Genomic DNA, 72,089 nt, shown 5'->3' with positions numbered 1-72,089 from the left:
TTGAATTAGGGCTAGGACTATAAGGATCACAAAAGAAAAGCTATTAGGGATGCAGTATTTTGCATGTGTGGTGCACACACGTAGAACTAAAAATACACAATGAAATTGCAGATTCAGTTCTTTAAAATGAGGAATACCAGGCTCCCCTTGCCCACAAAGTCCTCCTCGGGCTCCCTTTTGTGTGAGCCTCAGGATACGGGCTGCTAGTCATTGCTGTGTCCCCTGCCCAGTGTCCAGAATGTGTCTTCTGCAACTTTGAAGACAGAAGTGCTAAGTTTCCTGCATGTCCCTCTGTTTTTCTTCTCATTATAACACTTGAGTGCCTCACAGACTGCATTTATAACAAGCCTGTGAAGGGGGGGACCACTATAAAAGAGGGAAATCGAAGCACAGCAGATCACTGTGCAAGAGGCCCACCTCTTCTGCTTGTCTAAATTAAGGGTCTTGGAATTCTTTTTTTTTTTTTTTCTTCTTTTTCCAAGCTTTTTGGCACAAGCATTTTGGTACTTTACATTCCTCAGACAACACTTCCACTGACTTTCACGGCTCCTGTGAGTGCTCTGCAGTTCTGAAAACGAGACCCCTTGCAAATAGAGAGCCACTACCTACTAAATTCTTGATGCTGTGGTGCACACTAAAGGTGTTAAAAGGGAGAATTCAGTTGTCAGTGACAGCATTTCAGCACCTGAGCTCTGCCTGATTCACTAAAAACCTTCCAGTTTCCTCAATAATGAAGACTAAAAAAAACCCCAGATAACAAAGTCTTTCATTAATGACTCCCATCCCTTGTGCTACTGCTTTCAGTGTGCTGAACTGGCCCCCTCAGATGGCTTCCAGAAATTCTCACACACAAACTGAAAGTAGCAGTTTTCTCCTAATATTCCAGGGAGTTTGTTCCCTTTCTTGGAAAATGCCTAAAATCTCACTGAGGAAGAAGTGTCCAGTTATGACACACAAACTCAACAGTAGAGTTTCCACTGGAAATGCTGTTCAGCAATTCCAAACCCAAGCAAGGCAGTGGGATGGAGTCTGGAAAACACAAAGCCATCCTGCATCCCTGTATTCAGAAAAAAAAAATAAATTAACCAGTTTATTGGAAATCAGTTTTGTTGTTTTTAACGCCGTAGGCCAGTGAGTAACAACGGGTGATAGGATGCCTCTGCACATAATCTTGTGTTCTTGATACAGCACAATAATGTGGAAAAATTGGTTGGCTTTCAGATATGAAGATGTGCTAATTATAATGAACATGTGAAGGCTATTTATATATATACTGCTGTGGCCTGTCTTTATACTACAGATATATATATTTTATACTATACAGAGCACATACTGCTGTATAACACACAGTAAAAGCTCTTTAACATTCCTGTACTGTAAGGATCCCTAATGACCTAATATAAAGCAAATGAAATTCAATGGTTGTGAAAGAATCTAAAGGTCCCTTATGGTTTTAAACTCTGGTGAATCTATAAACATATACCAAAAAAGTTACAGGGGTGTTATCTCTTTGTGCGTACGAATATCTGGTTACGTCTTTCAAAATCTTCTGGTTCAGGATCAGGTCCCAAGGACCTGAAGTTACTTGGAGCACAGAAGACCCTCTCCAGGTCCTTGTCACTACTGCCACTTCCTTCTTCCACTGGCGAGCAACCAACTCCTGCAACGTGGCTGACAGCTTGAAAGGAGCATCGTAACCACTGCCCACACTTCTCTGTCTTTCTCATAAGACCTTCCCACGTACTCCTAGGGCAGGATTTAGAAATTGGTTACTTGAAATATGAGAAAATAATTTCCTAGCCAGCAGCCCTCAGTAGCTGCTAAGTTTCCTCTGCCAAGCGCTGTGACATTCTGCTGACGTGGAAGACTGAAACACAAGAACAGCAAAGAACTTCCTGCACATGGTATGAATTTACTCCACGTGGGAAAAAAACTACCACGGGCTTCTTGGGCTTCCCAGGAGTTTTGATCAAACACTGGCAGTACCTGAAAGTGAAGCTCCATTTTTATTTAGGCAGGAATTCTTTTTTTCCCCGTTTCTTCCCAACTCCTCAGGCTCTTTGGCCACATTCACTGACACTGCAGGCCTGTTACACCTCCACACTCAAGAGCTTGGGGAGTGATTCAGACCAAAGCTTGAGCGAGGAGAGGTGGTGAGAATCAGCACATAATACAGGTTCTGTACGAAGCCTCCTGGATATTCTGTGGTTCTGCAGGTCAGATGAATACCCTTTTTCCTCTCTCTGCTGAAGAACGCAGCACTCCTGTACTTCACACAGGGTTTTAGTGTCAGCTTTTTACAACTACACGAGAACTTTACTGTTATAACACCCAAGAGAAGGATTTCCTCTGCTTGAGTTGTTCATATCACGCAGATTTTTTTGCACATTCGCCCCTCTACATCACCTGTGGCGGCCTAGCTGTGAAGCCAGGGGAAGCATGAAGGTTATATCAAGTTCTGGTTTACCTCTCCTTTAACAACATGTTGATTATTGTTGTGTCACACAGGAGCTGCAGAACTACAACCTTTTCAGCCAGTTCTGTGCTGTCACCTGCAACCAGAGGAACCCAAAACACCCCGGCATCTTCTTCCTGAAAGGCTTGCACTGACCTGTGTATTTCTGAGTAAGTTTCAGCTCCCAGCAGTTGAACTTCAAGGTTTGTTCAAACAAAAAAGCATTTACATTTGAGGCTGTTTTCCACCACGAAAGGACACAGTTTCTGAATGTGGTCTCTGTGCTGTCTCTTTGACCCCCATTATTTGCTGCTCAGGTGAAATGTTGCTCTTGCCATTCCCTGCCATTTGTAGTCACCATTGCCACTAATCCAGTACTTTCTGCCCTACATTTTATTGCCCTGCCAGCCAATCAAGCTTTTTGATTACCTCACACTAACCCAGCCTGCAAAACAACACTGAAACTCTGCAGCTCCACACAGGTCCACTCATTCACGTTCTTATTCGGATCAAGGGGTCAACATTTCCCACGTTTCATTTGCTCTCCGTTTGCAGACACATTTTTTACTAACAGTACACATGAACCACACAGATTCACCACCCTCTTTGACAACTGTACTTAAGGAAAACATATCCTCATGAGGATCAGTTTTACGTGGGCTAACCTGTCTGGCTTCTCAAGTGGCACAGAGGAGGCGTCAGTATTCATGCAGATCATTTTAAAAGTTGTCACCAAATGCTTACATGTCACTCCACTCCACCAAAATTTTTTTGACCTGACAGCTTCCTGTATGTGCTGAAATATGTATCTGCAAATTCTGACAAATAACTCAGCTGGTTGCACTTTGATGACACATCTGCAGAACAACAGCACAGAGAAGGAAATGAGAGGAAATCTTTCCACAGAAGACAGGAACACTGCTGTAGAATCTTTTGTTTTTTTTCCACACAAGACTGGAATCCTAGCCCTCCTTGAGAAAAAATTAGTTTTGCTGTGGATTACAGACACAGATCTTGATTATGATAGCATTTTGCTTCCTTCAGTGTTTTTATTTTGCTCCCTTTGATGCTTTACCAGAATAAGGCTCAACAGAAGCAAATCCCATGACAGATGTGCATCCTACCACAAAGGCCTTACTTGGCATCTTGCTGCACCCAATAATAATTGCCACACATGTTTAAATGGCACAAAGGACGTTGTGGGAGAAACTGGTCAACACGTACATCAACCTAAACATTAAAATAGCCTTTGACAAGCCATGATTTTAATTTTCTTTTTCATGATGTGGTTATTATTTTCAGTGAACATGACAGGATTCATGAGAAGAATGCTCAGCATCTACGAGCTTTTAAATTGTGGATACATGTCATACACAGGAATGCTGGTTTTTCTTTTCTGCATTTCTCTCTCTCACTCACCCCTTTGGCACATTTCCCTCAGAGTTTTGACTCTGTTAAGAAGTGTTTATTGCCAGGATCTTCTACCCTTACTTATTCAAACAGAAGAAATGTATTCAAGCAGAAGAAAATATACCTTACATCTATTGCCCAGAGAGAAGGAAAATCATAGAAACTAAAAAAAAAAAAAAAAAAAAGGTATTTCCAAAGAGCTACAAAGCTTCATTACCTAAAAGCCTTGCAAAAGAGAAAAGGACTACCTGGCAAGAATATTGAAGAGCAGGTGGTATTGCTTAAAAGCCCTTGGTTACTGCTTCAGCCTGAGTATAAATTATCCCTCTAGAGGCCAGCAGAGTATCAAAAAACAATTACCATGAACTAGACCATAATACTACTGTAGACCGAACTCTTGCCCAAATTATTAACATTTAAAACTTTTTCCAGCTCTTCAAAGGCTGCCTTTTGCATTGAGAGTGAACTGTCCTGCAATTCCTGCAGGAATGTAAAAAGCATGCCCCAGCATTGCCTGGATCCAGATTCTTAGGTGGGGTCAGGGATGCTGGAGAGCGCTCACCAAAACAGCCTCCATTCACACAGGGGAGATGTGCTCGCTGGAGCAGTGTGTCTGAGCTTAGTGCACGCTCAGGAGGAGCAGTGTTTGTTGTGGCCAGGGACAGGAATGGGGCTCTAACACACTCCAGCACTGATCTGCTGTTTCTGAACTTTGTGTCTTGATTTTGCCATCTGTAGAACAGATACTGCAACGCTCACACTGCACAGCTGACCCGGGAGAAGCATCCCCTGCCCCACAGAAGCAAGCCATTGGAACATTAATTACTGCAATCAATTACATGGAAAAACCTTCCATTTAAAGTGCAGTGAGAACACAAAAGAGTGAGAGATTTGCCAAATGAAACAGGTATATGCATGCCTTGGTATTTTTTTCTATTGAGTGCATTGATTTAATGCTTTCCCTTTGAGTGGCTCTTACTCTTAAGTCTTGTTCCTGCAGCCCTCACACAGTCACATTCCCACAGAAGTTTGCTTGAGGAAAAAAACCCTGAGATCCACTTTTGTGTGTTTTTTCTTGGTGCCAGGGAACATTATCCTTTTAATTAGCAGGTCCATTTCTTTGATAACTGCTTAAGTGGCTTCACTGCAATTTCATCCCTTTAGTTGCCATCCAGCACCTGGGAGGTTAGGAAAAAGGAAGCAAGCACTGAATTTTTCCATCATTTCTGCAGAGGGATATTTCTGAGACACTGTACTTTTGTGGGTGGGCGGATGGATGAATAGACAGACAGAAAAGGGAGTTTCCTTTATGGGATTCCAATAATTGGTATGTGGTTTACATTCCATTCATCTGAAGGACTCTTACTTTAATCAGAAACAGGCTTGGGCTACTAAACTACCTCTAGTGTTCAAAACATGTCCACGCTTTCAGCCGGTGACTTTTCTCACATGCATCTTTCCTCTGACACCCACAGGCCCCAAAGAGAAATGTGGTCATTTACCACCAAGAACTCCTATAATAGGAGTTGGTTCAGAGCCCTCCTCCAGCCAGAGGTTTTCTGATTGCTAGCTTACAAGCAGAAGCGCTTTAAAGTGTGGTATTTGAAATTGGCGTTGATTTCTCTGAGCGGGTTTTGGTGAGGTTTTTATTTTCCTAGGCTCATCCAGCTCTGGGAAAGCCTTGTCTGGACAGTGCTGTGGAGGTCTGGCAGCACAGCTTGGCCTCAGTAAGGAGACGCTAATGCAGACAACTGCTGAGAAAAGCCCCACATTCAGCAGCTGGACTCGCAGATGTGCTTTAAGCACAAAGGAATGAGAGGCTAACACCTTGTCCAGAACTAGCCAGACTAAATAAACAACAACACAAGAAGAATTTCAGCTTTGGATAGCTGGTGAAAATTCTGAGATCTTCAACATCAACTGCTGTCATCCAAGGGCAGGGAAAACATATAATGACTTGTAGTGCTTTGGTATTCTGAACTCTCTGGACCCTTTGTGATAGGTCCCTAGTAAACCCTAAAAATTTCTTCAAATCCCACCTCTCCCACCTTTTCAGCTAAGTTCTTTTACTGTCCGGATTTGTCTACCCTTACTTTTTAGTTATGGATGCCCAACAAACTTATCTTTTCCTTGTCTCTGTGGTCTAACCCGTGCAGGCAGTAACTGCACACGCTTCAGGGATTTCCACGCCACTCATCCTTGACCGCACTAAGTGCTCTGTGTCACAACCCCCTCCAGTGCAGGTCTGTCAAGCAAAACACTGGGAGATGTGCTGCAGGCAGATCACACACCACACGGCCTGAGAAAGGCAGAGCAGCTTCCCAGTCTGGGTCCATCACACTTGCACGTGCAGCTTTACCTGCCTCGTGCCTCCCTCTCCCCGTGGGGAGAGGGTAACCAGGGGCAGACGCAGGTTTGCTGTCCAAGGGGAGGCCAAGTCTGCCCCCTCCTCCCCACACAGAGGATGTGATGGCACACAGAAGACCTGTGGCAGTGGCCTGTGGACACAGACAAAAACTGCACAGCCACCTGCTCTTTGCAGCTCCATGAACCCTGAAAAGACAACGTGCAACATGCCTTGGCAATCCATCAGCCTTTGGCCTGCACTGGGCAAGTAACAATTGCTAACGTTGTGAAGGAAACAAAACAATCAAATGCCTCTTCTCTCCCCTTGTGATTCAACAGCCCCTTGGCAAGGTTCATTTCTCCACTGCTTATTCAAAGTGTCAGACCCCCGGGATCTAATTTAACACTGGCACCGGGAGGTGAGAGGTACTTGAAGCTGCATTCTGAGTTGCAAGGGCCTCAGTAAAAACCCCTGTCTGCAAATGGATGATTTCTTTTCTCATGCCACAGTGAAGCAGGAACCTCACACCTTGGGCAAAGACCCCCAGCCTGCACTCTGCTAGACCCCTGAGAGGCGTGGTGCCGCCCTGTGCTGCCCAGGGCAGGGACATCCTTGTTCACACCTGGCAGAGAATGCCTTCACCAAATTGCGTTCCCACACTTTGCCCCGCCTGGGCTTCCACAGATCCTGATCTCTCAGCACCCAACATCCCTGTCTGAGATTCAGTTTGAAAGAGATTCTTTCATCTTGATTTAGTTCAGAGCCGTAACAAAGTCAGTCCTGTAAATATATCAGTTGTGCACAGAGTCACAGAGTGTGCTGGGCTGGAAGGGACCCACAGGGGTCATCCAGTCCAACCCTCAGCCCTGCACAGGCCAATCCCCGGAGTCACCCCCTGTGCCCCAGAGGATCATCCAAACCCTCCTGCAGCTCTGGCAGCCTTGGGGCTGTGCCCAAACCCTGGGGAGCCTGTTCAGTGCCAACCACCCTCTGGGGCAAGGACCTTTCCCTGAGATCCACCCTGAGCCTGCCCTGACTCAGATTGAGGCCATTTCACTGAGTGCTGTCCCTGCTCACAGAGAGGAGAGTTGGTGCCTGCCCCTCACGAGAATATTGCAGACAGCACTGAGGTCTCCTCTCTCCTCTGCTCCTGCTGAACACAACAAGTGCCCTCAGTGTCCTCACATGGCTTCAAAACAAGGCCCTTCCCCATCCTCGCTGCCTCCTTTGGACGCTCTTAAGCTTAATATCTTTCTTATATTTGGTGACCAAACTGCACACAGCATTCAAGGTGAGGCCACACCACCACAGGGCAGTTGCAGAGCTGGCTACACTGCTGATTTGGAGTAAATCTATCAGGATCAGAGATATGCTGATCACTGAATACTGGACTAAAAACAGGATTTGGAGCACTAAACCTTGTTGGAGCCAAATAATTTCCAGTTAAATGAATATTAACATTTCATTTGTTTGTTTTGTTTTCTTTCTGCCATGAAAGAAACCATTATTTATTTTGAATGCTGAGGTTTATCACAGAGCTAGAACTTGCTACAATAATGCTTTGCTGATGACATTCATGGTGCTCCAGGGTAGAGCCATTTACTTATTTTGGACACCAAAACAGCTTGACACAAGGACTCCTTGGATTCATCTTTTTGGGGCTTGCTATAATAATTTTGCACCAGTTTTGATTAAAGGAAGGTGAAACGTTGAATAAACTGTGACCAGCACACCACAGGGGACTCCAAGTAGCACAATCAGTTCATTTAATCACTCCCCAGTGTTATCCCTGGGCTGATCAGACAGCACCATCACACACCAAGAGCTATAACGCAGCCTTTAATGTTCATTAAAGTATGACTGCTTAAACCTCTGCGTTTTCCCCCCCCGCCCTTCTCTTCCCTTGGCTAGCCACAACTGTTCGAGTGTTGCTGAAGGTTATTCTGCTGAAGTATTAAAAAATGCTTAGCTAAATAGGTTGGCTTATTTGCTTTTGCTGATAGTAGCAGTCCACCCACAGAGCCCTTTCAAATCTCTTCAGTGTTTTGGAAACTGGATAAGGGACTTATTCAGTGACGTGCAAGTTTGTCTGAGCCAGGAATGAAGCGTGCATTTCATGAAATGAGAAATAACCTCGGACCACACACAGAGTGTAATTTCTGAACTCCGGCTTGGGCGCTCTCTTCCCCTCGTCCCCGCACACACATACACACACCCCTGCTAAAAAAACCAGATGATGACTGACATCCCTAAATCCTTTAAGCATTCTTTTACAGCTAGAGCACAGGGAGGTTTTCAGAGCTTAGGTGGCTCATTATTAGCAACAAGCTGATGAAAAAATGGATTAGTACAGTATGTGCATACCATGCCAAAGAGAAATAGCAAAAAGCCTATGCCATCTAAACACAGCTTACAAGAGGAGAAACTGCTGATGCAAACATATTAAAGCTATTTTTACTGCACAGGGAGATGAGGAAAAGTCCTCCCCACAATTTTCCAAAAGACTAATGTTGGTTCTGTCACTCCTTGTTTATTAAGCTAAAATCACTGAGTGTTTCAAATATTATTTTCCATTATAATCTAGAGAAGTAATACTGGCAGGTAAGTTTATTGCATATTAAAAAAAAAATCACATCCTTTTCTCTCCTGAGGATAGGAACTATACTGCATGGCTGGTGAGAACAAACTACACACAGAAGAGGCAAAGGGCAAAGTTTTCCACAGCTGTTACTCCACTGCTCCAATATAGCCTCCTAAGCCTAATTCTGTACAGCCTTACACCAAGTGAGTGCACTGCAACAGAGAGAACCCCTGCTAAGCTCTCCCTAAATATTTCCTCCATGCTGGGCTAAAAAAAAAAGCAGCCTTGTTTCATTCAACAGTAAGGAGTTCCCCTGCATTACAGCACCACTGCTAAACTGCCCCTGGAGAGCTTAAAAGGAACAAGCAAAGGTGTTTACAGGGTGACTCCTGTGAGCACCTCTCTGTCCCTGGCCAGTGATACCATTACACAGCTGTGCCATTGATACTCTCTGCTCATGCATAAAAATGCACACCTACACTCATATTATGTGCACTGCAGGTACTTCCACCAATAGTTAAGTTTGCTTAGCACTTTCTGTCATAGGACCCTGCATTCAGTTGTTTATAAGTTTGTCAAAATCTAAGTGCTCAAGCTGAGATTATCCATGCTGAGTGTCGTGTCAGGCTGAATTTTTCTGGTAAGTTTGAACTGAAACAGAACAGCTGTTCTGAAAATGGGGATAAAGGGGAGAAATCTTCCTTTTCCCCATGTTTTTTCTCATTTCAGTGAGAATCTGTTTTGTCTGCATGTTTTGGGAGAAATACTATGGGTGGGAAAAGGGGTAACCTTACTGTAAGGAATCAGACTGTCAGGGTCATGCCCAGTAGCCTTCTGAAAACCTGCCAGCTTTTGGCCATGTTAAGTTCTAAACGCTGTGGTTTTACCCATGTTCCATATAAATCTCCTAGAGAAAAGCACCATTATTTTCTGAAAACTCTACAAAAACAAAAGACTACCTCGACCTCACACACCTCCTCCGCCACCAGACTATGTGTGCGTCCTTCCCACAGATGAACTGAGTGTCCTGACAATTACAAAAGGATTTATAGAGCAGTTTGGGTCTTTGCAGGCAATTTATGGTCCTGGCCCCTAGAAGCTGCTGAGAGAGAAGTTCTGCCCGTTATTCCATCAGCACTCACTGATGGTGCCCATGCAGCACCCTTGAGGACGCTGGTTATCTTGGAAACGAGCCCAAGAGCTTGGGCTAACAAGAAAGAAACACAAAAGCAGAGCAGGCTCCAAGAGACAGATGCAACATAGGCAAGGCTTAATGATCCATTGTGTTAAATACACAAACACTGTCTCCAGACTGCAGAAGAGAACCCAGATTTCACAAATGCCTGCACTCTTGTTCTCAGCCAGTTTCTGTGACATCTACTGACAACTACATCCTTTCTTCCCCTGACTGGCTGGTCCACAACAGAGACTGTAACCTACTGCTATTGGCCCCTCCAGCTGGTCAAGTAAATGTAATTTTGATTCTAAATGTTCATAATGATCCATGTGGGAATCAATAACTTCTGAGCAAAGGAATTCCTTTTTCCTCATGGTTTTATCCAAAAGTTTTCGAAAAGCACCTTGTAAAAACTGTGCTAGAAATAGTAAAGTTATAAAACCACTCAGAACTTAGAAAATTACCGCGTTACAAATGCTCATGCATTCTGGCACAGCCTTCCACTCTGTGCTTACCAATACTGACTTTTCCCAAGGACATCACCTCCTTTCTCTTTCAAAACGTGGTGTCCTCTGCAGAGATCCCTTTATTTTAATTTCCCTTTCGCATTTGCAGTTTTTCCCTGTGACTGTCTCAGCACAAAGCCACGAGTGAAGAAGCCCAGGCTGCACCCCAGGTCAGCTGCAGGCCCTGCTGCACAACTGCACAGTGGGCTCCCATTTCCACACATCCAAACCAAGCTACTGGGTCACTGTAATCTTCCCTCATTAATTGCCCGAACAAAAACAAAAGGTCCCACCAGACACACATCACAGACTTCCTATCTGTTGTGCTGCTGTTATCTGCTATCCTGCAAGGCTAAGAATGGGAGTTCTCTGCTACCAGGAAGAACAGACTCACTGCAGCGTGCCGGAGGTTCTGAACGCCCACTCCTCATCTCTGAAGGAATGAAACAACAAAAGATAAACCAGTGACATGCTCAAAGTATACTAACTCAATTACACAGGGGTTTATTGCTTGCTCTGAGTCCTTAACACAAAGTCTTCTAAGATGGCTCTCGGGATTTCCAAGGAGGAAAGTAAAAGAAAAGTGTCTTGTTATATTTTTTTAATGTTATATTTTTTAACCTCCCTTGAAATGTCTAAAATTATTTTCTTACCATGAGTGCCTGAACCAAAGGGTAAATGAAAACATTAAAAAAAACTCCCACCATTTTAAGTAGCTTTCCTCATTATTGAATAGGACTATTATTATTAAAGATTAATTTACTATTACTTTAACATTTTTATTAACTTTTCCATTACATAAGCAATAGAAAGTCCAACTTTCACCTTTAAGTGTCTTTCTACTGCTTCTATTTCTTTCAATGAAGTGGAATTTATAAAAGGATTCCCTCAATATATATTCAGGAATGTTTCAAGAGAAATACCAGAGTTCATTCCAAGCACATTTTCCTATTGAGTTTCTTCTCAAACTAAACAGAGGACTGCACAGCCCAAGAACAAAATAAGAGACTGCACAAACTCTTCTGTGCACCTTACAAAGAATCAGAGAGATGAATGCCACTGAATGTAGGTGTTTGTGATGGATGCAAGTTACAATTTTTTAGCAGTTTCTCAGCTGCCTAAGGTTTCTGAGTTTGAAACAAAGGACCAAATACAACAATCTTTTGATAGATTCACAAAATTCTGAACCACAAAATTATTCTATGTTCCCAAGATGCAAACAACAGTATATCAAGTATGAAGGCAATTGCCACAGGCCTAAAATTTTTTTTTTCATGCAATCATAATTTCCCTTACTGTGTTAGAAATTATATTACATTATATATATAATTTATAATTCTAATTTATACACACAAACATATATACATGCCAGACTGTATATATATAGAATACACATTATGTACCTGTAACGATGAGAGCATTGAGTATGAAAAGTAATAATGCCCCTTACAAGGAACTTAGATCCTGTTTTTCCTAAATACTGCAGTTACTCATCAGAAGCAGAGCAGAACCTCAACATGTGACTAACGAGAACATACTCCTCGATACCGCCCCTAGGTATACGACTCTTAAGTCAGAATTAGCATATTGTAATTACTGCAATATATATAATCACAACTATGAAACAGTGGGGGGCTGAGAGAAGCAAAGGCAGCACAAAACCCTCTAGCCATGCCATTACAGTATCTGCATTTAGAAGGACCACGACAAGTGGAGTTCTGAGTTCACTGTGATGAGACCAAAGCACCAAAATGAAAGTTTTAAGATAACAGCTTTCCCAGGGACACTTAAATTGCATCCCAAATTAGACCCCAGTATGGATTTGTTTTCTTTGCCATGGAATTATAAACCAGAACAACCAGAGACTGTGACGGGACTTCCACCACAGCCTCAACCATGGAGAGGCAAGTGCTGGTGAGAGCTGGCAGCAGTTACCTCAGACACAAACAGACATCTGGTATTTGTTTTGGAAGTAACTGGCACGGGATGACTTTCAGGGTGATATGGGAGATCACGTTTACACAAGCATTCACTTGATGGAAACAACTTAATATCAAACCAAAAAGAGGAATAAAATCCTTCCAGTATAAACAGTTCAGCCGAAGGAAAATACGGATTCCTTCTGAGCTGAGTGGGTATTCGTTCAGCACCCCAGGTACCCCCACTGCTTTCCCACTGTCCCCAGTGGTGCAGCACTGGGGATCAAGAATGCTGGTATCAAACACACAACCACTGCCCAGCCACTGCACCGTGCCACAACAGACCAACACAAACCACAGGGTACTCATGGCTCCTGGGCGCATTTCAGAAAACAATGCTTTAGTGCAGCAGGCCTGCTTATGCTCCAGTTAGTTTAAGTCTCAATTCAGAATACTACCCTGGGGACACAGACACAAGGCCAGGTCCTGACCACTCAGTTCCACCCTCTCAGCTCAAGCAAACTCAGAGAACTGAGACAACCTGTCCTCGAGTATCATGCATACACCTCATGCTTACATTCAATGATGTCCTTTATTTTAGAGCACAATCTTTCTTCACTTGGTCTTCGAAAAAGGAAATTCAGCTTTTTGGATGCTGACCAAACCAAAAATAACGCTGAAGCCCTCCCATCATCTTGTTTGGATGTACTTTTTTCCTCTTTCAGAATCAGCTGGTACAATCATATGTAAGATATGGACTCATTTAGTCATTTAGGACACTGCTGTGATACACACATGATGCACAGGGCGAGAGGCATACCTCTTAAGTGCTCTGAATCACTGCCTACCTCTCTCATCTGCCAACCAGACATCCAGTTTCAACAGTAGAAATTGCACTTCCTTAGTCACCTTAAGCCAGTTCCCTATTTTTCAGGTGCCTGTATCAGGAAGGCAGACTCTGACATGAACTCTCCTTAGGCAGTCATCACTCTTTTTCTATGGAATGCACCAAGTCAAGATGTACTGAATCTGGGAACATGCAAGGAGAGAGAGTTTTTGTAGTATTACCTCACTTGTTGCATAAACTGGAATGTATGTAGTGGACAACATATGCAGGGCACTGCATGAACAAAAAAACATGTAGCAGCAAAGGCAGTTAAATGGTTCCTTGGAAGAACAGAATCCTCCCTTCCTTCTGCAGTTGAGATTCGTAAGGAAGTTAACTTAAATCATCTTTTTCTTATGTAGTAAGTATAATTATCCCCTTCAAAGTACCCTGATAATGCTATTACCAATTACCCTTTCCTCCTATTAATGCTGTTCTCACTCACTGTGCTGAAGCCAAAGAACTGGCACCAGTCTGCCTTCCAGTGCCTCAACACATGATCTGCTGAAACTGAGCAAATAGATCCCTGCCAAATTGCCTTAATGTGTACACAAAGTGTTTGCACCCTGACTTTCTGAAACCCAATCATCACCTGAAATTATTCAGTCTCCTGCCCCCAGATCAAATATGAAATCTGTGTGTGTACCACATAGCTACCCCCAAATGCAGTTCTGACCATACTCCCAGTCTGCAAATCACTCTTAAGATCCAAACTACACTGTAAATCAGACTCAGAACAGTAGTGTTCTTAACTAGGTCTGGGGACAGTTTTGCAGACTGGTTGCTGAGGTAGGTGCATTTGTCAGCATAGGCAGGGCAAGACTTTTCGCTGTTTCACTGGCAACCTGTTTTCTTTCCAGTCAAAGAATTTTCACTGAAGGCTACAGGAACTATTGGTACCACCTGCTCTGCCAGGGACCCAGTGCCAGACCCACACAAACCCCACTGAGTAAAACAACAAGGGCACTGCCACAGCAAACAGCAAACCCCCTGCACGCCGTGCCCACCTGAGGGCCGTGGCACCCTTCTCCTCCTCAGTGATTTATGTTCAGATCAGGTGACAACTACCACGAACCTATTTCCTTGTGCTAGGAGGCTGCTAAGAGCTCTCCTGTAGCCCAAACCTCCCTGCAACTGTGTTTACGCAATGTAAACCCCTACACTAATGCAGCATTACATCTGAAATGTACAAAAATCAAGGATTAGGGTTAAGATTTCCAGACCAGCGTGAAGCCCTGGCCTCTTTTCATCGTGTGTTACAAGGTACTCTTCACACGATCCCACAGCACTGACAAATGTGACTATTTGGCAAATGAGATACAACACCGTGTATCTCATCACCACTCCTCCAATCTGTGAAGAACAGAATAAAATCATGGAGGGTGGGAACCCATCAAAAACTATTGGACACAGAGACGTCATCCCTGGCTCAGGAAGTGCCCCAGTCTCTAGTACCTCAGAAAATATATGAAATATCATTGTCAAATCCTGTTATCATTAGATTGTTGAGATGACTGAGGGTGTCCAAATGTAAAGGGAAAATAATTACAAAGTACAGCTACTGAGCCCAGAAATAGAATTAATGAAAGCCAAGTGTACTCAGAAAATTCTAAAAAAGTTTAATTTAAAATTAATATGTCATAGTTTACAATATATAGTCTATATGCATTACTATGCACAAATGTACTATACATTGCATATGTAATTACATACATATTTGCAAATGTTGTTACATACATAATTCACACCTGTAAAATATAATTCTCTCTTACTCTAGATAAGAACTCATCATTTTGCCTTTAATTTCATGGAGTTACAATGTTTTGTTCCACACTCCTGAAGTTCCTCAATGTTCAACTAAAATAATTAAAGTGCAACCCGTGTAGAAAACTTTCATTTTACTACATCACAAGATTTAGCAGTGGAGGGTTCATCTGAATCACACGCACGATACTTTTTCCATAGAAAATTTTCATTTTTTTTCCAGAGAGAACCTTCGCACACTTCTGTCTCTTCTGTCACTGTGGAACGAGGTGCTCTTTTGCACAGCTTCTCTATGACTGCTATGTCCGTGAGCTTCCTGAGGTTCTCCCCGTTCTGCTCATTCAGCATATCCCAGAAATCTTTTGGTTTCTCCTTTGATTTTTCTGCTTCCCCCGAAGAGAATCTCCTTGGTGATCCTGCAGGCCCATTTCCACCACTTCTGAAGACGTCATTGAGAATAGAGGTATCTCCAAGTAAATCCATAAAAGACTTCTTCTTATAAATCTGAGCTTTGCTCTCTCCATTTTCTGATTGAGACAGGGATCTTTTTTTTGGCAGCTGTGTTCCTTCTGAGTCCCGCTGTCCTTCACAACTTTTTACAGGCAGCACCCCTGATTTACTGTTTAATGAGCCAGATGCCATAAAATCCTTGAATGCCTGACTGTTTCTCCTTTCTAAACGCTGAGCAGCAACAGTGGGTGATTGTTTACATTTTGCATCAACAAGCACATCTTGCAGGCAGGAGTCATTGTGAAGCTTCTCTGCTCCTCCTTTACAGCTCTGCTGGGTCTGTGTTTCTGTGGTCCTGCTCAGAAGTAGTTCTTTAGCTGATGAAGGTCTAGACTTAGACCTTCCAAAATTAACAACAGGTTTTCTTTTTCTAGAGTGTGATGTACCCAGTCCTCCTTCCTCAGGGCCACGTAACTCTTGTGTTGGTATTTCAACTGAGAAGAAAGGCTCCATCTCAGGGTGCTTGGAAACATAGAATTCCTTCAACATGTTCTGCCTTGTTTCTGAGGTAGCTTTTGCAATATGTTCTGCGAGGTCTTTCACTGATCCCATATTAAAGTGGGATACCATTTCCTCAAATTGTGTCCTGTAATTACCAAGAAGGAAAAATGTGTTATTGTGACACTTTTAACTAGAAACAAAAGCAGTTTCAAGCGATTAATTCAATTCACCTACTTCAGATAACCCAGAAAATAACCATCAAAAGTAACTCCCTTGTTAGAAGCATTGTTTGTTTTTATTAGCAAAGAGAAGAAAGAATAATAACTTCAGAAGAACTGAAATGACTTTTGAATCCCAAACTACACTATGATTTCCTCAGCTTACGATTCAAAGATTCACTCTCACTGAGGGTAAGATACCATAAGAAAGGGCCAGAGTTCAGAAGCATACAGATACCAAAGAAGTGTAGATGGACAGATGGTTGAATGTTGGGAGTTTTGTTTGTGGGGGGTTTTTTGTTCTGATTTTTTTTTTTAAGGAAGTAAAGGCAGGGGAGGAAAGAGTTGCTCCAATTCCTTTTGAAGGAGACTTGCTAAACAAGAGTCGGATAAAAGCTTTCACAGGAGACAAGGACTGTCCACATCATCCTGCCCAGTGAGTTATGGAATATATTTCTGCTAAAAGGCCAAGATTTAATTAAAAAAGATCACCCTAACTAAGTTAGCCCTCATCTGGGGTCAGGTAACCTTACTGGAAGGCTGGAGAGGTGGGTTTACACTCCCATGTCAGAGAAAGGATATCAAACATGTTGCCTTCCCTGTATGGGGGCTCCAAAAAGCAGTAAGATTTAACCCTGTTTGCCTCAAACCACTCGACTGGCTAGCTCCAATTACACCCTTAGAGTGTGGTGACTGCAGAGAGCTTCCCACTCTGCCCTGCAACTTGTGTTTGGGCACAGGAGACTGAGACACAACCACCCTCACCCACTGCACGGCACATCCACATGCAGACCAAGCCTAACTGCATGCCAGGTGCTAACAGACGACCTGGGTAACGTTTAACAGTGAATGGCTTAAGCTTTTTTGCTAGATTTGGCTTTAGGATCTTGGAATTAACAGCCTTCATTACCTTTGAAAATTCGCCTCAACGAGTTATTGAGAACTATGATTACAGTTCTGAGTATTTCTAGAAAGAAGGGTTCTTCTTTAAGTGCCTCGTAAATATTTAGCATTGCCAGTGTCTAAAGAGTAAACAAATCTGGCAGCTCAACAGTAACAGTTTGGACAGCTGAGGCCAGAGAGCTGATATGGCAGATCCTGAACACTAACAGGCATTACCTAGCTGCCAACTCTCATACAGCAATTTCATTGTCTTAAGACAAAATTGAAAATACACACCAAATATCTGTTCTGTAGGTATTTATTTACTTTTTTAAAATAAATATTTCCTTAGATAGCTACAGAATTCCACTTTCTATTTACACATACCACCTGGCTCTTTTTATTGAAGGTCTATCTCTGTAACAATGAAAGTTAATATTCATACTAATAATAACAATTGCTTGGGGGAAAAGGGAAAACAAGGAACCAGAAAAAGTATTAGCACTCCAAAAATGAGGGGGGGGAACAAAACATTAAAAGAAATATTGAAAAATATTGAAAAACATTGAGCCCCATGTTAAAAAAGAAACATGAAGTCCAATTTTATTTTATTACTCCTTCAAAGAAAGTGATGAGATATGGCAAAGCCAGTAGGCAGTCAGAAGTTCACACTACAGAATGTCTTGTTTCCATACAGTTTAATCACTGCTTTGCAGCTGTGTACGATGAACATACCACGAACACTCATGATGACATCTGCACAGTCATGTATTACATGACCATTGAACCAACAGGTTCAGTAATTTCTGTGTTCAATTAATTTATCAGTTGCAGTACTCTTAATGTGGTAGGAGTGGAGGTTTCCCACTGGTTCCACTCTTGCCAGAGAAAACAGTCAGAATTCCCTGAGCAGGGCTGAAATAAAGACAAAAGCAACAACTAGCCAGAGGGAAGTTTGTTTCAGCACTAGCATTACACTTCCAGCTCACCAAAGCAGCCTCACCTGCGTATTCCTTTGGGCGTCTTTCCAATCAAGAAGGTGGTTGAACCTACTCTGCACACTTTCTGCTTTCTCTGGGTCACAGGATGCATAACATGCAGATGCTGCTGCTTACTGTTCATCAGCATTTCTCGCCCTCCCTTAACAAGGCTCTTCTCCGCAGTGCTGTCTTCTGGGCTTTCATCATTTTTCTAGTAAAATGAGACATTGAAATCGTTAAGATAGCTGTGTCTCTGACATAATGATGAGTTCCACTGCACCCAACTCTCACTATCACTCAGACTGGGATTCACAGCTGCAAATTAGGATCCCTACTCAGTCACAAACTTCCAGGGACATGGAAGGGAAGTCTTGGTTCTCTGATATGTTGCACAAAAATACAATCCTATTTACACCGAAGGTATTTTTCAAAGATGCTCACAAATTTTCATCAAAATTTCCCCTTTGCTAAAAGGTAAGCCAAAGGAAACAAGAAAATGCAAAAATGCACATGAAGAGCATGGAAAAACAGAAGAAAACCCACACAAAGAAGCAGCAGTACCTTTTCCTTTTAGTTTTTTCAAATGAAATCACAGGAAAGAATAGTTGGTTAGTGATGTCAGTCTCCCTGCTAACACTGCTTTAGTAGATGAAAACACAAACTGTGTTCACACCTTGTCATCTGCAGTTCAAAATTTGGTTTCAGATTTACAGTGTTTCTTCTCAGTGTGTTTCTATTTGATCCATGTCCATTTGCCTTATTTCCATGGGCTGTTCACAATGTTTCTGAGCTTTAGGATCTCACATCTGTTCTCAACTGTACACTGGCAAGTAACCTCGAGCTAGCATACAGAAAGAGATGTTAATATTTGGAACCTACAGGCATAAGTTCTCACTTTAGGACAAATGCACAACTACAAAGCTTAAAATTCTACTGCACTATTTTAAGATACACTATACAAAACTGAAGCCAACTCCCCAACTGAGATAAAACCCCTGCCCTCCCAATAAGAGTATAATGCTAGTAACAAAATTAAGATTGAATTAGTAGACATTACCTACAGCATAAATATTCTACAATTCTCTTGCTGGTTCTCTATACATTTCTTAACATTTTAAATTTTTTTTTTTTTTTTTTTTTTACGAATGCATGGATAACAAAGAACTTTACCCAGAAAATGTACGTCAAAAGAAGAAAGCAATGATGGTTTTAAAATATATTTATTTTGATGGAAATGTTGCATGAAGCATATTCATAGTATTCAGATCTCACTATGCTAAGACTTGGCTTATTTTCACTCTGTCAGTAAATCAGGGCTGTATAATTTAATTCAAGAAAGCATAACTCCCATAGAATACAAGACTAGCCATGTCAATGCCTGTCTTAAAGGTATTTTAAACCCCCAAAAATGTGCATCCCTCCAGCTCTTTTTAAACAAGACCAAAGTATATGAGGCAGCAATACTTTGGTTTACACATCTGTTCAAACACAGGATTTTTAGTATCTTTGGGAAAAAAGCCATATGTTGTAAACACACTGAAAGTCATAAAATTACTTGTCTTTGCAGAGGAACAGAATTAATGTCAGAAGTAATGCTAATTGCAAATAAATGCACAAATGGCCTATTTAGTTCAGGAAGCACAAAATTTTAAGTACAGTGACCCACACGGCCACACCCAAAAAACCAACATTGAAATACCACCATATACACACAAAGAGCTCCTCTTCCACCTAAATAAGCTGCTCAAAGATTTTTTTTTTTTCCTTTAGGTAGAAAAAGTGACTATAAAAAAGTTACCACAAAAGCTGAAGGAGCTAATGCCGGTGAAAGCCTGTGGTCTCTGTGAGATACTCCTGAAAGGCTTATCTCAGTTTTCTGGAGCAAAGCAATTGGTTAAATGGTACCCAGTTAGGCTGAAACACAACAACTGGCTCTGCTGAATTGGTGAACGTTTTAGAAATTCCAGCCCCCAGCTCCCAAATCCAATCACCTCTTTTTGAAAAACAGTAAACACTTTTTCAGTAAATCTAAACCACTTATTTGGTTTTTCTTAGGATGTTTCCATGTTTGTTGAAGGTCAAATCTGAAGCCTGTTACTGTGAGCGATATATGGATATCAGGTTTTATGCAGAGGCAAGCTTTGCACACTGGGATGAAAATATTCCCTCTGCCCTTCTCTTACAAGTACCACTACAAACCAAAAACTTCAGTCATGTTCCAGCATTGTCAGCATTTCACACTATTTTGCTTCCTTTTGAATTTGACTTGGTGTATTACCCTCCTTAATTCACTGTTCTCATGGCCAACATCTTTCCAATTACCTTTCAATGTTTGCCCTCTAACTCACTGATTTCATGGCGAAAACTTCCTTTCAACAGCTTTCTACATGTTCTGTTCCTCAAGCACTTTCTTTTAACAAACTACTGTGTCCCCGTTATTCACTTCTACATGAAATCCCACGCTGACTGCACAGAACTGGTCACGTTCACCTGAATTATCATGTATAACACACGCATAAGACAGTCTCCTAAAGTAAGACTGAAATTAAGAGAATTTGACTCAGCTAGGAGCATCAGACTCCTGTTCTGACACTACTGATACTACCAATTTAAAGTATTTATATTACAAATACCACACCCTTTATGAATCAAAAGAATGAAATAATAAAGGAAACAAAAACCCTTCACTGTATACTATAGTATACACATATCATATAGTGTCTGCTATATATATTTTAAAAGAATTTTGACAAGGAGAATGACAGTAGTCATGAAAGCAGTTAGTCTCTACTAAATATTTAAATCCATTAAGGACGGTAAGCCTTTGCAGTGCATTTTAAGAAATTTCAGCTGTTCAAAGTGGAAAAGTTTCACTTTAACTTGAAAACATACTTACTGGTCATCTGATAAATTAAGTGTGCTTATACTGAATTATCTGTAAAACCACTACACATTTCTGTATCCACATTTTCTCCTTTCAGCAAAAAACCTCTGGGGGCACGGGGGGAAGGTGCAGTGAAATAATTACATTGACATCAAAGACAAAAATCTGTCTCCTGCTGCCTAAGTATGGAAGTTTTAAAACTAGTATGCACCTACCAAAACCAATTTTTGTTTATCTTTGACAGTAGAAAACTTCAGTACCTGTTCTTCCTGTAACAGCCATAAAGAAACAGCTCTGTATTCTGGAGCAATGAATGCTAATTCTTGTATAAGCATCTTTAGACAGGACTGAGATGACTGGCCACCTTAAGCCAGCAAACTCACTCCTTCTCTTTACTCCCTTCTAGCCCAGCAAAACACAGCAACATTTCACCTTTTCAAATGCAGCAAGATGAAAAGGTGCGGGAGAGTAAGTGAGCAGAGGCTGGGGTGAGTGGAGAAAAAAGAGAAACAGAGGCTCAGGGATACTTGTTTCTCAAGTTGTCTCATATTTGTGGCAATTCACTGAGTCTCCAGACTTGCAGGACAATGCACATCCTTTAACAGCCTGGATCTGAAGTTGAAGATATGTTTACATAATTACTCTTCAGCCATAGCTGCACGGTGCCTGACCATCTTCCTCTTACTGCCTAACTACCCAAAGCATCCCTACAGTAAGTATCTTGCCAGATACTGACTTCCAGTCAGCAATAATCCTCTGACTTCCCGACTCACAGCTGAAACAATGTTATGAGGCTTGTCTCTCCAGGTATGCCTGAGACCACTGCTGTGAGATACCCAGGATACTGAATTACCACTGCACCGTTTCACTGTTTGCTTTCATTTCTAAAACAAACAAGAATGGCCTTCTCAAATGGCTAGTTGCCTTGCAGTCACCCAACATAATACAAAAGCATGAAGCACAATGAATTCAGTGTGACTGACCTCTTAAAACACATCTTACCAGCAAATAAACCCTTATGCCATATCCTACTTTGTATTTTCCCACTCTCCTCAAACCCTGAGACAATACACGACTTCACACATTTGTGATTTGCAGCTGGTTTTGGATGACTGGTGATAATTTGATCATGTGATACTGCATTCCACTCTCTTTATGTACCCAAATTACAATTCTAAATAGTTTTTCCTTTTTTTTTCCTTTCTTTTCTTTCTCCCCCCTCCTGGGAGTTTTTCTGATATTATGTATGAATTATTATGACCTTTTCATATGCTTTTCTTGAACATATGCTGAATTATTCTTCAAGTTACAATAATGGCTAAGATTTATTATGGGTCTAAATTACTCCTCCAAAACATTCTGCCAAACCAAGAGACCAGTAAAATTAATGAAACTAAAGAAAATTTAAAGCAATATGAGTAATTTTCCCGTTTGTTCCAAACAGCTTTTCTGCATAAATAAACTGGACATTCCACAAACTCTGCTCTTTTGTGTGGTAGTGGAGAATTGACTACTAAAGTCAACTGAGAACAGATTGTGCCCTACTTCACATTTGTTTCTGAGTCTGTTTCTTCTACAGTCAGGTAACAGACCACGAATTTTTTATTAGGAGCAGTTTCATTGAAGCTGTTGAGCCTTTAGCAAAAATAATTCCTGTATGACAGATCACTGTCTTGCACCAAAAATATGATCTTAAATCAACATAGTCATTCCTATTGTTGAGAATGAGAGGAGATAGTCAGCCTGTCTCAGAATTCAAAGCCTAAAGTAATTGCTTACTCCAGCAGAGGTCCATGGACTTACACCTATCTTCTTTCACCTTCTCAGCCATCCATCCAACAGGAGCAAAACTAAAGGCCATGTACACATATCATAATGAAAATGCCACTCACAGAAGGCCACATATGAACTGACCACATTTAAAAAAACGCAACCAAAAGCCATACCGGAATGGTTAAACCGAAAAAGTAAACTCAGTAAAGCAGCATTACTGGCCAATCATGTGGGAACAATTCTTTTAAAGCTGAATAGTTCACCATCCTAGACCAGCAAAGATAAAGGCATGTTATCTCCCAAAAGCCTGTTCTTTGTAAACTTGTTGAATCTGATAGCTGTGCAAGCACACTGCAGAATTCCTACAACCGATAGAAAGTCTTTGTTTAAAAAAATCTACAAAATGTCAATGTAATACAAATAAGATAAAGAGTTCTTAATGACACAACTTTTGTATTTACAGTATTCTCAACAGTACTTAAATCTGCATTGCAGATAAAAAGGGCACGTTTTTTCCTAGGCTGACAGCATGCTTAGTTTTTTCATTTACACCACATTGCAATAACATAAAGAGGGGTTTACCATTAATCCAGGTTTTACTACAAAGCATCTCGTTATTTCTCTGTCAAACATTGGCAATAGTGCCAAATGTCTGTCATCCAATTTAGAGGATTAAGTCTTCCTTTATAGTGCAATTCTCGTACGAATTTATAAAAATACAGATAAAGTTTCTTAGAGCTGGTCACAGTCTATATTTTGGCCTGAATTCATGCCGCAAAGGTTGAATATGACAGCTGGCAGGAAGCTGAGGGAAGAATATATCCTCCCCCTTTTCAGTCACCACATTTCTGTTGCCATAGTGATTAATCCTCAATTGAATGGCTGTCTTTGTACATTTCTTTTCAGCAGAACTTAAAGTAAACTTAAGTTGAAAACATGCAGTGGACTAAAAAAGAGACTCCACATATTCAACAGGTACAGTACAAGTCCTTGCAGTTAACACTTTTCCACACACTAAAAAGTGAAAATCAGCTCTAATGTGGGACACCATCAGTTTTCCCATTATTTAGTGTGTCCTGTTCCCATGTACTGTCTTTTTTGTGAAACATCCAAGCCTTCTCCAAACATTTCCCCAAGCTCACTCGACTCCCCCATCACCCTGGACTCCTACTGAAGAAGAACTACACAAATTTGGCTTTACAGGAATTGGAGAAAGCCTATCCCAGACTTCCATACTGGTGTCAAACATTTCACATAGACCGTTTTTGCCAATTAACACAGAAATTAATTAGGAAATTCACTAAGGAATGCAGTAAAGTCAGAATAATTTTGAGTGAAATATCGCATGAATTCTCAAGACTGTATTTTTCCTCTGGAAGGCTGAAATAACTGTAGGTTTGCTCTGAAAATTATAGTCTGGCTTTTTAAGTCCACCATGTCCAGTCTACAAGTTCATTTCACGTTTGCTTTTAGAAGCTTTTGTTTTCCATATGCTTCTTTCCGTAGTTACACAAGAGAGTTCTTTTTTTTTTTGTTTTCAGCTATGTTCTCAGCAGATAGTGATGTGGTAATAATAATGTGGTAATATTTTTTTTTTAATGAAACCACAATGAATATTTAATTAAGTCTATTTTCTCAAGACTTGAATTCAAAAACAAATGCAGAACTCCATGTCATCAAATCAAGCTAAACCCAGCAAAATAATGCAGGAAAAAACCAAGCTATTTATTCCAAGAGATTAATTCCCATATACCTTCTTCCTTCACACTTCTCCATAACAGACCAGAAAACAGACCTTTCTTATGAAGAACCTTCTGAGAAACAGCACATCAAGTGTATTTTGTTGTCATACGGATGAGGAAGCAATGAAGAACAGCTCTCAATTTTTCCTGGAGTGGCCACATGCCACACTAAGTGATGTGCATTTTTTACCCTCAAGGTGTTTACAACTGAAGCCTGGTGTGTTCTCCCTGCATCATGGCATCACAATTCGAACTGGAACTCATGCTTTCACACTTAAGATGTGTTATGAAAGATTACAAGCAGCACAAGATCCTGGATTGCACAGAGATACACCAGTCTGCTTTCTGAGACACTCAGCTTCTGGGATGTACAATACATTTTTAGAAGTATACAGGAAATTATATTTCTATATATAATAATATAGAGTTAACAGTACAAGTCACGATTAACTTATTACACAGTGTAACCTGTATCTCTGAAATTTCTTCAGAAACAGCTGCCTGCCACCCTTCTGCATGGAACCAAAATCCCTGGCTTTGATTTGATTGCTGAGGCTCTAAGCACCTCTCATTATTGACACATCAGTGCCTTCCACATAAGCAGAACTATCAGAAACATCAACTCTTTGTGGAAAGATTATCATACTATTCTGGGCATCTACAATCTACAGCAATCCAACACCGTGGGCAATGGTCAGAACACAGACCATCTTCAGAGAAAGGATAACGTGTACAATCCAGGAACTGTTGGTATCAAGATATTTGTACTGTAATTGTAAGCATTCTACATTTAAGTGATATTATGCCATGTCAGTGAAAGAACCCAGGTAATCTTAGTCTCTTAAGTACCTCCCTGATCACACTTGCAAAATAAACTACAAACAAATCTCCAGTGCTGTAGATGACTATGAAAGCCTGTTCTTTAACAAGATAACAATGTGTTGCTTCATTGAGAATGCTACTCCAACTCACCTATAGCTAGACCATCATCTTACACTTTTATGCAATCCCATGTGATAAAAGGAATATATCCCATAATTTATGTTCCTTTCTTCAGTATCCTGTGATACAAAAGCCTTTTCACATTTGTTTGCTTCTACTATTGTCATATACAAGCTATCTTCAAACACCTATCTTTCTTTAATTCAGATGCTGGACAGGATTTATTTTGATTAATGATATTAAACCAAAATAGGTTTTGTTCTCTTGCTGGCTTGTTTTATATTGCTACATTTACTACTTTTGGATTTTATCTCAACTTTCACAGCTGCCAAGTTGTGAGAGGGTTCTCATGATGTCCTGTTTTTGCTTCTTGATGGCAGACTTTATACTCTGGTTGCTGCTACCAAACTTTATTTTCCAAAATCATACAATACTTACGGAAATACACACCAAACAAGCCCTCAGAACTATAAATGTGAACAGTCCAGCTAAACTTGTCAGCTGGCACAATTCCTTTAAAATTGACATAGACTGTACAACTGCACTCCCTGTCACCTCTGGGGAAAGAAGAGTCTTGAATCCAGGACTCTTATGGAACCTGCAGAACAAAGCAAGTCAGAAAGAAGAAACACAGCAAAATCTATTTCTCATAAAAAGAACCAAGATTTTCCTCCCTTAAGCCTTTAACGGTACAGAGCAATAGCAGGTTAAAATAACATGTTGTATTTGTTCAGAGAAAAGGTAGCTGGGGTATAGGAATAGGCACAGGAAAAATTAAGGACAGACTGGCTACTTACTACTGAATAAAAACAATGAACTTGATTGAATCCTACAGCTCAAAAGGTTAAGAGATATTTATTTGACTGTGAATTACACTAGTGCAACTGTGTAGATCTAACACAGACCTTCTAAACTCTAAATAAGGGAAGTAACTATCCCCAAGATAAACTTTGGGGTAAGAAAAAGTGTTCAAGTCTTACACTTTTGTACAATTAATTTAAATCCAAGTTCATTAGTTACTCATGTTCTTAAAAAAGGTGTTCTACATACCTTCAAATTTCTCTCCTGAAGAATAAGATTTGCTGCCCCACCACCCCTTCTACCTTGGCTGTCAAGGATCTTCTTCCCATGCAACCTCTCTCACTTTCTAAGAGTCGTCCTCACAGGTTTTGCAGCCTGGTCCAGCTTTAAGCAGTTTCTACAGCTCAAGCAACTACATTAGTCTCCATGCTTCAGCAATAAAGAAAGCACTGATAAACCTAATTTATACTCCTTTTAGCTACACAGGTAGAAAACCAGGAAGAATACATTGTTCTCTACTGCTTTCCAGCAACTTGTTTTTTCTTTATTCACCTAGTTTCCATAAATTAGCCAATGAAACTGAAGAACTTAATACAGGATATAAAAGTTTATGTAAATTTAGTCAAGCAAAAATGTGATTGGTTGACTAGCCAACAGCAAGAAATCAACCTGCAAATATTCTTACAAGGGGTTTTCTTTATTGATTGTTTTTGCTTATTATAACCGCTAACTATACCGTCATTCCAGATTCACCCGTAAACATGAAACAAAAATGTTTCACTCAAGTCTTCAACCAAGGTTTGGAGCAATCTGTATCTCCCAACTTGCAATTCACCCCCTTCAATAGAACAATTCTAGTTTTTAAGAATTCCTGATCCCCTTCCACAGAGATGTTAGTGATCACTTGAAAAATGTATTTAAAATACATTAAATAAGAAATGCATTATTACAGACAGCCTGCTGAGTGAAACTGTAAAGCAGGAAGATACAGATGGCATAGGTAAAATGAACTGCACAAAGGATATTTTACTTTTTGGTCCTAAGTAGACTTATCTATGAAATGAAAGGAAAATAACCTTTCCTGATCACTTCTACTCAGAAATAAGAGAGTTTGATTAAGTGTGCTTAAGAAGGGACATAAATATTATCAAGGGAAAAAATATTATTCAGAAGCCTTCATGACACTGCCAAATAAAGCTCTAATATAAATACACCGTAAAAAAAGGTTCTACTTAAGGATATGATCATTGATACCCAGAGGAAACAAACAGCTACACAGCAGTTTCTGAGAAACTCCATTAGACCAATGAAGCTAGAAGACAACATAAGTCAGGAATTTCATCTGACTAAACTCTGCTTTCCTTTCAATAACTATCAGTTTCCAATTAACATTCCAGCATTCAAAACTGTAATTTTATTTACTTAAAACAGTGATGGAAATTTAAATGAATCACCTGTATTTTTAGTATTACACACGATGCTACTTTAATCTGTCAAAAAAGCTTTTCATTATACTTTATATAAAAGCAGCATTTTTTTTTTTGCTCTGACAGTGAATGTCCTAACTTCAACTGATGGGAAATAAGTGAAAAATGACCAGCAAAGAATGATGGCCAGAAGCACAACAATAGCCATGTTTTTCACAAAATGCCTTCTAAAGTAAAACAAAGAAGAATCTTTTAAAGTTGTCTATGAAGCTCTGGCAGCTCTTTTTTTTAAGCAGAACAGAAAAAATTCAGAGTGCCACATCTAAGAATAGGCCATCATCTAGGGATTATTTCTGGATTGGTGCCTCTAGAGTAAAAGAAATAACAGGAAGTGAAGGAAGAGGCAGACTTCTCTATAATTTTTGATATTTTTCTTCCTACTTAGTTCTCCAAGAGAAGTGATACTACTGCTACTTCTGAGCAAAAAATGCCTACCTTATAAAAACTGACAAGTTAATCAAGAGAAGTTGTTTTGTAGTACTTGCAGTCACACAAAATAGGCTCTAAGTTACAGGAACAAAACAAAACTATTTTTGAACAGAGGTGGATCAACAGACTTTTAGACAAAATACTCTCTTTGAAAGTTTTCTTTCATTTATATTTGAGTTTAATACTGCTGTCAGCCAGTGCCAATTAGTAAGTACTTTTGAGTATTTTTGACCATCTTTTCTGTAAATGAGGGACATTCTAATGCAAATGTGTTAGAATTAAAAAGGCACCACTTTAACTGGTTCTCCTGGTGTGATCTTCCCAGTATAAAAATTCTTTGGCAACTGTGCTAATGGCTTAATTAAATACAGTAAAACAACAACAACAACAACACTGGAAGAAACTCTTCCAGCCACTGTGGATGTTCAGCACCCCAGAACAACACAGATGTATGTCTACAATTTCTATAATGATTGCTAACATGTCTGTGAAGACTAAGCTGCACATTCACCAATTACTTATTCTGTGCTTGTGGTTTATCTTCTTCAGCATCAGTCTAGGAAACTGCAAATGTTTATTACAAGAGAAACAACAAAGTATCTGGATAATCAGAGTAGATTAAAACCACTAACTAATGACAACAAAAATCTGGAAGCTCTACCTGAATTTATTCCAGATTTGTGTGTATTGCCAGTGCAATTAAACAAGATGCATGACCAACAAAGAGCATAAAATTTGTCTGTCGCTGCCAACAGGCACTCCCAGTAAACTCTAGCTGTATGCTTCAGACATTAGACAATTTGACTCATTATAGCAACTGCATATATTCACCTCCCACAAAAACTCTGCAAACTGATTTATGTTTGACTTTCCATGCTACACAGTTTTCCAGAACGTACTGTGGCAACTGGATTTTTTTAAACTGCATCCAGGACAAACTGAAGAATTTTCAAGGCTCAAATGAGAAAAACATGGCACAGAATCTGATCTCAAACACCCAATCTTTAATCTTACTGTTTCTCTCACAGAAAAGCCCCACAGAGGGTACTGTGCTGATTAAAAGCCACCCCAAAAAAACAAAAATAATTTATTAGACTTCCAACTGAGCCTTCTCCTCCTCCCATCCTCAATGGCTTTGATCATCCATGGTGGCCATTAACAGAAACACAAGTTTTTTAGAGCTTTTTTAAGATGAAAAATGAGGATAAAAGAGTTAAAACAAGGTTCCCAAACATTTCTCTTTACCTTGGCACTACAGACAGCAACATTAGCAGGAAGCTGGGAAAACTGCCTCAGCTCGAACACGTCCCGCACTGCCCACCGGCTCAAGCGATTTTCAGCCTTGCTGGATCCAACCACGTTCTGATTTGAATGAATATATGCCACTTCCTGAACACCATCTGGCACGCCGGGAGAAAGGTACAGTCACAAGTGTTGGTTATCACCAATAGGATGTTTATCCAGACAGCTTAAAACTACTTCAATTTCCGTGTGGGTTTTTATTCAGGTGGACAAGGAAGTTTCAAAGCATCTATCTATGTTTTAGTGGCTGCAATATTAATGTTTAAAATTAAGCCTTTTACAGAATCAAGTCTTCTACATGGTATTTCAAACTCCTAGATCACTTTTTTTTTTCCATGTACGTTAAGCTTTTATTTAACAGCTCTGTAAAGACTTTTAAGGTTTTGCAGTTCAAATATTTAGTTTGTGAATTCTTAATACATCTTCAATCTTAGCATCATTCAAGAGACAGTCAGCCTTGAACACAGTACCACAAAGCAGTCTGTCACCCCAGAGGACAGGAAAGTAAGACTAATAGGTAAAAAGAAAGATACAAAAAGGTGTTACTAACTAATTTAGCAGAGCATTTACTAGTACCCTGTAACAAACAGCATGTATAGCAAGAAAAACCTAGAGCCCGCAGACAATGGTAAATTTAAACCTATGTTATTACTCAAGTTCAAATAAAATCAAAGAAATGAAATTACTAGTTACCTAAATATCTGTCCATTGACTCCATTTTTTCCTCTTGATGCTCAAATTCAGTTTTTCTTGCAGAAGTTCTGTGCACAGCATAACTGCCAGAGGTATCTTGAACAGGACGCAGCGTTTTAGACCCAAACTGAACTCTGCCTCTCTGTCTTTTACTCTTACACTTTTGCTTTTGGGCCTCAGTTTTCTCAACTGGAGAGTTATCTTCAGAGGATGAAAATTCATCTATATTCTGTGAATCACTTTCCTTTTCTTTTCGACTGGGCTTCTTTGCTTGTAGCAGAGATTTGGAGACATTACCTCGTTCATCGCTAAGGGCACATCTTTCCTTGCATTTTGGAAAGCTGAAAGATCCTAGCTTTCTTGATTTAGAATTATGGGGAAGTTCAATATCATCAGACTCATCACTTATGTCACTTGCTCCTTTCAAATCTGTGTCATCTGTGTCATCTGTGATGTCTTCAAAAGATGGCTCAACCCTGTGGAATCCAAACTGCCTGCTGTCTCCCTTAAATACAGACCCATCCTTTTCTTTTGCTAACTCTTTACAATTCTCAGACGTTGACCTGTGTATTTCAACTTTTTTAGTAAGCACGGGTTGCTGGCATGCTTGAACTTGAGTAGGAAGGATGACATCATCCCCCTCTTCAGAACTACTTTCAGTTTCCATTACTATATCAGGCTGCTTTGAAATGCCTTGATCCTCATTTTCTGTGTCCCCTTCCTCCTCAGAGCCTGATGAGTCAAGCCAGTCTATGCCATGCCTACCTTGTTTATCAGTTCCATCTGCTGACAGAACAGCTTTCTGAAAATCGCTGTGCTTGCTATTTACGCTTTTTCTTACAGTCTGATCATCAGGAGGCAACTGATGGGAGTTATAGTTATCACCCCCTTCTCTGGTAGTTTCAATTTCTCTCTGCAGCAGCTTAGAGAATCCACACTGCATTAAAGAAAGCTGACCCTTTGCTACCATTAAATTATTTGCATTGCAAGGCTTCCTTCTGTCACATTTTTTCACAGAAGTTTCCAGAATATCATCATCACTGAAGTCACCCCAAAAATCTGTTTCTTCTCTGTTTAATTGTGCATGAGTGCTGTGGGGATCTCCATCTTCTTTACAGTCTGCTTGTTCAAACTAAAAAAAAGAAAAAAAAAAATTACAGCAGAGCTGTTTAACTTTAATAGTATATGGAACACTCCTAACTTCAAAGCAGTATAAAAAAAGTGGATTTTCACTATGAAATCAAGCAAAACATATACAAAGTAGTATTACAAAATGCAAATAGAAAGCAAATACAAAACAAATCATAATGAAAAATTATTAAAGTCTCTGGCAGCTGAAAATTTTTAGCAGAAAAACAATGAAAAATAACCAACAATTTTGGTTTAAAAATTAAATATTAGATAATTATTTAATATTACATATTAGAGACAATATATGTTGCACAATGTAAAACAACCTATGTCTTCACAATCTACACCCGTATTTTCAAGTTTATATTCATCTCATTGCTACTTTTCATCTTTCAAAGGTAGTTTGAAAGTTGACTTCATGATTCAAGCCTTAATATTATGTAATAACATTCATTAAAAAAAAAAATCTCAGTGCAGTAGTTAACCACCTTGTATATCGGGAATAATATTAAAATAGTCATGAGTACACAACAGTCCACTATAATATTAGTTGAAGCCTACTGTAATCAAACAAAATTATACCCAGGCAACTTTTAAACATTTTGAAGATATCAAAATCCAGAACACAGCTACAAAAATCTATACTACTGAGACAAGAATTATGACAACCTGTAAATGGAAAGTCAGAAGGGTAAATACTGACATTTGGTACATGAAGAGATGCTTTAAAATTAATATATTAACTCTGATATCATCCTGCTCATCAAAAAGTATTCAACATAAGCTTAAAAAGCTATTGTTTATCACCAAGTCCAATGTGAGATCACAACCAGGTAGTGATGTATTATCAATATGAGTTATGATCAATCTGAGGGCACATGTTAAATTAATACTGATATTTGCTCACTGAAACCTACAACAGGCATAGGAGATAGCAGCTAATTTTTAATGCCATTCAGTGTGATCTAATTTAATACTTACCCTTACTCTTGCAGGCCATATTATAGACCCAGCTGCTTGCTACCCTAAGTACCTGAGCACAGGTTCAGTCAAAAACATTCCTATAAATGCAATACTCCTACTAAAATCAACCTTTTCCAGAAAAAGATTAAAAATCTTGTTCCAAAAGAAAACCACTAAGAAATTAAATACACTAAAAAAAAGACAGTATTGAACAGCCCACTGGTTTGATGGGAACCACTGCCTCATTGTCTGAGTAGAACAATTAAATAGCCTGTGTCTTCAGTCAGATCTCCACAAATCCTGAAGCTTTCAACAGTCTACACCAACTGTACTCCTTTCCACAATTCCCTAAGCAAAATCTTCTAAACAACAGGGTAATAGCATTCTCAGCCTCACAGCATACTGCCCAGGGCAGTATCAGAACCTGGAGGGACTGTCCTGCTCTGGCCCACAGTCCACAAAGACCTTACCTTCTCCGAGCTGCATGGAGCGCTCTCCTCCTTCAGCCACGTCGTGGCTGTCATGACCCCTGCTTCCACCTGCCCTTCCCTCTGCAACAATCAAATATGTTAACAGAAACACAGACAGGTTTTACTACACATAAAAGGCAAGCCCAGGAAAAAAAAAAAAAACAAATGGTTTTTCTTTCCTTCTGCGGAGGTGTAAGCACCAGGAATACAATCAACAAAGTCCAGACTAAATTCCTAGCACATGCAAAATAACAAAATAAAGGGAAGGATGGAAAGAAACCTAGAATGAAGCTACAATAAAATTCAAGATGCAAGCTAGCTGGAGCAAACATGCCTTATACAAAAAGGCATAATGCTGCATATACTCAGATCAGTTTACACTGTGGAATTGGGCCAACAGGCTTTTCAGGGTAACCAAGAAATTAATTTCAAAATATGAAGCCTCACTTATTTACTTACTTCCACCCTATAACATTCTAAAATACAGTATTATAAAATATGTTTTATTAAACAGTTTTTGGCACCTCAATATGTACTACAAAAGTTACTATGATCACAAAAACTATTTTTATGTTCAGAATTGCAGCTTAAAAGGTCAACCTGAGCTATTGATGAATAAAAGATATTTGTGCACAAAGCTGACAACATGTGAAAGTATCAAAACATAAGTTAAATCACTTTCATTAAGAAATATTAGCAAATTTATGAAAATTATAATCCAAGCTTTTTCCATTCTTTGATTCAAAAAAATGTACCAAAAAAATCTTATGGTCTACATCAGAGTGAGAAATTAGCATGCCTATTTCATTTAAGTCACTGCACAGACAAGTACTATTTAAGTTTCACCATTCTGTTTTATAGTGTTTCCATTCAAAACGATGACAAAAAAAACCTCACGAGGAAAGCAAAAAAGGCAAAACCAACATCCAAAAGTAAAAGGATAGCACTTCACACCTCCAGGATTTCCTTGGTAAGGCAGGACCCATGAATCCTAAGTTTGAAAAGGTTGTGGATCCCAAACAGCTCTCCCTGATGTTCCTTCGATCCTTGCACTGCCTCGAAATACCTCTTGGCATTTTCGCTTCCAACCACCGCACACTGAAGTTGCTAAAACAGAGTAACACAAGAGATGTGAGAAGTGTTTGCTGCAACAACACGTCAGAATTTCCTGGCATCCACATTATATACACAGCTTTAGCTGGAGCAGGGGGAAATTCCTAAGAGAGGATGTTTTAATTTCCCTGGCAGATGCTGGTATAATAGATTGTGGTATAACATCCACCTGCTTGGTTTTACTGAATTTTTAAAAGTTTAAATATTTGAAGTCTTTTACTGTATCAATGGCTAATATCAGACACCAACTACACACACTAGAGGCACTCCCCTACATCTTGGCTGCTTAGCTTTCCTCAGTACTAAATTATTACTATTTTTTTACTGTCCTTTGCACTGAATGTTTACTTAGTAAGGGAATGCAATCCAAGCCAAAAAAAAAAAAAAAAAAAATCTCAGATTTACTACTGGTCTGTTTATTGCTTCTCATTAAACTTGAAAAACACAAGTCAATTTGAAAGAAAAAAAAAAAAAAGGCACAGGAGCCATACATGGTTTCTGGAAATCAAAACAGACAATATCCAGGTCTTCTTTTCCTACAGGATCACCAACTCCCAACACCTCTGCGAAGCAGGCTCCCCTCCTTCAGGATTTTAGGGAATAGAGGTGGTTGTAACCTGCCAGTGATCATTTTGTTAGCCTTTCTGAGACTTATCCTACTGGTACTTGCTGTTGAAACGACTCCCCAGAAGTACTTTGCACATAGAAACTGTGAAAGAGGATCCTCTCCACGTTTTCCCATGAATGTGGATATGAGGAATAAATAAGTAAGGTGTCTTTTTTTGCAATGAACACTCTTTCAAACCCTGATAACGTGATAGTCACAGAGCAGTACAATTCATACTCCTGATACATTAAAGCCATAAATTATTAGCTTTTATATTTTTAGACCACTGTTCCTCAAAAAGAGATTCTGGACTTACCATGCATTAAATTTAACTTGTCTTGTTAGCACATGATTTCAACTACTAATGCGTCTTCTTAATTCTGAGCTTCTGATGCAGAACCTCTGCAAATTGCCCAGTTACCTGTTAGCACCTCAGCCCATCACCTATTTCTTCTGACTTCTCCTTAACAAGTTTTGTCTTTTTAATTTACATAATTTTGTCAAAATTAGTGGAACTCTAATGGCTTGTTGGTTTCTACAAAACACTGAATTCAAGTGACATAAAAGGCACCATCAGGTTTTGAAAGCAGGGTTTCAAAGCAAGCCATTACATTACTGGGAGCAGTTCAAGGTTGGATCTGTGGGGGTTTTGACTCTCTGCTTTGTGAAATCAGAGGATCTTAGAACCTTATTCTTACTTGTCATTTACTTAAATCCAAGGAGAATAATGACAATCTGTTTACTTCTGCATTTCCCACTCATTCAGCCTCCAACTTCCTCCCTGTAAATAACCAAACTACAACTGCATGTCACTTAGGACTCTTACCAACTTTTAATTATTTATGGCCAAAAATTCAAATTATTAGGTTAATTCCTCAAACCTAGTAAAGTTTTTTCAATATGTAGTATCACTCTCCCACTGAGGTGACCTACTTTTATGTTTTCTATGCAATGTATTCTTCAGGACAACTTTACCCCACTGGTTTTCTACCTTTGTCCCAGTTTACATGCCTATAACATCAGAACCTCAAATTCAGTCATCTTATTTCTTAACTTGCAACTTTTGCAGAGAAAAAACATGTTCTGGACAGAACCAGAGCAAAGCCTATCAATGCAAGACAGTGCAAATGATCCAGGCTAAGTGTTCTGGCACACAGTATCACTTCTTATCTTCATAACAGCAGCAACTACAAGCCATTTCCACCTCCTTTTATCAGCAAGTTTTCACAGTCGGGAGAGTCACCATGCCTCTTGTTTTACTTTCTCCAGACTTTCAAAAGGTAAAGCAGCCCAAATCAGACCACTGCAGATACTAACCACACAGCTATCCCAGATGCATGTTACAGGTCTTCAAATATTAATGTATATCGCACAATTAAACTGTCGGTAGTTACAGAAAAACTTGAATGCAAATATAATTCTGCTCAATTCTTCTGACATTGCTAAACGATGATCTTTGCCTTGAAAGTTAATAGCATATATCATTAACCCAAAGTAAATTACAATTTTGCTATAGGCTAGATTAGCTTTCAGCCACCAAGACTGCTAAAAAGAGCTCCAAATTTAAGCAGTTTGTGAACTTTACCTGTTTATAAACTTGTCGCAAGTACATCATCTCTTCCACAGTTCCCAAGGATATCAATCTAAACACTTTAACAGGTCTGTACTGGCCAATCCTATAAGCTCTGCAAGGACAGTGGCACATCAGAAAACATTTTAAGAGAGCTCTTGGGGTAGTAAATAAACAAAAAAATAAGTAAAAGCATTCTAATGAAACAGGACTGTTAAATCATGCATGTATTGGTTGGGTTGTTTTTCTTTTCCACATTTTCCTCAATAATTCATTTCCTTTTCCTTTACCCTCAGTATTCCATGTTTCTCCGCAGGCCTATCCAGTTTAAAAAGCTTTCTTCTCATTTTGTATCACAAGAACTGTCTCCCATCTCTTCTGAAAACACGCCTTCCACTCTGTGTATCTCAGGTTAGTTTTGTTTTTCTTTTCTCCTCTCCGTCTACACCTGCTCTTGCTCAGGTATTCTCCTATTTGTATTATAAATAGGAATTAGCTCATGGATTACTTGGAGCAGTCTGTTCTTTCCTAACTTTCTAAAGCACTTTGCAAGTTACAACATCATAAAAACAGCTAATAAACTGGCAGTGTTCTATCCAAACAGTAAATTCTGAGATGTCTTATAAACTATATTCCACGAAATTCACAGAAGGCTGAACCAATTCATAGAATTGTGATCTTACAAAGATTCTTTAAAGACAGTCCCCAATACATGTTTCTGACACACACATATTTCTCTCAAATAGGTGAACATAAACACATATTAGAAGTCAGAAAGACCCTTAAAATGGAATTATATAATTGCAGGAGATTACAATTTTATTTCTGCTCATAAAAATATATAGATCTACTGAATTTTGAAAGTTGTCAATGTTCTTTACTTCAGCCAGCCATAAGTCTGCCCTGAATTCCTAGGAAAACATCCCATAGTCAAAAAACCTTGAAAGAAATATCTGTATTACTAGAAATACTCCAGTAGCATAACATAAGAGCTAGAACTGAGCGTTGGAAATACACAAATCTCCACAAGGGTGAAGCAAAAAGGTTGTCTTTAGGGGTTCTGGAATTCAAAACATCACTTTAACTAGGGTAACTACAATGTATTCTGTCGTGAAAAACACAAAAAATGTGACAGCTAACCATACACACATTCTGTGGAGATCACAGAAAGTTATAGTAAAAAATTTCTTCCTTGAGGAAAGTTTTAGCTGGACTATCAGATTACAGAATGAAAGCAAAATAAGAGTACAACATGGATCAAGTTCTGCATTTTGAGAGTGTACCTGTCAATTGCTTGAAGATCATTTGCTGGATTCCATGTAGGATCAAACAGTATAACAACATTGGCACCAACAAAATTAAGACCCAGTCCACCAGCCCTAAAAATATAAAAATGAAAAACATAGAACTATATGACAATAAAAACAACACTGAAAAAAAATGTTCTATACCAGGTCCATATTGGCATACCCTTCTCAACATAAAAAAAAGAACACAATAAAGTTACAGAAAACTGCAGTAGAGCTTTGTGTTCCTATCATATTAACAACCACCAAGTACTCAAACAGCCATTGCTATAAAATGCAGTCTTCTCACCTAAGCATCATGATTGCTACAAACTGTATGAATACCTGACTCATAACCAATCTTATCAGCTTACTCACTAAAAATCCTGGTTGCTAACTTCGTTCCCACAAAGTCCTGCACAGGCCAGCTCCTCCAGTGATTATACTGAAATTCATAACCACTTTTATGGCAGTTAACTCCATGGAAGCAGGAAAATTTAGGGTGAAATGTTACTTGCTCTAACGCCAGCACAGAGTTTTCAACAATAATGCTACATAGCTTCCACTAAAATGGTCACAATCTCGGCGAGTCACACTGTAAGAATTAACAGCTGTCACAAATGTATTTGTACAGCAAGTCACTCGGCTGTGAAAAACACAGTTGCCCACACAGCTGCATATGAGCAATATTCATACCAGTCATCACAAGGAAAAAAATCCCTGTCAGAAAACTGTCTGCACTGAGGGTTGGGAGTCACAGTTACATCATCTTAAAGCATTTAACAGCTGGACTGCTCTTTCAGGTAAAGCCTGCAAGCCAGTAAAGAATTTGAACCTAAGGCAGCTAACTGCTGAATCCAACTAAACTGCTCAGTTGCTTGGAGTTTGGCATGTGCACAGCTGAATGATCTGACAGGAACAAAAGTGAGGAAAATACCAGTCTCATCCAGCTGCAAAACAAGCAAACACTGAATATTCTTTTCAACTGGCTCAACCAACCACCGCATAACAGAGACAAGTTCCTATACAGGCACGTGCTAAATACTATTATTAGTTACTATTAAAACAAACATTCACATTGACATAGGATTCACTAATTTCAAGAGCGTTATTTTCCTGAAAGAGCTACTACAAAATTGAAGAAGTCAATCCCATTTAAATCACCAAGCACCTGGTTTAACAGACTACTTTAGATCCTGCTTGCTTAAAGCAGACAGGAAAAGTAAAGTTTCTGGTAAAAGACTGAATGGAGACAGAACCAAAAACTTAGGGAGCCCCACCACTTTTTGGTTTTCATGGAATCCATCTCAATGTAAATGCAGTTGTGGCCTTATCCTTCCAGGTGTGATGTGGTGTTGGGTTCCAGTTAAATCTGGAAAGGCAGAGGATATGGGAACCTGCCAATATTAACAGATGTTTCCGGAGGATGCACGTTCTCAAAGTTTGAAATGCTCAATAAAAATATTTGCATTTTTTCAGATACACTGTGGTATTCTGGAAATGTAATGTACTTCTTTCCAATGAAAACAGAATTCAGCCTCTTGTTTTCCCAAACTAACCCTGCAGTTGGACTAGAACACAAGACAACATGTAAAACAGACGATCTATAAAAACTAAACAGGATACTTAGCTTTATAATAATTTCACCTTTCAATATTTTTAAGTGTGACACAAAACCTCAGGTACTCTAAAACAGAAAAAGAATGGCTCCTATGTCCTTCCTGGACAGAACAAATGCAGTCATTTGTGCACTGTAAAACATATCTTCCATTTTAACTATCATTTTAATTAGCTGTTAGCCATTACTGCAATTTCATCCATGCAAACAACTATAATATGGCTCAAATAAAGAGTTTTGTTACAGTTTTCAAAAGATCATCTTATTTAAAACTGCACAACTTATTACCTCAACATTCAGAAGTTACAGAACAATACTGCACTAGGAAAGTTTCTAGGAAAGCTCTGACGATGTAATTCTGTTCACCAAGGTAAGTTTTTCATAGTTCCTACATTCTCTTTTTCAGTGAGATCTCGTGGTTTAAAGTTCTTTGACTGTTATCACACATGCATTAGAAGTTATTTGCAACATAGGTGAGAAGAATTCAAGTTAAATGAAGCCCTGTAAAAGTAAAAAGCAACGATCAGGAGTCCAGCAATGGACAGTAATTGAGAATCCTGCAGGTAGAAGGGAAGTGCATATGTAATCTTTCATGAAAAAAACTACCTACAAATTTCCCTAAGCACTTCTCTTAACAAAGATAACTAAGAAGCAGAAATTAACTTCCATTAACAATTATTCTGAAGGAATCTAGAGAAATACTGGCATAGAAATTCCAGAAATGGTGATTTAAAGTCGGCAATACTTGCTGCTCTCATTTCTTCCACAACACTACGACGGAACAGAACTGTGTTGACTTTGGTACTGTACACAGTTTCCCTTCTCCAGGCTAAGCAGCACCACTGGAGTTGCAAGCTCTGACATTCTCCTATTAAGTTAGAGCAACTCCAGCAACTATTTTAATGTTTCCAAGCATGCCCAAAAATCCCCTTCTCCAAATAATCACACATTTTTCCCAGCAGTGCTAGCACAGGACTGAAGTATTCACAAACAGATATTACTTCATGAGACTTGGAACTTCCAACAGATGTACACCTATTTTTCCCTAGTGCTCAAGTCTGAAATCCATGACCTCTATCTAATGGTTTGACGGAATTTACAAGCTCTGAAGAAATTAATTATATTTTCTCTGAACACCTATAAAATATATGTATCCATAAAGCTATATTAGCCATAGCTATCAACAAAAGCATCAGGCATGGCCATCTGCCTATGCTTGGTACCAATATTAACTGCAAGACTTGAGGTCAAGCTGATTTAAAAGATTGGTGCTATCTGTTTTAAAATGGCACGTTAATTGTGCCAGTGAACATAATGGCAGACTCAAAATTACTATGCAGGGAATTCATCCTTGGCAGAATGCACTTCTACATGCAAAAGACTGTGCGAGTATTCTCAGTGAAAATCAGCATTTGCCTTTCTGAGGAATGGGACTTGAAAACCCACAAGTTGACTACCCAGAACAGTGAGCCAAAAACTCTGCAAGAGAGTACAGACAGAAGAGCATGACCCAGTTCTGTAAACATACTATGTATTGAAAAATACCCAATATGTTGTAAAGTATATTATTATTGTACATATACCGAAATCTGAGTAAGTGTAAAGATTAATCTCTTGCAGAACTAGGATAAATGACTTTCTTATTTCCAAAGGATTACAAATGTAAAGCTGCTTCCATTCCTGTGTATCAAACACGCAAAAAGATCACTTCCTGTTATCTGTGATAAACCAGACAAGGAATTGCCCCTCCTGTTTTGCTTAGTACACACTGGTCACGTTGACTGCAATTTCATCACAGGTTTGTTCCTTTCATTTGCTTTGCCAGATGAGTAACATCAAAACGAACAGAATCAAGGCTCCCGTCTCCAGCCCCATCAGCAGGCAGGGAAGGCTCACCAGTCTCTGTATTCACAAGCTCTCACAACAGAGAGGAGACAGTTGCTTTCTGTTTAATTGGCCTTCATTTTTACTTCCATGGAAGTCCATGGAACAGGACTGAAAAGGCCATGATTACAGAGCTAAGTGAGACTACTGGAAGCCAAAATCAGTATTTCCTGATGCTGTGGATGGAGTAACTCCTCCCTCTGTCTTCAGAGACAAGGACTCGGGGCTCATGGAGGTCTTAGAGAAGCTGATGGCCAGATTCCACAGCTGACAGAGACACAAACCAGTGTGCATAACCAACACCACAAACCTCTTCGCAACCTTATCCATAGGCAAAACAGCATATAAAGACTGCTCTGACATGGGCTTGCAACAGTCCTAATGTCTGACTTCTAATTTCACAGAGGTGGTGTGGATCCTCCTACCCAACCCCAACATGTGAACTCTCAGTAAAGAACTGACTTGACTGTACAGTCAAGAATGATTCATCAAGTTTCACTCCATTTTCACTTCTGAGCAGGACAATGAAAGCTTCTCTTTGTTCCCTTTCTGTCCTTGCCCAGTAAAAAGCTTAACCCAAGATGAAGCATGGAAGTCACCAGAATAAAACAAACAAATAGTCATTGTTTGTTAATCTGTTTCAAAAGAATTCACCACCCACTGTACATTGACAAGCAAATCTTGACAGGTAGATACATTTTTAGAAGACAATCAAGGATTTGCTGCAGTAAACAGACATGCTAATTACTATGGTTAATAAATTACAGTAATAGTGAGAGAATTTTTCAGTTCAAAGCATTTCATATTCACTTGCTAGTTCTACCAGTACAATACAAGGAATTGAGTCTGCCTACAATAAAGTGAAAAGTCTTTTGTGGATAATGACATAATAATAATAATGTAGTAATAGTATTTAAAATGGTTTCCTCCATTCTGTAACAACTGGAAATTTAAAACTAGGATTCAGATCTTTCAGATCTTAGAAATCCTTATAAAGCAGAGGAGAGGGAGGAAGCCTCCATAAATTTTAAGAAGCTTCAGACCACAGCAGTAAGTCCGTACTCACTAACAGACAAGAGAACAACTCACTTGCTCAGAAAAGTAATCCCTCACAAGGTCACCAAGAAAAATTCAGAGTAACCCATTTATTAAACACTAGAAACACAGATTAAAACAAACTACAACTTAAATTTTCTTACATTGTAGATACAAGACATATGTTAATTTCTTGAATGCTGTTGAACTCTCTTACAATTCTCATCCTATCTTCTGATTTTGTATTTCCATCGAGTCTTCGGTAATCCAGCCCAGACGCCATGCAGTACTGTTCCAGCACATCTAGCAACTGAGTGGAAAAATGAAGGGGGAAAAAGAATTTATTTACTTAAATACTATCTTTTTAATTAAACATGATCACAGAGGCCATGTTTATCAAATATATTTTCAATAGACCAAGCACTGCAAATGAGACTAAACCTTCACCATTTTGGCATCAACATTCATGACTCTCTTTAGTCATGATTCTACAGCACTCAAGGTGATTGATACTGGTCTGCTGCAGCCTCACTCCATCCTCCGGCCCTGGCTGCCTGTTTCACCTCTGTCACTCAATCAGTTCACCCAATAAGCAGGTGGGGAACAGCTTCCTCCCATCCTAGCAAGTTGCAATTACTTGAAATGCAGTAAACGATAACTGGAGCCAGCATAGAGTACACAGTCAGGGTTTCAGAGTGAAAGAGACTGCAGTAACCAGGAGTCAGTCTGGAGGTGAACGTGATAACGCACATACGAGTTCTCTACTACTGCATCTAAACATTAAACTCACGTTCTTTACAGCCAAAAAAATTAAATATTTAAGACTTTGAAATATCATTCAAAGTACTACTTCTTAAAAATACTTTTTAGTGCTATCATTAAAAATATTTAAATAAAGAAAATGATACTACAGAGTGCAGGATTTCAGGAAACATATTACTCCCTAAGAAGAAAATCAAGTAGCAAGTCCCTGAAAAGAGAAATGTACATATACCTCTTGCTCCAATTAAACACTGTTTTCAGTTCAAATCAACTGGTACAGCAAGCCTCAGGACTGAAGTGTCATTGCTGCTGATGGTCAAAAATCAGCAGAACAGGGGCAATTCAACGACTTTCAGTGCTAACACAAAGGTTTAATGGTACTGCAGTCACACTGTGCTGTGACACTGCTCCAACTCAAGACACACAACCAGAACTCAGCTTTCTAAAGTAACACGACAGTCTTACAAAGCTCTAAGGAAGACAGAAGGGCGTTACATTTGCTTTGCCATCACCACTTTTATCATGAGATAAAGTAGGGTTTCAACACACTTCTGGAGCACAGCACACTGTCCTCGTAACTCCTTCCCACAGGGCAGGCAGTAAGGAAATGTGGCTGGCAGGTGTCACGTCAGTGCTCCACACTTCAGAGCTTGCTGCTGCAGTTAACTGATCACAACACAGGGAGCTCACCTTCGTGGAAAAGGAGAAAAGAAGAACTTTATCCTTATTTTTTCGGAAGTGGTGTAAAAGCTGCTGCAGGACCTGTAAATGACCCAGAGCACACAAATGAAGAGATTTTTATCTACAAGTTATATCATGGACACTTACTCATGTTTTCAACCTCTAAACAGGGTGCACTGTGATTATCTGCAAAGCCAAATGGAGGCATAACAAAAATCATTACTAACATAATAAATGTGCCAAAGGTAATGGAAATGCTGGATTTTTCAGCGATCTACAGTGATCTTTTCAATTTTCAGTGATCTTTCCTGCTGTGAAAAGGTCATCAGATCACTAAGAAGAAAATTCAGAACCTGTTTGTGTCAGTGCACAGACTGCAACGAAAAGTTAGTTATGTCACACGCTAGCTCAGACTGTGAGTTTTTGTATTTAAAAAAATGCACACGTTTACCCTGAAAAGTCAAAGGTCTGTTTAAATTTTCTGTCGTACATCTGAGTTTAGAACTTCTTAGAACTTGCCTTCTTAAAATAATCAGTGAGATGTAGGCCCCTCCCCACTCCCACTCTCATCTGTTGCTCTGTTTACAGTAGGATCCAGCTTCCCAGACTCTGCACAGACCTTGAAATGCCAATAATCCGCCCACACACGATGTTCTTCTGGTGGGGAAGCAAAAAATCCAGAGCCTTGTGTATAATAGTGATACTGTTATTTTCAAAAGAGGCATGTCCACATCTGGCAATGGCAGCTCCAGAGTACTGTGCAGAAGTTGTACACAATAGGGAAAAGAGGAATTTTCTCTACTATGACTGTAGCTTTCTCCCACTAGGCAATAAATATTTAAAAAATTGTATTTATTCACTGATAAATACATAAACTGTTAATCAACACTGATTTTACTCAAAGCCTAACAAATCTTTGACAACCAAACAGTGATGAATGTTTATATTAACTTCACCATTCTGGATAATATCTAGAACAAAACCCAGAAATTATACATCACTTAGTATATGTCAGCCAGCACGTTACAAGTGAAAACAAGGCAAAAAAGATTTTTTTTTTTGGTCTGGTTCCATTGTACATGAATATACAAACTAAGTCTTCTTTTACTTGAGAAAAAAAAATTCACAATGGGCAACTTAACAAGAGCTATACTACTTAAATTTACATTTTATATAGCCACATTAAGAAAAGAAAACAGAACAAAAACAAAGACATTCTTTTAAAGGAGAAGGAATTGGCTACTCCGTTGTTGTTATTATTAAAGTACAGGTCAAATCACGAATTTCCTATACGGGAACACAAAAACAAATCCACATAGTTTGCTTAAATAAAATGGATCAATTTCATCCCTGTTGGGAATTCAGGTATTCTTGAATAAAGAACAACTCTTAACAGGGAAAAGTAATGAATGTTTTTGCACCAAAGAGAAATAAATTCTACACTTGAGCACCAGAGCACTATCCTGTATGGTGTTAGTCTAAACCAGAAATATTTGGTCATACTCAAGCAAAAGTAAGAATTCTTTGTAAGAGTTCACATGGATTTAAACGTCTCCCCATGGCTACACATTGTGTGATGAAATTTTACCTCTTGCTTTTAAGAGTATCTTTTTTGTACACATATGTTCAAGTTAGCCTGCAGTATTTTAGTACTCTCTCTGGGTGAGAACTATATTTAATGGAGGAAGTTATCATTATTTGCAAAGTACTCCAACAAACTCTCATTTTCTACTGAAATAATGATAATATGCCAAGTAAAAATTATTAAATCAACCCAGCAGTTATTCCTAAGAGATTTGCATTATTTAAGAACAGTAGTCCATAACCCCTAAAATGATGTGTGTGGAAACATTACATGTGGAAACATTACACGTGCTATTTTAAATGCCCAGACATTTAATAGCCCTTTAGAATTAAAATGCTTATAGAGTCTTTCCGACCAGAATTTTAACAAAACTGCAGAGATAATAAGACAAGGTAGCAATGAGCAGGCCTGCAAAGCTATGCTCACTCATCTTCTTCTCCAAGCAGCCCCCAGTACTTGTGTGTGAACAATCTGCAAACGTGTTTCCAAAGCAGTGAACCACTTGTCCTCACACTTTGCAGGTTCCCACTGCCCTACACCATGACACAAAACCGGTGGTTTTCAAACAAAGCAGGACACTCCCTTCATTCAATTCTCACATATTCAGTTATTTCTATTTCAAAACCTAGGCAAGAAGTTCACCTTGAAATACCAAGTGTAGGCAAAGTCCAAACACTGTAAGTTGTGCAGTATGACTGAAAATGAGGGGCTAATTTCACGAATAAAAGCAGAAGCTCACTCAGATCACTTTACTGTGCATTAGCCACCTCCCACGGTACCAGAGAGATGACTGCAGCCACAGCACAAGGCAGGACACAAACACCACACACAGGCCACTCTCTCACCCTTGCATACAAACTACTCTAGTTTTACTGGTAGAAATAATTCATATCCCATAAAAGAAAAAGCTGTGTTTCCTATGTGTTCTATCTCTGCTTGCTTAGGGAATAACAGAAACTTTAGGCAGATAGATTAACCTGTTCAACTCTGCAAAACAGTTACAGCAGCTTAGCTATTGAACTTCATTAAAAATCCCAACCTTTCCCTGAATAAATTTTGAAAAAATGCCAAAAACTTTGCAACTATTCTTATTTACAAAAGAATAATCACCAGTACCAAAATGTCTGTGTAGTTTGTACTAAATATTAGTTTTAAAGACTAAGTAATACCTATCCAGTCTACACTACCAGATGAAAGTTACAAAAGAATTTCAAGTAGTTTCTAGAATTTATTTATGAAACAGAAAATGTACTACAGTGTGACAATGTTATTAAAAACATTTTACTATAATTTGTCTCAGTTATTTCCAAATAAACATGTTAAAAATTGACAAAGTAGTTTTCAAGCTCTAGTGCCTATTGACTCTCCTGTGATTACTTTCTCATGGTAAGAGGACTTTCTAAATTAAATACTTCCTGAATGGTTTTGCTTCCACAGCATAAAACCCAAAATCAACACAAACAGTTTCCTCTTTAAAATTTGGAATAGAAAGCAAAAAAAGCAAGTCACCGCCTCAAACATTTATGATCTAGTTTTTGGCATCATCATTATTCTGAAGCCAACATTAATGGACTAAAACCCAGCTGATTTTTCAGTGTGACTACAGAGCCCACTACATAAAACTCGTTCCAGGCACAGAGATCAGAGAGTCATGGAATGGTGTGGGTTGGACACCACCATGGATGGGCAGGGATGCCACCTACTAGACTCAGGGTCCCATCCAGCCTGGCCTTGCACACTTCCAGGAATGGGGCATCCACAATTTCTCTGGGAAACCTGTTCCAGTGCATCACCACTCTGAGAATAAAGAATTTCCTTCTACTATCTATCTATCTATCTATCTATCTATCTATCTATCTATCTATCTATCTATCTATCTATCTATCTATCTATCCCCTCATCCAGATCATCAACACAGGACTGGGCCCAACACTGATTCCTGGGGGACCACCAGTGACCAGACAGCAATTGGATGTAACTCCATTCACCACCAGTTTCTGGGCCAGCCATCCAGCCAGGTTTTAACCTGGCAAAGAATGTGCCTGTCCAAGCCATAGGCTGTCAGCTTTTCCAGAAGACAATTGCTTCATAAAAAGATAAAGTTAATTTTCATGAGGTAATTAAGTATACAACAAAGTTAATATGCAGGTATCTCACACATATGTAATAATAGTAAAGAAAGACGTTGCTCACATAATAAATTAGTGAAGTGGTAATAGCCATTATTGTTACAACAATGTGGTCTTCCCACTGCCACCAGTCCCAAACAGAAACTGTGAACAACCAGGCTTACAGAGAGAAAAGATCCTGCACAGCTTCTAATTTCTCGGTTACTCTCAGCCCAGGAACACTCCTAAAACTAGTATGGCTTTCTTTTTAGTTAGGTACCTCAGACTTCTTTTTCAGCTGCATTAGACACCATTAAACATCTTTTGTTCCTCTCTGAAACCAGACAGAGACAGTTTCTGAGGTCAGGAGTTTTACAGATTCATACTCAACACATTTATTTTGGTCATCTTTAGCACTGACTTCTATATTTTCATTTAATGTCCAAGGGTTCCAAAAGTCAGTAAGCAATCACTACATCTTCACCAGATTCATACTACTTATGATTGTGTAGGTCTCGCTCACATTCATCCTTAAGACATCATTTTCAGGCTGGGGAGTCTCAGCCTTCTTGGCTGCTTCTGACCCACAGTTACTAATCACCTTTGTAGCCCTTCTCTGAACCTTTTCAAGGTCTAACACGTGCTTTTTGAGAGGAGGGACTGGCAGTACACACAATATTAAAGGTATGCACAAATTATTAAGCCCATAATGATTTTGTTTTGCTCTCTTTCCCAACTATTCCCAACTGCCACTGGAATCCATGGTTTCATGAAACAAAATTCTGTCGACTGTAAGAGTAATTTCCATGCCTACCATTACACACGAAGCTAACATCCCCAAATATCTTGGCATCACAGAACACTCTTATCCAGTCTTTGTCCAGACGTGTCTCGATCCATGACAGGAGATATCTGTTGTGGCACGACCCACCATAAATACAATGATTAAAAACTCCACACCTATTAGGTGTACATCCATGTATTCCTTACATCCATACACTACAGCACAGATCTGTTATTATTAACAATATTTATTTTTCTTCTAAGGAATGGGTTTACCTTCATTTTTCCACTGTATTTTGGATCCGAAATGGTTTCAAAGGCTGCATCTTTGCTTAACTGCACAAAATCTGGAAAACTGGAAAATACCTGGCTGCAGACTCGTTTGATATGTGCTTCCTGGAAGAAAAGCACAAAGATTGAATGGATTTTAAAAATCAGAGTTTTATTGGGATACCAGTAAGCCATACAAGAAGTTAAACAGGTTGAAATGTGATCTCCAAAGTAACTCAAGCAGAGTTCTGTGTGTTTTTATTCAGTTCACTACAAAACTGCTGGATAAAACACCCCCTGTGTGCTTTGCTTTGCTTCATTTAAAACCAAAAGAGATTGTTAATCTGAAATCATGGATTGTAGCTACCAGAGTAAAAGGTGCTCAAAGTTTCTTCTCCTGGCCAAAAACTGCAAAAGGATTGGCCAGAACTGTAAGCCTCAATAAATTTTGTTGCCTTCGGGTTTGCATTACCCAACAGTTTTGTACCAGCATTCCCCTTGACTCACTGGCACAACAAGCCAATATGGGAATTACATATTGTTCCACTGATACAACAACAAACTGCACAGGAAGAGCAATTAAACTCTTTGAGAGCCACATGAAGCTCCATTGCTAGAATTTAGGTCTGAACTTGAACATGACCTCACACTGTAAGTCCACTTTTCCAGAGAGAAAAAAACCACCACATATCTCACCTAAAACATGAAATGGACTTTAAACAAAATCAGATCTAGAGGAAAAAAAAGCGCTCCCTAATTGCCTATTATTTATTTATTTGCACAAAGTCATTCCTGTTATCAGCACTCATCATAAATGTAACAGATAAGGCACTATTAGAAATCACTAAAAATTACTCTCCATCCTAATCTCTCTGATGTTTCTACGGCCCTTATTTTCAGATATACATCAACTAAATGAACAGACTGTTTTGTATTATGTTTTTATAAGCTCTGCATTCTGAAATACTGAATGGAAAAGGAATTTTGCAAAATATCTTCACTGCAGTTAGTTAAGACTTCAGAAAGTCAGTAACAATTTTCATTCAAGAGTTTTCATTCCATTTTCCACAAGATACTTTTGAAACTAACCTGTTGCTTGCTCGTGTTGTCTGTCTGCAGCAGTGCAGCGTGATTAGCAACCTTCTGCAGGATCGTTAGGTAACTGAAGCGCAGAGACTTAATTGTTTCACCATGTGCATTTACCTACAAAAAAGAAAGTTTATGCAAACAAATACTCCTGAAAATAAGTAATAATCTAAAATAAATGCATTTACAGTTCTAAGTAGAACTATAACTGACCCCAAAAGATGTGTACTGTATTTCTGATAAAAAAGAAGCAATTTAGGGGTGTTTTTCCCCTCAGCTTTGTGATCCTATTAATAGAAACATCTTCTCAAACAGAAAAAACCCTACAGCTGTGTTCAGAGTTTGCTAAACATTTCAGACAGTAATTTCTGTCGATGTCACAGTAAGATAACCAAGAACTGCTCAGTATGTAAAAAACTGTTAACTTTAAGACAGACTTAAATGTAAATCAAACCAGCGCTGTTTGAATGATTCTTACCCTGCAACTCCTACCTTCTCTTTTCTCTACAGTAAAAATGTAAGATTTTGAACATAATTCAAGCCTCAATTATCCATTCACAACACAGCAGCAGCCACTGCATCGGCTATTTTTGTGGCTACGATTGGCTGATTTTGATCAATATTTGTTCTCCTTTCCCTTCTCGAGTTTCTAACTTTCATGGTTAACTTTGGAGTAAGACAGTCCATAAGATCACTTAACCATCTGCAGGCCTGCCTACTGCCCTTTGTGAATCAAGTTCAACAGCATTTTGGTCTTTCTACAAAACATACAAGAAACAAAAGCCTGCAAAGTAGCCTAGTATCCATGGAATATTAAACGGACTGATAGGGGGATTGTTCACAAAGAAAGATGCCGAAGACTGAATAACATCCTTTAGAAAAAAGCCCCAAACACTACAAAAGAATCAAAACATGTCAGAAAGAAAACAGGGAGAAGCAAGTATGAGACAAAGGCTTCCAAATGTTTAAAAGAGGTGTTTAATCTGAGCCTACTGAGTGACGCGGGCAAACCAAACACACGGCTAGACCAGCTGAGTATTGAAGAAGTCCAGAGAAGACTGAATAGATCTGCAAAGCTGTTACTACTGGACAAAGTTCAGCTTGTTCCCTCTGGTTGCTGTTACAGTTCTCCCTTCAACGAGGCAAAACAAAGTGCATGTTGAATGGTACAGAAAGACCCATCCAACCGCAGCCAGAACACAAGCAAAGCCCAGACAGCCTGCAGAGTTCAGCTTCTGCACAGACCACCTGAGGCACGAGGGAGCAGCACGCCTGACACACACTGAACATCCTAAGGAAGTACCCCTGCCATTACCAACTGCATCACAGGGACACTTATTAATACAACAGATCCAGAATGTGCTGCATAAATAACAACCACCCCCTCAAGGCATGCAAAGAAGCTCCGCAGCATCCCAAAGTGCCTAACTCCCCCATGGTTGTGATGCCACCCACGTTTCCCAGTTGGGATTTCCCAAAAAGATGGCCTACAGCTAGGCAGACATTTCAATCAGCTCTTGATCAGAAAAGTCTCTCAAGAATTCCAGAAAACTCTGCCCTAAAATCCAAACACTGCAAATTCTTACCTTGTAACAACAGTTCTTCCTTTTGCGTCCACTGTTGCAGCTACAGGGCTCTCCTGCTCGTAACACCAAGGTTACATCATCTGTGTCTAGCACAGCCTGGTACACAGCTTTCTGGAATTCAGTCAGGGAACAATACACCATCTGCCGAAGAGAAAACCCAAGAAACGCTATTATGTGCAACGTACAATGAAAGGCAAAAAAAGCACTGCATCAAAGAGCAGAAATCACAGATCACTGAAATTAGAAATAAATATTATACTTGCTCAACTCCTACCACCAACTGAAAAAAATGTGGATCTTGACACCAAAACAGCATGAAATTGTAGCCAAAATTATGTATGCTTATTTTATTCCATCCCAAAATTCTACAAAGAGTATCAATGTCAAGCTACAAGAACTTGCTGTTAATTTTCTCAAAACCTTTCAGTATGGCTTTTGTGGAGGAAAAGGAAGAGGAAGGAAAAGCAAGATAAATACATGCATACTTTTAATTACAGATTCCCCTCTGCCTTGCAAGGTGCATAATTTGCCCTTTCTTTCCCTTTTTTAGGCACTGGCTATTGTAGGGCACCACCACAGGCAGGACAAACGGAGTAAGCAATGACAAGGCAAGGATCTACACAGTGCTATGGCCAAAACTCTGATCCCTCTTCTTAGAGACCACGGGCGGCATCTCCATGACGTCTTTAGTCTTAAGCAGCAGGAGACAGAAATCCCAAGATCATTCCTTAACCTATGCTACCCACACAGCAGCAGCACCATGCTGAGCCGTAATAATACAGCAGTAACTTGAACATATACTCACATTAACAAGATAATGAAAAGAATAAAACCTGCTAGATTCAGAAAAGCGACTGACTGATGTTTGTGTTAATCTTTCCTTCAGAAGACAGCTTAGATGACATTATTATAAACTATGGATGAAGAAAAAATACCAAATTTTGAAAACAAAACCAGCTGCAAATTTATTTATTTGTCCACTTAGAAGGAAAGATTTATCAGAACTCTTAGCTATACTCACAAAGTATTATCACTTCTTATAATATTTACAATTGCACCAGATGAACAGGATTACATATTTATCATAGAATCAGCTTTGTGCCTGAGGTTTTTCTTTTATTTAAGGATTGAAAATGAGGGAGTTAAAAAGCTCACTATTCCATACACAAAGCATCAAGCTGCAGATTCAGAAGTTCTACATAGAATTTCAAGAGATTTACATACATTGCTTTGGGTTTGCACAGATAAGTACACAAACACACTTAGAACACATGTATAAATCACTAGTCAGAAGACTAGCTGAGCATTTTCAGGCTTAACTGACTCCTTTTCAATATGCAATCGTATAATGATGCGAACAAAGCACACTATCGAAAGTGCATCTTTTCCAAAGCTATAGATTAAAGTTCTTAAGACGAAAGGAAACCAGAAACTACTACAGACATGATGAAAGAGAGAAAATGCAACAGGAAGACAAAAAAGAAGAGATACATTCATCAGCATTGCATCTGAGGTGTGAAGGCACTCTTACTCTGTCTTCCTTTTTGGGCAGCTGGTCGCTGATGAGGGCTTTGGTGCGCCTCAGGAACCAGCCAGACATTTTTCTTGCTAGCTTCACCATGGCTTTACGGCCTGTTGCTAGCTCCCTTTTAGTTGCAGTGTGCCTCTGGCCGTGCTCCACTGGGTCAGAGAATTTCTTCTTGAAATCTGCTCTGGTACCTAAAAGTCCTGGTACAGCCCTATTAAAAAACAAAAGGGGGTAGGGGTTGATCCACTGATTTAAAGCATACCATAATTTTTTATTCTGGATAACAGCAAGAGATCTTAAATTAACAACCACTAGAGAAAATACTAAAAATTTTATGTACAAATAGAAACACATACTACTTTCAGGCATGCCGCTTCTCAGTTGCTCTCTGTGACTCTCAAATGCTGAGAATACCCCTTAGAAAAAGGTTTGCAATTTCCAGAAAAACAAAACCTTAGTAGACCAACAGAAGTCACAAATACATAGAACTTCTAAACTACAGGGCTGCTACCATCAGGAGCCTAAATTGGAACGTAAACAGTCATGTTTTCAAATTTCACTGTTTTTATTAAACCAGATTATGCAGATATTGCAGTTTACTAAATAAAATCCTGAGAAACCCAAGACTAAAAAGAATTTCATAATCCTTGCAGCACTACATACTGGAACAATCTTTTAAAAGCACAGGCATAGCTTCAGTGGACCAGATGCAACACTTAAGTTTAAAGTATTTTTCCTGCTATTTCTGCTCTGTATATCCTATGATTGCTTTGTTCCTCCTCCATGAAGTGCTGCCAGTAAGTCTTCTCTGTTTAGATTTTTATTTACAGTTAGTTGCACTTCTCCATTAAAAGTTTTTCTGGACAAGACCATTGCTTTGCAAATAAGTGCACTTGTGCACTTTGAAAAACAGCAAAATAGTTTTGTATTCATCCTCCAAGCAGGTCAGAATGACCTGCACATATTGGACAGAGCAAAGGCACAGTGTTGGTCAAGGTTCTGTAATGATTTCCTCTCTACTGGGCAAAGGACAGAAGACATAAAAAGCAACCTTAAGAAAAAAAAAGAACTAAATACAGTGGGTGGGGGAAGAATCTTTTCAACTGCTTCCCACATTTCCCAGAGAAGCCAGTTGTGAAGAGCTCCAAATGCATTAAAAAACTGTAAAATTCATACCGGGGGCTCACCTTCACAGCTGCATTAACAAAAATATAGTTACATTCCCACAAAACATCAGGGGTTTGAGGCAGGGGTTGTGGTTTGTTTTTATGACACAGATGGGTCCGTATCACCCAGTTCTACCCCAGTCCCACTGCACGGTTAGCATACAGAGGTGTATAACCATAAAGAAATAAATTATTTACCAGTCCATAACACACCAAAGTTCCTTCATATTGTTTTGCAGAATGGTTCCAGTAAGACCTATGCGAACACTACATCTTAATGACTTCATGGTTTGAGTTATCTGAGCCTTTGGATTCTTGATTCTGTGTGCTTCATCCACTATCACAGCAGACCATTCTACGCTGCAGATCACAAAAACATTTCATTAACTGACATTTCTTATCCCATTGTCCCACATACACAACCAAGGTGAAGTCAGACACACAAGTGGCTGCGATCATTATAATACACTATTACTTTTTGATTTCTCTGTTTCACATTGTACCAGATTACTCAGTTTCTTCGTATTCTCTTTGTTTAGTAAAACTGATTGCCGTAGTTGAATGTGGCAGAATTTAACAGGTGAACTACACAGCCAAATAAATGAACTACTGCCAACTGTATCAAATACTTTCTGTGAAGAAAGCAGCTTTCAACCTGCGGAGCAATGAAACCAGCACATCTCACCAATATGAGCTCCGCTCATCATTACAATGTACAAAAAATAAGCAAGTCTCTGAGCACAAACTACTGAAACATGCTTAACACAGGTATGCTTCATCTTCCCAACAAAAACTATCCAGCGTAACTAGCAGCTGGCTGAAAACATTTCAGTTTGCCTGGTTTTCTACAAGAAAGCAATCCACTCAAGAAATCTATACTACACTAATATGGCAGAGGAATTTCTGCAATTTGTGATAGTGACCAGAAGGAACATATCTAGAGGCAGTAACCAACAGATATTTTGCAGCCAGTTCAAGCACAAAACTTAAGTGGCCCATACACAATGATACTAATTTAAGCCACCAGGTCCCTATGAAGGGATTTATTATGAGTTCACTTTACATGTATGAATGAGTATTTCAGAACACAATATCCAGTTTGATGATCCTTCAGGCTATAAAAAGCTGAAACAGACACGTTTAGTAGAAACCCTCTATCCTGAGCAGGCTGAATTTAGTTCACTAATCTCAAGGCTCTTGCAATATTTTTGATACTCACTAAATACATTCATACATATCAGAGTTCCTTACATTCCTAACATATGCTAAAAATTGGAGGTTCTGAAAGGAGCCTAGCAGACATTCACCTGCTAGCTCCTTCCACTAATCTCTCATTATGCTAATTTACAGGTATAACTGAGCATATATATTCTTATCTAATTTTTTAAGAGTAGTTTTTGAGGCCAGTCCATCACTGTAGCTAAGCAAGACACGGTTTCATAGACTAGAAGCAGTTTGGTAAATCAGAATGCTGAGCAAAGCATGTGCAGGCAGTCACACACCAGATCTGCTCTGCACATGCACCCATTTCCTGACCAAGCCTGAAGGGTCCCTCAGAGACAACACAAAGATTTAGGGTACTACTGACAAAACTAATTTACTCTTCTATCTGCACTTCTCAGACCTGAGCACAGAGATGAAGATCTGATTGTTTTGGTGATGGCTGTCCAGACAACCATGACACTCTCTGGAGCCTGAACTTTCCCCAACACCTGAAACAAGATCTCCAGATCCACTGACAATTTCAGCTGCTGAGAGCAGGCTGCTACTGTAACCATTGGCACAACTTGTACTCTACTTTCAAGACAAAGTAAGGGAAAAGAACCCTGAGGATCAGATAAGAAATGGGTAGTTTTAAATCTCAAACTTTTTAGGACTCGAGAATTTCATCAAGCTGGTGAAAAGTGCAAATAACAAGGAAAATACCTTTTTGAACATTTGCTAAAAATTCCAGGTTTTTGGTCTCCTTACTCTGTACTGAAAGATAGAAGTATTTTCTATGTATCTTTTAGTTGTCACCAGTTTTCAGGCAGGCAGTTCTTGGATCTTTTAAAGAACATGTCATAAGCGTGGTAAAAGCAAATGGAAACTATTCAAACGCTTGCTGCTACCAAGTATCCCACCACAAAGATAGTACAGGCTAAAGTCACCAAACATAGCTAAATGAGATTCTTCTCTTCAGCACAGTGAGTTACTGGATTTAACACTGTAATGTAAATACATTACACAGAAAAAGTACTTGCAAAGAACAATGCGCAATTAGTTAAAATTCTGTATGTAGACAAAAAAAACACATTAAAACTATTACCTGTTAAATTCATCCAAATACAGGCGAAGTGTCTCGTATGTTGTAAGAGCAACTTCGTATTTCCCTTGCTTGATGCGACTCATGTCATCATCTTTTTTACTGCCATGTAAGACAGAGACCTTAAAGTATCCCCATGTGTCTAACTCATCCTTCCAGTTGTACAGTACTGAAAGAGGGGCCACTATGAGGAAAGTCTGAAAACAAGTATGAATTACAGTATTACTGTGCAAACCACAACATAGCGCTTTCCCAACAAGGAAAGTCAAAATCTCAAGATTTATTTTACTGCTTTGAACAGTTTCAACTGTTTAATTCTGTCACTTCAAAGCACAGCATGGAAAATATTTCAACAGTTAATACAAATTTAAAAGTAATCAGTTTACTCTGAGTAAATAAATAGTACAGAAGAAAATATTGTAATACTAAAGTTAAATACCAAACAGTGCTGCTTACTCAAATTATACTCTAACAACTGCAATAAGACATGAAATACTATCACTTTGCTTTGTTATACCATCTGTATACCATAAACTGGTTTACAGATGAGAAAAGAAAAGGATGAAGAGGGAAGGCAGCTTCCTGCAATCCACAAGTCTAGTCATCATGTGACTTCAAAACAAAAAGACCCGAAAAGGGTTTAAAAACTTAAGACAGCTCATACAATTCACCTAATATCATAGAATAATAACATCAGTGAGGTAGGAATTAAAGTTATTAGTCCTTTACAGTCAAAGCAGGAGCAACACTGAATTCAAACCAGGGCTTTCCCAAGTCAGGTCCTCAAAACCCCACAAGGCTGGGTGGGGTCCATCCTGTGACCTGTTTTAACATTAAATGTTCTCGAAGTGATGCTCTTCTCTTACTCCCAGACAGAAGCATTCCTGTTCCTGTGCATGTGAAGTGCTACCCCTTTACCTCTTCCTCTCTCCTGTGTTTCCTGAGGAACATGTATCCATTTTTCAGAGCTTAGTCATATGGTTCATTATGCCACTCAAATTCTCTAATTATTCCAATAAAACAACAACAGGAAAAAGAAGTCACACGGTTCCCATGATGGGTAAAATTAGAATGATCTTCAGATTATTTTATTCACACAGAACTTCTACAGGTTTCTTTCATTTGCTGTTGCTGTATTGGATTACTCAGATTATCAGAGACTTACTTCTGACATTATGACAGCCCATCAAGAAAACATGGGAGGTCACAAAGTCTATTAGCAATAGATACTCCAACTATAGGCATTTGTCTTAACTAAATATCCTGTTATTATGGATATACATGCCTTTTTTTTTACTTTAAAAATACAATCACACAATGCTAATTTTCTACCCACTAACACAGGCTTTTCAAAGTACTCTAGCCAAAAGTCTAATCCAGATATTTCAAATGTTCTGTTTTAGTGCAGATCAGCAGTAGTAACAGATTAGACAATAACAGCTAGATAGTCTGGAAAACTGCAGGCTTCCCTAACCCTACCAGGAAAGGCATGAACCACTAATCTACGTCAGCACCTGAATTTTTAAAAATATACACAAACTCTAACAGCAAACAAACAAACAAAATCCAAGTATTGCATTTTACCAAAATTCATAAGATTATATCACTAAAAGTTGTACCTTCTTGGGATTACAATTAGAGCCCTTTTTCATTGTCCTCAGTAAAAATTCTGGCATATTATTTTCAATATCCTCACGTGTTCCCTTTTTGTGCAACACCGCAGCCAAAAATGAGATGACCTTGAGAAAGAAAACAATTCTCAGTGATTATGTACGATAACAAATTGAATGAGCTCCACTGAAAACAAACATTTAGGACAAAATCCTGGATGTGACTTATTAAGATGGTTTCAGGGAGAGGGGAGACTGATTTAAAACCAACAAACAAAAACCCCAAACAAAAAAAAAACAGTCTCACTTTTTAAAATGGGACCCCTTCCCTTGGACTCCCATGAATTCCCTGAATTCATGATAACAATAATTAATTGCTCTATCTCACTTTTTCATTCTCTAAGTGGAAAATCCCCAAAAATACAGAAGAGATAGAGTAGGAATAAGCCAGGATAAAGCAGAGATGAAGCATGCCTTGCAACTCTCCTCCTTTTAAGGGCACTTGACTCTCAGAGGAGAGTTCAGAAGGTGATCAGAAGGAACATATACTTGACAACTCTACTCTCAACCCTGTTTTTGAAATAGGAAGAAGATGCTTAACCTAGAGGTTTGGTTTTTACTAATATGTCTTCTTCTGTATGTTCCATTCCTTCAGATTCCTGTTGTTGACATCAAAACCATTTCTTTGAGCTGTGCCATATTCTCCCAGCTGCCTCAGAGCGGTCAAGGTGATTATGAGAAGGTGCTTATTATAGTACACCACCACAAGGACAAACAAACAGCACAGGCTACTCCAAATTGCTCCCATGGTAATCCAAAACAGGAATAAGGCAGAAAGTATATCTGGCCAGAACATGCAAATCTGTAAAATCCACTTGGAATAAATGGCATCTGTGGGACTAAGCAGCAGCAAGGACCAGATGCATCATCAGAGAGGTGCCCTTCTTTTGAAAACTCAACAGGCCCCTTTTCCTCAGAGCAGCCAGCTCCAGACGCTTCCTTCTGCAGCTGCTACACAGCTGCTCATAGCAGGGCAGAGGTAAAGCTATCAACTGCTGATTTCCAAAAAAAGAGCTGCTTCCCTCTAATGACGGGGAAAAGAGCCAGTCAGGAGGTCAAAAGTGCAGAAAAAATACCTGCCTGAGAAAAGTTAGATGGACAGAAGAGAGAGGACACCCCTCATTAATGTGGCCACAGGGTGGAAGAGAGGTACGTTGAATAACAGTAACCCAAACATTTTTATATGTGGTATTTCATACAAGCTGAGGCTAAGAGGAACTGCAAGTTTGCATATGCTGTTTAATTAGTGACTTTTAATTATTTGTTTAAATCCTTTTGAGAATAAGAATTAAATTCAACTGAACAATAAAACTCCATGTCTCTTCCAGATCCTTCATTTTGAGAAGAATTTGTATCACAAATTTCTAACAATAGAAAGGCGTAACGTGGCAACTCATTCTGAGAAATCTTCAGCTCTTCCAGACAAAGCAAGAAGCAACCTAGAGGCCTTGAAAGGAAACTAATTTACTGTATTCACATTAAGAAATAACATTATTCTACTTGCCTCCACCCCAAATTCAGCTGGAATTGAAGGAACCCCACAGTCAAGCCACTTAAGGCAAAAATCAGTTCAGAAGTACAAAGAACATTAAAATGCAAAAGGTTTCTAGAAAAGTCTTTGTCTCATAAATCATCTTATAATTCAGGAATAATAAAGTTCAGGTAACTGACAAGCGTAAGTTGTCTATAAGACTCAATCAGTTACTCAATGAAGTTTAACTAGTATTTTTTTTTCCCTATGTACTAACCTTTCCTAAACAAGTGAATTCTTCCTTTTACTTCAAATCCACTGAACTGCCTTTTCCATAATGACCCTGAGCATAAACACTGTGTTTTAAAAAAAATACATAAGATCATGGAAGGGACCTCCAAGATCATCTAGTTCCAATCCCTGCAATTGGCAAGAGTGCCATTCATTAGATCAGGCCCTCACCCAACCTGGCCTTGAACATAAAGGTACCAGAAGGCTGCAAGGAGGTTCCCCAGAGCCTTCTCTTCTCCAGGCTGAACTGCCCCAACTCCCTCAACCTGTCTTTGTAGGAGAGGTGCTCCATCACCTTTGTGGCCCTCCATCTTTCTGGTGCTGATGACCCCTGAGCTGGACACTCCAGGTGGGGTCTCACAAGGGCAAAGGAACAGAATCACCTCCCTTGACCTGCTGGTCACTGCTTTTGATGCAGTCCAGAGCTAAAAGAACACACTGTTGGCTCATGCCCAGCTCTTCACCCACAAGAAGCCCCAAGCCCTTCTCCACAGCACTGCTCTCAATTACCTCTTCTCCCAGTCTGTGCTCATGTCTGGGACTGCCCTGACCCAGCTGCAGCACCTTGCACTTGGACTTACTGAACCTCATGAGGTTCTCATGGGCCCACTTCTCTGGTTTATCCAGGTCCCTCTGGATGGCATCCCATCCTTCTGCTGTGTCAGCGGCACTGCTCAGCTTTGTGTCATCTCCAGACTTGCTGAGGCTTCACTAATCTCACTATGCCACTGATGAAGACACTGAAGAACAGTCCTGAGGGACTTCACTCATCACCAGCCTCCACCTCAACACAGAGTCACTGACCACAGCTCTCTGGCTGCATCCATCAGATTGCCCATCCATGACACCCATGTCTCTCCAGAGATAAGGACATCATGTGGGATCATATCACAGGCCTTACAGAAGTCAGGACAGATGGCATCTGCCAGTCTTCCTGGATCAACCATTGCCATCATTCCACCAGAGAAGGCCACCAGACTGGTCAGGCACAATTTGCCCTTACTAAAGCCATGCTGCCTGCCTCAGATGGCTCTCCTTGGCCTTTCTTTTCTGACCTGTGTACTTACAGAATTCCTTCCTGTTATTCTTCACAACAGACATTTCTTGAAACCTCTACCTTACTTCTGCAAATCTGACACAGATTAAAAGAAATAACCATCAGATGTGAATTCCACATAGGAACACACTATCAGCTCAAACAATGAAAGTGATGCAAGCAAAACCACACAGTTTCCTCGCCTTCCCTCCCAGTTTACTATTATCTTCTATATACACTTCTTACCACACAAAATCAGGTTATTTGCAGTTCTGAGTAGAAACAGCCTTCCGTAACTGCTGAGTTCTTACGCTGCTGTGGCCATGCTTCAAATGGATGCAGTTTATTTTTAATAAGCATCTGTTAACAAACCATCATCAGCTATACACACAAATCCAGGATGTACCCCTAAACGCTCTAAGCAGAGTCTCGTCAGTCTAGCTTACTCACACCTCTTGTCAAGTTTGCTACAGAACAATACTTCTTTACCTGTAAGGCATCTGTCAACATTCTCCTAAATGGAAGGGCGACAGATACCACAGACAATACCTGTCAGTGAAGGAATGAGCTTGCATTTGACACGTGGACAGAGAGAAGAGAGAGGGGGACAAGGACTAGATACCACCGGGCTCAAGCTGCTAAGTTTAAACTAGACAGACTACAGTGGATTTCCACACACAGAAACACCCTAATTACAGCAAAATAAACAAATAATTTGGGCCACACAGACTCAAACCATAACAAAAAAATCCAGCTACACTTTGTCCTCTCATCAACCCAGCTGCACTTCCAAAAGTGATAGAAGCAGCATGGTCCAGAGATAGGAGTAAATGTGCCTGCTCCTTCCCACAACTGTGAAACTTTGTTTTCAGGAAAAAAAAAGAAAAGAGACATTTTAAAAGCTAGAGTCAGATAAGGGCCCCAAGCTCTTCTTGTGTACTGCAGTGCAAATGCCTATCATGATGGACAGGTAGCAATCCTCAAAGTAAATTCAACACAGTAAACCAAAAGGGACCACATCCCAGTTTAATGGTTGTCAGGAGTGAATCCTAAAGCAGCAGTGGCTCCTGGCTCTGAGCGCTGTCCTGGATGTCACGTCCGGGCTCATCCAACTCCACAACAGCAAGGGGAGGTTAAGCTTTATAAATACAGTACCAGAAAACATGCTATTCTCCAACTGTAACAAGCAAAAAGAATACCTGTATTGTTTTTCCGAGGCCCATATCATCTCCAAGAATACACCCCCTTTTATCAGCATAGTGTCTATACAGAAACTGGGCTCCTTCCCTCTGATAATCACGCAGGTATCTGTTAATCGTGTATGGGATAAAATCGCCGTTGTCCGATAATTTAAAAGGAACTGCAGGAGATGGAAGATTTTGGTCAGGAAAATATGGCTTTTCCAGATCACCATCATCAAATATCGAGCTTTTCCAGGGTCCTCTACTGTCTTTGACTCTGCAAAGTTTAGTTACTAATATTTTCCTTTCTTCAGACTCCAAGAATAATACAACAGCAAATGATTTTCCATTCTTGTCCTTTTCAAGTGAAGTTATTACTCCTTCCTGAAGTTTTCCATTTTCAAGGCAAGGGGCAAGGCATTTCTCCCCAATACGCCAACAATCTATAAAAAAAAAAAACAAACACACAGTGATAAACTGGCCTGACACACAATGTATTTCATTTCTTCACCCTGTTAAAACACTGGATGTATATCTGACAAAATGCATACATCTTAAGATAAAATACTTTATTGAGGGAAGCGCTAAAATAAAGAAACCAACTACTGTTTACAGCTAAACATAAAATTACAGTTTGCTTTAACACTGTTTTTTTTATAAATACCAGAAGGTGTATATGGAACTTCATGCTTATGACCAGTGGTAGCACACATTTCTGGGCACATCAACACAGACACTTTTCAGAGGTAAGGATGAGGAAGAGTTGAAGGCACGAAACTCCCATTTCACCCATTTTCATGTCTCTGTGCAAAAACCCCATGGAGATTCTCCTCACCAGGTCCTGGAAGTGTACCCTCACAGGACTATTCTCCAGTGTACCAGGTAAATTGATGATAACTAAGTTCCTTTCTTTAAAGGGATGGAATTATGTAAATAAAAACATCCATGTAGCCCACTATTCTGCAACCAGCATCGGCCATAAGCTGACATGAGGTAACAATAAAAACGGCACAAACATACAGAATACCCCTCCTCTAAAAGTCTTTGGCCTTGAAGTATTCTTTTAGCTACAGAGATTCCACAGCCCACGTGTGATTTGCCTGTTTAGCAAACCCCAGCTGGCTGCTCTCTTCTCAGTAGCTCCATTCACCTTTCAACACATGCAGATGTCTTACTTTCTTCCACAGTAATATCTGAAGCAACGTGCAACATTAGTTTACAGACTCTCAGGTTCAATCCACGATTTAAGATGACAGCATCTTTGTTTTTAGCTAAGCATTTATGTGAGGTTAATGAGTCGCCTATGACTCATCAAAACTAGAGTCCCGGGTGTAAAATGGAATAAACCACACTGGGCAACAGCACTGGTGTTACCAAGCTCCAAACCTAATGAGCAACAAGGGACAAGGTGAGAAAAATGCACACACACAAAAGGTGGTATTAAGAACACCTTTGCTACAAAAGCCTAGAAAACAATGCTCTACAGGCCAAAGCAAGAATTGCTACTTTTAACTCGCCTGATTCACTGAGTTCGTGGGTTTTTAACTAGGACCATAATTTACGTGGAGTACTGTCTTTAAAAATAAAGAAAACGATGCGGTACGGCCTCCTGGCATGGGTACGGCACACCTGCCAGCAGTGAAGGGAGCAGGTATTTCAGATGCTCGCCTACACTTACTCCTTTAACTACAGCTGCAAAAAGTGTCCCATTGCCCACTTTAAGTGCGATGAATCATTGCGATGATGGCCTCCTGTCACACGCTACCTCCTTTCAACCACTACTCCTCTAAAAAAAAAAAAAAAAAAAAGGCGGAATTACCATGAATGCTTCTAATTATTTAAGCTGACCACCTAATGTAGAGCGCCAGGGTTCCTGGTTTCTTTTTACGCTTCAACAAACGGCTGTAAAAGCAAAATTCGAGGGTGCCGAGAGGCAAGACACAGGGAAGGAAGACGCTTACCTGGGGCACCCCCCTCACCCATTTCAGCACAGCGCGGCCCTGTGGGCGGGGGCGCCGGCACGGGCGGGCCCCGCCGCTGCGGGGACCCTGCACCGCCCTCGGCCGGGAGGGGCTCCGGGGGACCCGGGGGGCCACTCGGGAAGGACCCTACGGCTCCCGACCCAACCCGGCCCAGCCCGGCCCGGCTCGGTTTGGCTCGGCTCGGTTTGGCTCGGCCCGGCCCGGCCCAGCAGGACCGGCCCGGCAGGCCGGGCCGCGCGGGTATCGCGAGAACTGCGGGGCGCCGCGCTCAGAGGAGCCGGCGGAGCGCGGGAGGTCTCGCGAGGTTTGGGCGGCGGGGGCGGCACGGAGCGGGTGGAGCGGCTGGGGTGGGATGGGATGGGATGGGATGGGATGGGATGGGATGGGATGGGATGGGATGGGATGGGATGGGATTGATGGGATGGGATGGGATGGGATGGGCACAGGGAACGGCTGGGATGGGATGGGCACAGGGAACGGGAACCGCTGGGATGGGATGGGATGGGATGGGATGGGATGGGATGGGATGGGATGGGCACAGGAACAGGCACGGCTGGGATGGGATGGGATGGGATGGGATGGGATGGGATGGGATGGGATGGGCACGGGAACGGGCACGGCTGGGCTGAGATGGGCACAGGGAACAGGAAACGGCTGGGGTGGGCCGGGCAGGGCAGGGCAGGGCCGGTGTGGGCAGCGGGCACGGCTGGGATGGGCACGGCTGGGATGGGATAGGGATGGGATGGGCACAGGAACGGGCACGGGCACGGCTGGGATGGGATGGGATGGGATGGGATGGGCACAGGGAACGGGCACGGCTGGGATGGGATGGGATGGGATAGGGTGGGATGGGATGGGATAGGGTGGGATGGGATGGGATGGGCACAGGGAATGGGCACGGCTGGGATGGGATGGGATGGGATAGGGTGGGATGGGATGGGATGGGCACAGGGAATGGGCACGGCTGGGATGGGATGGGATGGGATAGGGTGGGATGGGATGGGATGGGCACAGGGAACGGGCACGGCAGGGATGGGATGGGATGGGCACAGGGAACGGGCACGGCTGGGATGGGATGGGATGGGCACAGGGAACGGGCACGGCGGGGCCAGGTGTGGGGACTGAGCTGAGCACGGCTGGGCTGTGCCCAGTGCTGAGCTCCTCAGGAGCAGAGGGGCAGGGAGCTCCTGCCGTGAGTCCAGCACGGGGTGATGAGGGCCTTGAGGAGATGTCTGTAGGCATCTGCAGGCAGGGAGGACGGGGCCGGGCTCTGCTCGGTGCTGCCCAACAACAGCACGAGGGAGCGGGCAGAAGGTGATGCACAGAAGTTCCACCTGAACGTGAGCAAGACTGTCTTTCCTGTGCGATGAGCAAGCACTGAAGGGATTGCCCAGAGGGGTGTGGGGTCTCCCTCGCTGGGGATGTTCCAGAACCCTCTGGCCACAATCCTGTGCCATGTGCCGTGGGATGGCCCTCCTGGAGCAGGGAGGTTGGACTGGGTCACCTACTGTGGCCCCTTCCAGCCTGCCCCATTCCGTGGTTCTGCACAGGAGGGGGGCAAAGAGATCTAAAATTATTCTCTGTGAAAAAAATTGGACAGGTAAGGAAGTGGGGAGAAGATGTGGTGCCATGGAAGGCGCAGCTGGTGCGGCAGAGAGCAGCCAGCTCTCTAGGAAAATTAAAAATCAAGAGAAGCCTGCTTGCCTACAGCTGCCCCTCCTCTGCCCCTGAAAACCTCTCGGTTTTCGGGAGAGCTTAGAGGAGAGCTTGGCTGGACACAGTAACGTTTCACAGGTTACAAACACCGTCAGTAGTAACGTTGCGGTTCTTGCCAAAAAAAATTAAGCCCTGTCAAAAAAAAAATCTATGCAGTTGTACTCATACCTGAGTAGCAATGCCATGGAATGTTACATGAAGCGTTTGGCTTCCCAGATCCCTGCTGTTGCTTTGACAAAACACTTTAATAGCACCTTACAAGTAGTTTCACTTGTGCAAGGTCAGTGCATCTATGTAAGTAGCGTGCAAGACCTATTTTTAGAGTGACTTTGGTTCTTAATGCAGAAGAACAAATTCGGGATGATTCTCCCATTGCTTTTAATTATCTTTTTAACTTCAGTCATTTTGGTGAATTTTAAGGAGGGGTTAATCACTGGCAGTAAAAAAAGCAGGATTCTTTTGGCGTATGCCGTGAACTTGTGTACAATGAAGATGGATAGTCAGACTGGCTAATTAAAACTGTGCATCCTACAGTACTGTCAGAAGCAAGGCAATAAATTTTCCAGTGTGGGGATCTATGTGCATGCAGCCAACATGCAAACAGTAACCTGTCTGCCCTGAGAGTAACAAAGACTTGTGCAACCTGGAGCAGCATTAAGTTGCTTCCTTAAGTTGTCTGCAATTAGAATTTTGTTCTAAAAGAAGTCAGTGAAAGATGGGTGGTGTTTGGTCAGCCGGTTATATGTGATGGGAAAACAGCAAGCATGAAAGCAGCGGTACAAAAAAAATAGCAAGCATAAAAATACCAGTACCACCAATAAACTACATGAATATCGAGCACCACATATGTTGGGGGAGGTTGTTCATCAGTAAAACATAATATGATACCAGTAAATTGTATTATTTTAATTGCATTACTTAGTCATGCACTTAACTGTGTTCATTCCAAAGGAACATGGCAGGAACTGTCCCATGACCTCAGCTGCCTAATACACCCTCAGCATCTAAGGAAGAGGAGCAGGGATATAGGTTCTGATTGTAAGGATGCTTTTAAAGTGGATTGTGTTTGAAGATGTGTGTGTTTATACTACAGGGTGTCTTTAATCAGTACTGTGCTGCATTTAATGCTTATCAGTTGTGCTTAATAAGGACTCTGATGCAAAGTTGTTGTTTCACAGTCACAAATTCAGTATAATCACAATAGAAGAAAATAAGAAACAGATTAAACTCAAACACTTCAGTTTCTCTAATAAACAGGTGGTAAAATTCTGCCTACACTCCAAGGATCATATTGTGCTTTTGTGTCAGTGCTAAAGTCTCACTGACTTAGCTGGAAACAGAATTGCACGTGAAAATGCCAGGATGAGTCTCCATCACAGTTAGGTACACTCTTGAAGCTCTTCCCTTCAGGAGGAAGAACCAGGGGAAGAAAGCACCCTTAATGGGAACAGTTGTTTGGCTGCACATCAGCAGATAGTTTTCTTTTTGCCATTAAAATTTCTCTTGCAAATTACAAGCAGTTTCTCTGTTTTTACTTCACTTGGGGAAAAAAAAAAAAAAAAAAGCTAGAAAAGAAGCTATCCTTCTGAGATCAGGACTTCTTTCATGTAATACCCTTGTAGGACTGGGCCCATCATGAAAATATTTCCCAAGGCCGGAGAATTGTTTGACTCTGTCATGTATCTTTAAAATATGAATAGGTATATGAAAGTCCTTTCAGGAGTCTTTCTAACACGAGTTATTTTGGGGGATATCAAAAGTGTCACACCATGGTTCTTCAGGGAAAGATTTGTAAAAGGATTTCATTTTGAAAAGCTGTTGCCATTACTGAAAAGTTGAATATATCCAAACTCCATATTAAAATTTGAACTGTGCTCATATGTGACTCAGTTTAGGTTTCCTAAGAGAAGTGTTAGGCTCAGATAACAACCAGAATGAATACCATAATGGGGCTAAGCGCTTTTTAAATATGTGCTATATCCCTGAAAGCATTTCACATGCAACAGTGTGGCCTTCCTGTTCACTCTTCTTCGACAGAGAGAGGAGATAAATTAAGTGATGTGCATCTGAAAAGAGCAGCTTAGTTACATTTACAGTCTCCTCCGCATCAGTATGTCTGAAAACAAAGCAAGCCAGTGATTTTCAGATGCACTCAGCATTGGAAAGACTAACTAAAACCCACAGAAAGTACAGGCATCTACAGTTTTTTTAAATGTCAGTTGTTTACTGCTGTATTAGAAGAAAGAGGTGATTCAGTTAATTGGTACCAATTAAGTGTGGCAGCATCAAAAGTGCTACAAAGAGTAACTCTGTAATATGATTTCTTCGTGGAAATGAGCCTGACTGGGTTCTCCGAAGTGTCTGTAGACTGTTGCACATCCTTTAGCAGCAAAGAAAAGGCACTGGAGCCCTGGTGTGCAGCTGCAGGGCAGCAGCCTCCTTGAGGTCACATCCCAGAGATGTGGAAGGACAGTGGCTGAATGCTGCAGTGGGCAGATATGGGCAGGATTTAGGAAGGATAGGCCGGGACAGTGGGGAGCAGATCTGACCTTTATGCTGGACAGCAGCAGGGATGCATGGAGCTCTGCCTGGCCTGTAGAGACCATGAGAAGGTAGAGTCCATGACCTTGAGAAAAGGGACCAAGGCAAACCAAATAGCAGGATCATGACCCTGGACTTCAGGTCACTGGCTTGGTGCATTAGGGGAAAGCAGTCTATGTTGTTTGTGTTGATTTTGACAATGATTTCGCTGCGTTCTCCCATAACATCCTCGATATACATATATATATATACAGGCTGATGAAGCAGGGAGTGGATAAGTGGGCAGTAACATGGACTGAAAACTGGCTGAACTTCTGGGCTTAAGTGCTGGGCTCAGCAGCACAAAGTCCAGCTGCAGTGTCATTACTAGTGGAGTATTCTGGAGTCTGATTGTGGGGCCAGTACTGGCCGTTCATCAGTGGCATGATGGGACAGAGTGAATCCTCAGCAAGTTTACAGATGGTACAGGTTGGGAGGAGTGGTTTACAGACCAGGTACTTATGCTGCCATCCAGGAGGGCACAGACAGGCTGGAAAAAAAAAGGCAGGCAATAATCTCATGAAGTTCAACAAAATCCCACACCAGGGGTGAAATAACCCTGCGCAGCAGTATAGGCGGGAGGTCAACTAGTTGGAAAGCAACGTTGCAGAAAGGCACATCAGCAAGCTGGGCATGAACCAGCAGTGTGCCCCTGCAGCACAGAAATCCCACAGAGTCTGGGCTGTGCTAGGAGGAGCACTGCCCAGCAGATCAAGGGAGGTGAGCCTCCCCCTCTGTTCAGCCCAGGGCAGACCACATCTGAAGTGCTGTGTCCAATTCATGGCTCTCCACAAGAGAGACGTGGGCATACCGGAGAAAATCCAAGGCCATGAAGTTTAAGGAACTGGACCTGGGGTTGTGTAGCCTCAGTAAGTCTCAGGGGAGATCTTGTCTGTGCACAAACACCTGATGGGAGGGCATAAAGATAGACTCATACTCTTCTCGGTGCCCAAGGCAAAAGGCAACGGGTGCAAATTGAAACAGGATATTCCATGTAAGGATAAGAAAAAGCTCTTCAACTGTGAGGGTGGCCAAACACTACTACACTTTGCTAAGAGATGTTGTAGAATCCACATCCTTGGAGAGAGTCCAAGCTCATCTGGACACAGGCCTGAGCAACTTGCTTGAGGTAACCCTGCTTTGGATAGGGAAGGTTGGACTCAATGTTTTCTAGACCCTTCCAGCCTCAGTAATTCTGAGATTGTTTGAAGGATTCTGTAGGTCAAATTGAGTTCTGGCTAACTGCTTATGCTATTATTTAAAAATTAAGAGCTGTAGATACCAGGCAGATTGCTTGTCCAGCATCCAGTTTGTCTTGTAGCACAGTGCCAAAAGACATGGCACCAAATCTTGCCTACCTGCATGCATATTTCTCAATTCATCTTCTGGTTCTTCTTAATGACTTAAAGATATTCAAGTAATTCTTCCCTTTGTATCCTCAATTGTAAAAAAAAACCCCTGAAAATGCTAACCAAGGATGTCTGGAAATGCTGCACAACACTTTAATGTGTTCACAACACATAAAATAATAGATAACACCTTGAGAGCTTAACTCAGTGAGTCAGATATTCCTTGCATTGTTAACTCATTCTCTCTCAAAAATATTCTGGCTAGTCCTAAATCTTACTAACTCTGAGAAGCCAGGGTAGTATAATTCTTATAACCTGCTGCAAAATTGTCCTTTAAAGTTTGTGTGCCAGATGATGTGTTACTCAGCTTGAATAAACCAGAGAGACTGCTTCCACAAGTGTTATGAAGTACTGATTCATTTCCTCTGAGTGTCTGGCTAAAGGGTGATTTGAGGAAAATGTAAAGTTTTGTTCTTAAATAAATATTGTATATAAATGGATCATGTCAGCAACACTCAGATTTCTTGATTGCCTGGAGTGGGAACTGTATAATGAGACTTGTCAACTCCACTGGATTTGTAGCAGGTATTCTAGCAGAGCAGTTTTGAATGTTTCAGAAAAATCTGTGAATATTTGAAAGGCTTGTGGACCAGTCTCAGTCATGCTCTGGGTCTGGTTAAACCAAATCAGCCTAATTGTTCTTCAGAGGATCTTTTATTATGTGTTACACATTTCACTTTACAAATAAAAAATTATTTTAGAAATGGAACACTGCTTTCCATTAGGAGTAGTAGTCATAGAAATGGTTTATGGAGATTACAGTTGAGTTTGGTTCCCGTAATCCCTTTTTTCCTTGAGGAAAAAATAAAAAGTATTTGCTTCCTCAGATTTGATTTCACTTTTTTTTTTGAGTTTTGATTGACAGCAAAGCATGAAGAGAAAAGCTTAGAAGCAGTGCACACAGAAAGAAAGCAAAAAAACAAAAAACTACTAAAACTGCACAGATTATTTTCCTTTTTTTGGGGGGGGATAACATGGCAAGCTATCCTTAAGAGTTAAAAAAGTCATCATTTAAAGCCTCCTAAGCAGATGAGATGAAAATGTGATCCGTGGGAGACTAGAACACGCACCTTTCATAGCTAAAACCACAAAACCCAGAATGCACAACCCTTGTAAACAGCTGCCTGACTTAATCAGTTCAAAACTAGCCAAAACATCTCTTTGCCAAACGAAAATGTAGCGTTGCCTTGGAAATGTGGTGCCATCTGTGAATTGCTAGGCTGCTATGATGATCCAAAAATAAAGAAAAACTACGTAGTTAATCTCTTAAATATAAAATTTGTTTTCCTTTCTGACCTGTTTTAGGTGATTTACCTCATTACTTGTGTGAGCCATAGCCTGGTGTGTTATACTTTTGAGGAAACCTGCAGAGACACACACACACGTGTACACAAAAAAAAAGCATATTAGGAAGCAAGTCTGAAGCTCCATTAAATAAAGGACTCCTGTTTAAACACAGAAAATCCCATTCCAATACTGTGAGTAGAATCCAATGCTTTATACAAGTTATTTCCCGTGTTCCTTCTTCGTGCTGTCTGTACAACACGTCTAGCAGTAGGGTAGCTTGATGAAGTGTCAGCTTTTAGGGGAATAGTATAGCTGTGTACAAATATGTTAGAGATGTAAACTGGGGACAGGCTAAACCGAGGGCTTGTCAAACAACTCACCAGTCAGCTCCCCTAAAGCATGTAACAATGCTGTGTGCTCGTGTGGAAGGCAGGGATATTTTTGCTGTATCCCTGGGGGTATTTTTCCCTAACTCTGAAGTAATTTAACATCTTTTAGTAGGGGAATCAAACTACTCTGGGTGCCAAAAACCACAAACGTCTGGGACCAGTATGTCAGAGATTATTTCTGCTGAATCAGTTCTCAATGTAACAAATGTATTAAGCCAATAGCCCAAGCACAGAGAATTTCATAGCACAAGGGTAACTGCACTGCAGAGCAAATCTTTGATCTCAACAAATTCTCAGCCCCTGTCCAGTGTTCACTTTTATGTTAAAAAAATATGCAACTTTTGTGACACTGGCAAGAGTAAAACTACTGGTAGACTTTTAAAAGTATTTGCTTATAAATATAACAGAAGATAAAATTAAAATAAAAGAAATATCATGGTATGGTTTCTAAAGCATCAAAGGACTTGTCAAGCCAGTTTTCTTAAAAATTAATTTAAATGAATCATCAGGAACTTTTTTTATATTAAAAGGTAAGTTGCCATGCATAGCTTTTATTGTATAAATGTACCTTAGAATTGTTGCTAGATATTTGATCAATGTAAAAGGTAATATCTCTAGTTGGTTTATTAAAAGCAATCTGTTGGTTTGTATACATGTGTACATGCATGTGCTGTGTCACTGGCCCAAAACCAGACTGAAATTGATTCACAGTTTGTAATTAAGGCTGCTCAAATGCGAGTATCAGTAATTAAAACATAATTAAAACACAAAATTGCAAACTTTATTCCTGTGCTATAATAACTAAGTCCTAATGTCCAAATCAAACATCTGTGTCTTCCTCATCTGTAAGCAAATTTTCAGTTGCTTTGAAGTGCACTGTTATCTTCTGATTCAATTTACCCAGTAAAGTCTGAGTTGAGATCACATTTTTTTCAAGATTTACCATTTAGGATAAGTTATTTATGAACCACAGAAAGAAATAATATATCTTAGAAAAAGAACCACTGTTAAAGACACGTGGGTTTTGTAGCCTTAATCTATCTCCCAGACAGGTAGTAGGCTTCTTCATAAAAACCACTTGAAACTGGAAAACCTCAGATATCCAGCCTTGCTCTGACATTGTTCCCCAACCTGAATTTTTCAATTTATTTTAAACAGATTTCTTACCAATCAAATATGTGTTCTACAGAATCTGTTCCCTCACAGCACAGTATTTGCGTAGATTTACAGGAAGAAAAAGAAGTGCTAAACTTTTGCTTAGTGCAAATTTTTGAATCATTCGCATTGTTTCACAACAAGGACAAAGTCTTTTAGCTGGGTGAACTTAAGTCTTTGCTCAAATGATTTTCTAAAACAGAGTGAGATTAGTTAGTACTTCACTGTAGGACTAATGAGAGCCTTGGTTATGATG

The 72,089-nt window shown here is 40.2% G+C and overlaps 2 protein-coding genes across 4 annotated transcripts; both read right to left on the bottom strand.

The window, feature by feature from the left end:
- Positions 1-14,877: 14,877 nt before the first annotated feature.
- LOC126647572 (DNA excision repair protein ERCC-6-like 2) lies at positions 14,878-26,874 on the bottom strand. Its single transcript, XM_050329899.1, has 3 exons — positions 18,750-26,874; positions 18,100-18,287; positions 14,878-16,141 (listed from the first exon to the last, which is right to left on the bottom strand). Exons 2-3 carry the CDS (start codon positions 18,222-18,224, stop codon positions 15,175-15,177), a joined length of 1,092 nt encoding a protein of 363 aa, XP_050185856.1. The 5' UTR covers positions 18,225-18,287; positions 18,750-26,874; the 3' UTR covers positions 14,878-15,174.
- ERCC6L2 (ERCC excision repair 6 like 2) lies at positions 18,750-63,369 on the bottom strand. Of its 3 annotated transcripts, XM_050329891.1 has the most exons (18): positions 63,277-63,369; positions 61,334-61,758; positions 57,286-57,405; positions 55,670-55,863; positions 53,560-53,721; positions 52,199-52,406; positions 50,668-50,808; positions 49,085-49,198; positions 48,002-48,121; positions 43,259-43,330; positions 41,971-42,116; positions 37,267-37,362; positions 35,999-36,098; positions 33,648-33,800; positions 32,694-32,774; positions 30,130-31,261; positions 29,380-29,534; positions 18,750-18,917 (listed from the first exon to the last, which is right to left on the bottom strand). In XM_050329891.1, the coding sequence occupies exons 1-18, from the start codon at positions 63,296-63,298 to the stop codon at positions 18,834-18,836; spliced, it is 3,525 nt and encodes a 1,174-aa protein (XP_050185848.1). In that variant the 5' UTR covers positions 63,299-63,369; the 3' UTR covers positions 18,750-18,833. The 3 variants fall into 3 exon arrangements, with proteins under 3 accessions (XP_050185848.1, XP_050185849.1, XP_050185850.1); XM_050329892.1 differs by lacking the exons at positions 18,750-18,917; positions 29,380-29,534; positions 30,130-31,261; positions 32,694-32,774 and having other exon boundaries at positions 33,642-33,800; XM_050329893.1 differs by lacking the exons at positions 18,750-18,917; positions 29,380-29,534; positions 30,130-31,261; ... (2 more) ...; positions 35,999-36,098; positions 37,267-37,362 and adding an exon at positions 39,197-39,388.
- Positions 63,370-72,089: the final 8,720 nt, after the last annotated feature.

The sequence above is a fragment of the Myiozetetes cayanensis genome, unplaced genomic scaffold (genome assembly GCF_022539395.1).
Source record: "Myiozetetes cayanensis isolate MyiCay16 unplaced genomic scaffold, myiCay2020 scf4, whole genome shotgun sequence".
Classification (NCBI taxonomy): Eukaryota; Metazoa; Chordata; class Aves; order Passeriformes; family Tyrannidae; genus Myiozetetes; species Myiozetetes cayanensis.
This window is presented reverse-complemented; position numbering and strand designations above follow the sequence as displayed.

Bases quoted from the DNA above. Each gene is read 5' to 3' on its own strand.
- LOC126647572 (XM_050329899.1), bottom strand. From the start codon at position 18,224: ATGCTGATGAACAGTAAGCAGCAGCATCTGCATGTTATGCATCCTGTG. The intron at 16,142-18,099 runs GTGAGGCTGCTT...TGGTAATTACAG, and splicing joins ACGCCCAAAGGAATACGCAG to GACACAATTTGAGGAAATGG.
- ERCC6L2 (XM_050329891.1), bottom strand. From the start codon at position 63,298: ATGGGTGAGGGGGGTGCCCCAG. The intron at 31,262-32,693 runs GTAAGGTCTTTG...TCTTTTTTTTAG, and splicing joins CTCCATGCAGCTCGGAGAAG to TTTGAACAAGCAGACTGTAA. The intron at 18,918-29,379 runs GTAAAGAGAAAT...TCTGTATGCTAG, and splicing joins TTGCTGTCTGTAGTGCCAAG to CTCGAGGTTACTTGCCAGTG.